Below are 72,089 nucleotides of genomic sequence, written 5' to 3'. Positions count from 1 at the left end.
GGGGACTGGAAGTTGCTGGCTGATCTTGATCAACGGCTTATTTTTCCACCTGAGATTGCCACCACTAACCTACGACCAGATATTGTTTTGTGGTCTGGATCAGCACGCATTGTTCAACTGATAGAGTTAACAGTGCCATGGGAGGCTGCGGTAGATGAGGCATATGAGAGGAAGAAACTGCGGTATGCTCATCTGGCCGCTGAAGCAGAACAGCGAGGATGGAGAGACCAGGTTTATCCAGTGGAAGTGGTTTGTCGAGGTTTTGTGGCACACTCTACAACCCGGTTCCTCAGAGATGTCGGATTCAGTGGCCAAGAGTTGCGTTGCACAGTAAAGAACTTATCTGAAGCAGCAGAGAGGAGCAGCAACTGGCTGTGGTTGAGACGGAAAGATTCTAGCTGGCTGTGTGCAGGCCGCCACGCTACGGTTTCGTAGAATTCTTGAAAACTTGAAGAGTCTGTTGGTTTATTTGTATAGGTTGTATAGTATTTACAGTCATTACGTTCCTGTGTATATTGCGTGAATGACGGGTGGTTGGGCAGATATTGTGTTTTTCCGGTAGGTGGTATGCCATACGGAACCGTTGCCACTGAAACTGCATATTAATGCACCAGTGAGGCTCGACAGCCTTAGTCAAACGGGTTGGCACGTATGGTTTGGTTGCGGAGAGATTGTGGTTAGGTCTCAGCAGCAGGAGGGATGTAGAGGTCAGTAAGCTGGGCTGAGTTGAGTGGGGGACGGAGGGGGGTGACTCTGGGACGCCAGAGTCACTGTCGAGCCCTCTTAAGGTGTCGTGGGCTAGTCGACGAAACACTGAGGACGGAAGGTGCCCACTTGAAGACCCTAGAGATGTCCCCTACTTGGCTCAATCCAGACGGTTGTCGTGCTGGTCCACTAGGGAGACCACACTGTAGTTGCAGCCGTCATGTGTGCTGACGCGCCAAGTACACTGCAGTCGTAAACGCCGGACAGAAGGGGAGTCACACCACCGTATGGAAAGAAGCGTAAATGGGTGAAGCATTGTTTACTGTAAAGCTACGTCTTAGTGTTGCTTATCTTGGCGAAAGCCGAGTACAAATCAGCATGAAGTTTTAACATCTACTCTCGTGTAATGGAAATCATGCTCTGGCTCTGCATGTGTTTTGCAGGAGGTGTGGCTTTAGAGAGCCCTTGGGGGTGGACTAATGGATTGATAGCCACAAGGTGTCTAACAAATGTCTCTGATACCTTCAAAGTTATTCATCGCATGGTATTTATAGCTGATGTGACTGGCTCAAAACAACCCGCCTGCTAAATTTCCAAGCAACCATGAGCAAAGAGAGCAGATTTCTAATTGCATACTTCTGAGGAGTCCTGCTTCAGTCAAGCAACTGTCATTGAAATAATTAGGAATGCTAAAAAATAGCTTTATGCATGAATTTAGACCTCCATGAAAAGAACATATAGTAAGCAAGTAGATTTAGTTTATGCTGATGTTCAGTCTTAATCCACAAGGAGGTGTCATTGAGTTCATTTGAATGTCTTTCTGTTTCTTACACTTTTTCTTTTTAACATTTGCATGAAGGTTCAACCAACCTGGATAAGGTTCACACAACATAAAACCACTACAAACACACTAGATGAGGTTTGAAACTGTCAATGACGAAAGAAGGAAAACCAAACACAACCAAGAGATACAGAGGCAGACACAAAGCCGACTAACAAATACAAAGAAATGCTAAGAAACAACACAGGTGAAAAGCACTTATGATCCAAGAAGAAGAAGATACAAGTTAAGAAGTACAAGAGAAGAGAAACAGAGATGGTGAGCGACGTCATAGAGGAACTTGCATCTTAAAGCACACTTCCACTTCACTCTTGGTCTTTCCAATACACACATTCACACACGCACTCATGACAAACAATGTGCACAGCTCTCATGTTGGACATTCGTTTTTAAACACGTTGTCAAAAACCTTCAATAATGAGCTACTGTGTCTTCCAGATCATCTGTAACCTTGCCGTTTCTCTCCTACTGCTATCGCTTAGTGTCAGCGGCACCACAAACCGTAAGTATTAAGATCTGTTCTATGATGCCCTGTAAATGACTGATGTCATTATATTGTTAAATGTGATTTCTAGGGAACATTGTGGTATGTGTATGACAACAGTTGTGGTATGTGTATGGTTTTGTGAGTAAAGAACAGCTGCTATTTAACCTTTCACCTGACAAATTTTTGACCTACTAGCTGTTTTTTCTTTTTTCAGTAACACCAAACACATTAATGTCATGTTCGGTATGTCTTGGTTCAGCTGAGTCAAACAATCATTGTGTCATTTAATAGAATTTTATAAATAATAATAATAATAATAATAATTTGATAGTCAATTGAATTCGGTTTTATCGGATCAGTGTTACCCCGTCAGCATCTGTTGCAGTTGGTCAGAGCTTCTTTTTGCCGATTGAACATTCAATCGCCTTTGTCTGAGAAGTAACGTATGTAATCTGGTGATTGCTTGTATTGGTCACTGTCTTATTTGTCATAGTAGTAAAGAATAAGCAATGTAATAATTATAATGCAATATTATGTAGTAATATTAAAATATATAATATAGTACTAATATAATATATTAATATTATATAGTAGCTGGCAAATATTTGCTTAGAGGACTTGAATTTTACAATTTTAGTTATTTTAAATTTTTATACTTATATCTATCTTAGACAATATCATTTGTTTTTCCAATATCATCAAAATCCTTTGACCTAGTCTTTACACCAATATCAACAGGTAGATGTATTGAATCAAACACAGTCTTCACAGTTTTTCATAAAAAAAAAACACAGAGTTTGTGCTCTGCATTAAGCTTAGGGATCGGTCGGGTTCCTCGTTACATAATAGTTGATCTAATTCTAATTGTTATGAAAAAAAAAACTAATTATTGAGAATTATTATGCTTTTATATTCATAGAAGCACACAAGGTTGTAAATTTGTCTTGCAAATTTGTCCTTGTAGTTTACACCAGTAAACATTCGGTAACACTTTAGAATACTGTTCCGCCATCAATGAATAATAACACAGGAACAAATGAGTAATGCAATAATAACATTCCAGTCACTACTATTAAGTAACAAGAAACACTGATTAACAAATCAGTAAGTAATAGCACTCAGCTGAATGCGGTTGACTATTAGCTAATTATCAGTACTACTATTTTTTCATACCTCTTGGAAAAATAATAACTAATATACAGGTTCATAATTATTTTGAGTAATATATAATTAATTGTAGAGTGAAGATCATGGTACCCCACTAGTGACACAAAAGACTCTTGAAGAATTTTGAGGTTTCTATAAGGTTTTGGATAGTAATTACTACATACTTCTAATGGAATTACTAATTATTTGGAACAGTATTCTAAAGTGAAGATCATGGTAACTCACCAGTAATGACTCAAGTGTTACCAAATCTGTCAGAAGTAATTACTATCCATAACCTTACAAAACCTCAAATGCTTGCAATGGCTTCAGTCAATATTAGAGAGTTATCATGCTTTTCACTTTAAAATACTGTTCCAAATTATTAGTCATTCTTTCTGAAGGACTTGGTTTTACATGAATCATTACTAGTGGGTTACCATTACCGTCACTTTAGAATTAATTATACATTATGCATTATTCACAATAATTATGAACCCGTATATAGTAGTCCTCTGGGAGGTATGAAAAAAAATAGTTAGCCAATTAGCTAATAGGGAATTACCTCATTCAACTGAGCACTATTACTAAATCAGAGTTTCTTGTTAGTTAATAGTAGTTATGTTAATATTGTGTTACTCATTTGTTTCTGTGTAGTTATTTATTACTGATGGAACAGTGTTCTTAAGTCTTACCACAAATATTTGAAGAAACCCCCTGTTTTCCTTTACTCTTGTAGGGTCGGAGCTGCAATGTGTCCAAATGATCAGAGTGCCACGAAACACAGTGTTTAGAGCTTGTGTTATGACAGAGTTGAAAATAAACTGTACTATTACTCAACATGGATGTCACAGGAGCCCACAAGTCTCATGGTGCAAAATCTATGGAAATCACTGTAAAGCTTTAAATCACTCATATTATATAGAAACTGAGTGGAAGAATATGACAGAGCATGAAGGGATGGCTTTCCTGACTTTCCTGAACCTCTCAATGGAGGACGCAGGTTTATACAGATGTAAAGAAGGTGACAACTCTGTTAGCCATGCTATTAATGTCACTGTAACAGGTAAGTGAAGGTATTCGTAGAATTTAAACATTCAGTGGTAACATTTTATTTTAATGTTCCCTTTTAAACATTCATTTACAACTACATGTCAAACTAACTCTCATTGGAGTATTAGTAGACTGTCTGCTTAATATCTGCTTTATTGTGATGGTCCTCCAACAGACATTTTACTGACTATAAGTAACTTTGCAACTATAACTTATTCTAATCCCCTGCAGTCTACTAATACTTTACTGACATTCTAATGAGTGCTCGTAGACATGTAGGTGCAATGTTACATATAGTCAACAGAATGTGCTAAAGGGACCATCAAAATAAAGTGAAACCCATTCGGTTGAATATACTGTAAATATAATAAAAGTGTATTTTAAATATTTTCAGTAAATAAGGAGGATGAGGTTCCACGCAATCAAAGCAACACAAGTAAGGGCATGGCAATACCACACATGATATTAGTCAAATTTTTGTTTTCTAAAGTCAAAGTACATTAAAGTGGATGCCTGATAAGTACAGCAGGTATTAAATATTCTAATGCCTACAATAATAGGTGATATGAATACAACTCCGGATGATGATCTGCAGTGGCTCTGGCCATATGTGTACATCTGCACTGGAATAGCCGGGCTGGTATTCATAGTTATGGCTGTTACATTACTTTTCATCAGATGCCAAGGTGAGTGGTTTGGGAAAGATCTGAACATTTACAATAACCTGTTCCATTAGTTTTTGTGTCCAGTGGCTGATTCTGTGAAATGTTCCATAGGGACAAATTCAAGAAGAAAAGATTTGGCATATAAAAATCAGGTATATTTTGTTTTCATTTTAATCTGTAGAACTGTTTATTGTCTCCACTGAAAATAAAGTAATTAAATGCTCCAGTTTTTCACTTCTACAGTACATGGAAACACAAAGAAGTGACCTGCCTCCTCCTCCTCCTCCTCATCCCCATCACAACACCTGTCCCCCTTCAGACCAGCCGACCTCTGCTTTATATCGTGTCTGTGAAACTCCACCTGTCAGAGGAGCATCACCAGCTGGAAGAGCTGTTGGCATAGAAAGAGGAGAAGAAGAGAATGCTCTTGTGTATGCCTCTTTAAAACACCAGGGTATGTCCAGAGGACCGAAAAGAACAGCCCGACAAGAACCAGAACCTTCAGAATATGCTGCAATCCGGTTCCGGTGATTAAATGAATCCTTTACTGAGACACTTTAAAAAAGAATACTGAGAAATGACCAATGAAAAATGATCACTCATTTGCTATTTTGTATTAAGAAATAATTTTAAAATACTCTCTATTACCCCTTTTCCACCAACAAGAACCGGGTGCTGGTTCAGAGCCAGAGCCAGAGCTGGTTCGGAGTTGGTTCAACTGACAAGCTTACTAAGAACCGGTTTGCTTTTCCACCGGCTAGAGAGCCACAACAGAGCCAGATCTTACGTCACTACATACGTCTCATGTTGCCCAGCAACGCTAGTGCGGTAGCGCCAAACACAAACACGCCAGGCTTGTTCGACATGCATCGGCTTCTCGCAGATCGATCGCCGCATGACATCAAAGCACTGCGAAAGCGATCCAAAAGCACAAGTAGTCGTATGATCTCCAAACACTCCCGCAGCTCCGATCGGTCCGCGGCCGCTCCGATGCATCTCGAACAAGCCATCAACAATAACGGACGTTGCGTTACTATGGATGCTCATGGGTTTGCAAAAATACATCAGAATTCAACGCGTTCGTGCAGCTTGCATATTATAATCAAGCTGCTATTAGCTCGACTAGCTGCTATTTAAAAATGGCGGTCACAAGTTTCTATTGGTCTTGTTGGTCACGGCAGCCCCTGACGCAAGCGGTTCTTACTTGGCTCTGTTCTAGACCAGCAATGATTTGGTGCTACGTAAGAACCACTTTTCCTGGTTCGGAGCTGGTGCTTTGCGTGTGGAAAAACAAAGAACCGAATTGAAACTAGGCTCTGGCTCCGAACCAGCACCAGCTCTGCCTTGGTGGAAAAGGGGTATATGAGGGGAAAGAATCTGAGCTTGACATGTATGATGTCAACTGCAACTGCCTGCTGGTGTCTCAAAGGTCTGGCATGCAGACTTAGACGCGTTCCTGGGTCAACATTTTTTGTTGATCCTGTAACAACATTCCTGTCCGAAAATATAATCCTAACCATATACCCTTAAATCTAACCCTACCCATAACTTATCCCTAAAATCAGAGGGAAATGATAGGTGAATAACAATTATGTAGAAGCACCTAACCCTGGTTATAAGCCTAAACTTGACATAAACTGTAAACTTGTCCTTTAAATCTGATTGGTTGATTGTAATGTTGTTCCAGGATCAACAAAGATGCTGATCCAGGAACATGTTGCACTTGGTGAAATCAGGTTCTGTGGGATATTACACATTGTGGCAGGAAATTAACCACACAGTAAATGACAATGGCTTCTACGCTGAATGACCCTGTTAATGTGCTATTTTATTAAATGTAAGAAGAGGTTTTGCCAAATTGCCTGTTCACACCAAGACAAAAAATATTGTAATTTGAATGCAGCTGTTAATCTGTTTAAACTGACATATAGGGCCCTAACACATACATGGCGCAATGCAGCGCCAGGCCCGATACAAGTGTTTTTTGCTAGTTTCAGCCTGGCGCAGTTATCATTTTCTCGTCCTGCGCCATGTTGTTTAAATATCAAATGCATTTGCGCCTATTTGTGTGTCAATGGGCGTGCTGGTCTGAAAACGAGGTGTGTTGCTATTTTGAGGCAACTGAAATAGACTGTACCATTGACCTACTGAAACCTGGTCTAAAGTCAATGGCGCAATTTTTTTTTTGTTATGCTAGTTAGTAATGTGCGCCTATAGGCGGGTCCACAACTCACCTACACTCTGCTTATTACACACACACACACACACACACACACACAGGGACAAGCAGCAGCACACAAACATGTCCAATATTACACATAAAAGGAATAAAATTGAAAAGATTATCATTGTGTACATACAGATATGGTGGAATCCGGCTTGTCCCGTAGATGGTTTGCCTGCATGTTTTAACCTCGTGCACGAGCAGATCCGTTTGCTCTCTGGAGACGCATTCAGTCTTTCCGCTTGCAAATTTAGTCTTGTAAATAGCAAATCCACCGTGGTGCGAGCGCAACTGGCTTTTAAAGGGAATGGGAGCTGAGACTCTGATTGGTTTATTGCACGTTACGCCCAAAACACACCCATTACTCATTAAGAAAATAGGGACAACCCTTTTAGACCATGCGCGCCGTCCATTTTTCCTGTTGTTAACCTAGCAAAAGTGAATTCGGAACCACCCTAACTGCACTTGCGCCGTGCGCTTTAGACCATGTGTTTAGATCGTTAAAATAATTTGCACACCATCAATTTTGTTTGGTTGGTAATGTTTTAGCAGTCCATGGGCCTCTATTAGCGAGACACGAATATCTTTTGTGTTAGAAATTCATCAAGGTCACCATCGCACGGAGAAAAAGACAGTACTCTTGAAAAACGAACACCATTAATTAACAATTAATGAGCCTGTTAAAATGATTTAAGGGGCATTTGTTACATAATGTGTATGTGCTTAGCCTAGTTATCATTTGCTTCACGGTAAGAGGTGCCTATGGCTTTAAGGCCCGTTCACACCAAGAATAATAACTATAAAGTTAACTATAACAATAACTATATTAGCACACACACTAACGGACAATAACATTCTGTTTATTATAAGCATTATAAGTCGTCTGTCGTTTTAAATGCTTAAGCTCATTAAGTCGGGTGGGTTCTGATTGGCTGTCGATGTTTTTATTGTTCATCAGCTGGGAAAAAAAACTAATTCTGATAGTGATTCCAACCATATCATTCCTCTGTGTCATTATTGTTATAGTGTTGGTGTGGACACGGTCCCCATTGTCATTGAATTAATAGGATTATTACAATTTTAAAAGTTATAGTTATTATCGTTTCTTCCCAGAAATGTATTGTAAAGATGTCATGATTTAGTGTTTTATTTTATTTTTTACAATCTTTCTAAAAGACCACCAGGCATTATAAGTGTCCCACCTTTTCTGTATCTAAGTTGTCTGATGTGTCGAGTTTGTGCGCAGAGCACAAACTGAGAAGCCCACAAGAGCAAAAGCACGCAAACACATTTCCTGTATGAGCAGGGGGGAGACTGCAACTTACCAGATATGGGGGTGGGATTCTTTACCTCCTACAATGAAGAATAGTACACACAGCCTCCTTTTTATTCATTAAAGGTCAATGAGTAACATACTGCCTTCTAATTATACTGTACACCTACAGTGAAGAATAGTAAATATTACCTCCTGCTGTTAATGTATTAAAGGTCAATGAGTAACATACTCCTATCTATGTATACAGTACATACTGTGTGTGTGTGTGTGTGTGTGTGTGTGTGTGTGTGTGTGTGTGTGTGTGTGTGTGTGTGTGTGTGTGTGTGTGTGTGTGTGTGTGTGTTTGTATGAATGAGTAAATTAATCCAATAGCCTATTCCTCATCAAGTTCAAAGCTTATTTGCAAGTGTATAAATCAGTTTGCTGCTGTACTCGTTGTGTTGGTGTGTCTAGACTGGTTTCACCTAAGACTGTGACTCATTCCTTTAAAGGGGACTTTCAGAAAAAAAGTTCCTTATTTAATCTCAAGATTGTATTTACCTTGACATGATTCAGTTAGAGAAATGTTTCTCTTGGAATAAGCACAGTTTCAGAATGTATGAGCAAGACTCTCCTCTCAGGGGAGTAAAAAATTATGTAATAAATGTGAATATGTTTGTTGATTGTTGCCTGTGAATCCCTTTTCGGTAAATAAACTGGTATAATCATTTAAAGTAATTCAATGAACCATTATTAATGAATGTTAATTGCTTACTTTTCATCATGAATTCCTCAGAAAACCTCAAGAAAATACATTTAATTCACACTTTAAAAGTGTAATGGCTTTATATATTAGATACAAATATTAAAACGAGTTATCTGCTAACATATGATGCTATGAGATTTTCTTCACTTTTCTGCAATGCCTTGTAACTGTTGTCAAAGTGATGTTTAGCGGATGTATGAAGATGAGTTCACTTAGCAGAGTAACCACAGGTGTAGTTCACCATATTAACATATACAAACATTTAGTACTGGTTTGACAACCAAAAAACAACAAATCTGTTTGTGATGATCTGTAACATGATGCGGTGAAGGCAGAGAGGAGGCTGGATCCAAACGCAGTGTACACGCTTTATTTAAACAAACTATAAACTTAAACAGAGACTCAGAACTAGGAACAGGAATCTTTATACAGGAACGACCAACACTCACGTTAATCCTGGAACAGAACATACATTCAACAACTCACAAAGACAGGGCAGAAACACAGGGCTTAAATAAACAGGGACAAACGAGCTAGACAGGATAACAAGGGGGCGTGGTTAACAAGAAACACCTGGGATAACTAATGGACAAGACAGGGAACCACTAAACCTGACAAGACACAAACCCACATCGTGACATAACCCCCCCCCCCCCCCCCCCCCCCCCCCCCCCCCTCAAGGAGCGGCTTCCAGACGCTCCAAAGACGATCCAGGTGGGGGGTAAAGCGAAGGCGATCCTGGGGGAGGGATGGAGGGCCAGGCCCGTGCAGGGGAACGGGACCAGGATATAGCCACGACGGGCCTGGACCGCAGAGCGTGGGCGACCAGGGCGGAGCAGGACGTGATGGCGGCCAGGGCGGAGCAGGACGTGATGGCGGCCATGGAGGTGAAGCCCCTGCAGACGACCATGGCGGCGCAGCCCTCATGGTCTCCTCACCAGACCCTTGTCCCCCCCCCCCCCCCCCCCCCAAAAAATACTTGGGGAAATCCAAGGGTTCAGGAAAGCCCTCCCGGAGCTTGAAGGGCGCAGGCAGGGCGAGGCGCAGAGGCGGAGCCGGCAGGGCGAGGTGCAGAGGCGGGGCCGGCAGGGCGAGGCGCAGAGGCGGGGCCGGCAGGGCGAGGCATCTGGGAACGCCCTCCGGAGCCTGGCGAACCAAACGAGTCCTCCTTCTCCTCCTGCGACGGCGAGTCACTGGGCTTGATACACTGACTTGACTGGATTCACTCATTTGGCTCGACTCATTTGATTCACTTGACTCGGGACTTGACTCGGCGGGACTTGACTCGGCGGGACTTGACTCGGCGGGACTTGACTCGGCGGGACTTGACTCACTTGACTCGGCGGGACTTGACTCACTTGACTCGGCGGGACTTGACTCACTTGACTCGGCGGGACTTGACTCACTTGACTCGGCGGGACTTGACTCACTTGACTCGGCGGGACTTCCCAGCTAGAAATGTTACGTTCCCAGGACGTTCTCAGAACGTCCCCACTGGTGTCAAGGACGTCGCCTAGTAACGTTCCGGGAACGTTCTGAGACGGTCGTGATGTGGAGTTCTTTAAAGGGTCGGAGGACGTTATTTTGCGGACCTTCACGGAACATTCGGGACCTTCTCGGAACGTTTAGGGGACCATGTTTTATTTGGAAATGAGAACGTTCTCAGAACGTCCCCACTGGTGTCAAATACGTAGCCTAGTAACGTTCAGGGAACGTTCTGAGACGGTCGCGATGTGGAGTTCTTTAAAGGGTCGGAGGACGTTATTTTGCGGTTCTTCACGGAACATTCGGGACGTTCTCGGAACGTTTAGGGGACCATGTTTTATTTGGAAATGTGATGTTCCTAGAACGTTCTAAGACCGTCCCCACTGGTTTCAAGGACCTGCATAGGGAACCAAACTAGAATGTAACTGCAGAAACTGTTCTTCTTGCAGAACCTTAATCAGGAATAAGCATGCACGTTTAACACAATCAAAGATAAAATACAAAGCAGGGATCCTTCATTTATATATTTATTTTGTGTGAACAAAAACAGATTATAGATTAATTGAGCGTCAGCGTCAGTTCTGGCAGGCCAGGTAGTCAAGCAGCTGCTTATGCTATTTGCTATCAACACTGTCCCGTCAGCTGATCTGCTCCAGCTGAGCTGCATTAGCTGGTTAACTCCCCTCGCTGCTCAATGGCCAAGCTCAAACAAGGCGCCCTATTTAAAGCTCATTCACCTTGCTCATACATGCTTGCTGCTTGCTCTGCTGGCTCGCTGCTCGCTTCTGCTGGCTCGCTGCTCGCTTCTGCTGCAATATTGACGCATGACTCGACGTGATTCATTCTCCATTCATCTCTGAAAATCTTCACGAAGCTAAGTTCCTTTTTAATATTCATTGCTAAAAGCTATCAGTGTGTTGGCAACATCCTTCTTGTTAATGCTATCCGTGTGGCATTTGGGCTTATCTAACTAGTCGTTTTCATAAAAATGCTTATGCGATCATATTGGCTACGTGCGTTATCTGTTGTCATTGGCAACTGATCGCGTTGCTCACGCTGGCTTTTACCACTATGCAGCGCAGATTCAAACAGCTTGCTGTGATAGGAATTCACTTCTGCGGACTGCCTTTTCGGACCGTATACAGCTCATTCTTACGCATTGTGCAACAACTACGGCGGCGACACGTACTCGCTCCGGTTTAACCCTTTAAGCTATGGGGCGGTGGTTTCTGCTGCTTACGAACGATACCTCCGTCTCGATGTTCGGGATATTCTTGACGACCAGAAGCCATGAGCTCAAGTCTCTGATTTGTTTCGTTAATAAAACACATTTGATCATTATTTTGCTCGCGCTCTGCTCAGTTAACGCCCCTGAATGCGCTATCAGCTGTTAATTTATTCATCTAGCTCGTTCTCAGAGGTGGATTAATCATCTATCCATAGAGCTTACACTGTAGACTGTCAAACAGTAAATACAGATAATCTAGGTAACAGCATGTTTTAGCTATTGCGGTCTTGATTAGTCATTTCAGTAATTAATTAATATTTTACTATTATAAATCGCTAAATTAGGGCGGCTCAGTCGACACCGTTCGAGACACTCAATTTTGTTTTGGGGGGAATAGCTCGTGTGGTCAAATAAATCATCCTCTGTATCACAGAGGATTGCCAGGTGTGGTTTTGTTTGGGGGGATATTTTAGCTCTCACAGTCTAAAACTGTGTGAGCGTTCCCTAATGCTGCTGCTGCTGTCCTCTGACTCTCTGCTATTTCATGGTGCTCATGAAAGGTCAGAGGACTCCCTGAACAGAGCCATACCGCCAAATTTCAATTCAGGAACATCAACCTGTTTGCAATCTATTCAAATAATTCTTAATTATTTTGTCTGTGTGTTCTTGACTTAATGGACCTGACAGAAATTGAGCGTCAGCGTCAGTTCTGGCAGGCCAGGTAGTCAAGCAGCTGCTTATGCTATTTGCTATCAACACTGTCCCGTCAGCTGATCTGCTCCAGCTGAGCTGCATTGGCTGGTTAACTCCCCTCGCTGCTCAATGGCCAAGCTCAAACAAGGCGCCCTATTTAAAGCTCATTCACCTTGCTCATACATGCTTGCTGCTCGCTCTGCTGGCTCGCTGCTCGCTTCTGCTGGCTCGCTGCTGCTGCCCTCCACCTCCCCAGCTCCTCCTTATGCATAACGTGGCATTTGCTATGTCATGTTGCTGCTCTGTTCACAGGGGGATATTTTAGCTCTCACAGTCTAAAACTGTGTGAGCGTTCCCTAATGCTGCTGCTGCTGTCCTCTGACTCTCTGCTATTTCATGGTGCTCATGAAAGGTCAGAGGACTCCCTGAACAGAGCCATACCGCCAAATTTCAATTCAGGAACATCAACCTGTTTGCAATCTATTCAAATAATTCTTAATTATTTTGTCTGTGTGTTCTTGACTTAACCCTTTGACGCGTACGATCACACCGGTGTGATCAGTCTTGGCTGGTCCCTGGAGCGTACGATCACACCGGTGTGATCAGTCTTGGGTGGTCCCTGGAGCGTACGATCACACCGGTGTGATTAGAACGGTCAGTGCATCACGTGATCAACTGCTAAATTCAAACGTGCTTTCGCGCGTTGGCTGGCGCTGAGCCAGAGACAGACGCCCTCAGTGCTGTCATATATCACAACTATTGAGTATTTTAAACCACATAATGTTTATTTTAGGTTTCAGACATTTAAATACACATAAGTACTAGCAAAACAGTGATTTTGAATTAGTAAAATAGACACTGATGTCTATGGAAACGGCAACAATAATCATTTCCATTATAATAAGACAAAACGTTTTATTCATATCAGATACACATTGTGTAAGTAGCTTTACATTTTACCCTATTCTTCTCCTAGTTCACCGGCCACTTACTTTCATGTATTTCGTGAGAAACAACAGGTCCGATTCTCTGAACTGTGAAACAAACTAACATGGCGCCGCCCATCGTGCATACAGCTCAACTAACGCGATCGTTATAAATATGTTTAAACAACAAAACACATCCACTTGCACATATTTGACAATCGGAATATCAGTGTTTCATGCTGTAGCTAATACATTTGTGAATATTTTGAATAGAAAAGGAAAAAAGACATAAAAGCAGATCATCACTCATTCAGCTCTGTGTTGTGATTGCGCTGTGTCACGTGACAAGAAATGACGCGTCACCATGGAAACATTAAAGTGACAGGTTCTAAATAACGGTCGCCTTGAAAAACTCACGCTGGGGGGTCAGTTAGAATATTTTAAACTTACGTGTGACTGTGCGTTCACACCGGACGCGAATAGCGCGTCAAATTCGCGTCTACCGCGTCTAGTTTGACGCTTGACCACTTTGTGTTAATTCGCGTGTCAATGGCGAAATTGACGCGCGTAACAACAAAAGTTTGAAGCGAAATTTACGCGCGTCAGAGGCGAAATCCGGAGGCGAAAGTTTCGAAACCCGTTGGCGGCCATCTTTTTAGATGTTTATCGAGCATTAGCATTAGCATTATTCGAGAGAGTCACCGCTCGTATATGCTCTGGAGAGCAGAAACAGCTGCGTAGGGGACATCGTCGCTGTACTCGGGTCCACCAGAACCTCCGGAGGGTTTCAAGAGTTTCACAATTTGCTCCAGGAGCTAGGTTTGGTGGACCTAATGGTGAGGATGCTGACGAGGACAGCGTAGGCCGTATAAGCCCTCGGCCTCGAGTGGTCTATGCCTGTCGAGCCCGCGCTCTACAGCCCGGCGCGAGGTTCACCCTCATCCGCATCCACCTAATCTGTCATTTATTTTTGTTTTGATAATAAACGAAGCCAGCCTCCAAAAGTGATTAATCTGTCCTGTGATTTTTTTCTCTCTCTCACACATCACTGTCCAGACACTAACTTATATGTTGGTTGTCTTTACATTATAATAATATTTCATATAATCTAGATATGGAATAAATAGCATTCAATACAAAATGAATATGTCTCATATATTGAAATCAAGTTTTATGTGATAAAATATTTGCTTTGTTGTGCATTAGAACCACAGTCATATATTACAAAATAATTTATTGAAGCATCCAGATACTTCACCACGTGACAGCAGCAAGCAGCTAGGCTCCTGATTGGTTAACGCGGCGCGAATTGACGCAGAAGTTCAGATTTTTCAACTCGGGCGGCAGACGCGAATTCGCGTCAAACGCGTGAATGCACAAATAGCACTAACTAAATCATTCGCGCGTAACGCGCTTAACGCGCCAGACGCTCAATTCGCGCGAACTTGACGCGCGAATGAGGCGTATTCGCGTCTACCGCGCCGCGCTCTACGCCTCATTCGCGCCGCAGGAATTTTTTACGCGTGTAACGCGTCTTTGCATTGACTTAACATTGAAATCACTCGCGCCTGACGCGCTATTCGCGTCCGGTGTGAACGCACCATGAAAGGGTTAATGGACTTGACAGAAATATTAATGTGGTCATGCATAGGAAGCATACAGAAAATAAATCCAGTAAATAAAAAAAATCTAAGTTTTTCCAAATATTAGGTAACAGTAGCTATTATTATATACAGTGAGTGATACAGAAACAATATTAAATATATACAGTGTGTGTGTGCGCGTGTATGTCAGTCACATCCTCAGGAGGTGCCCGAAATTCTTCTTCTGGTGCCTGGAAAAAATCAAACATATATTTACCAATCACTTCAACGACTTTTTAATTACTTTTTACTTCACTTTGGTGTATAAGTAAATAAGTGAAGGGATAAATCAAAACAGTTGTTATTCTAGAGAGAGAGAGAGGGAGAGAGAGAGAGAGAGAGAGAGCTGATGAAGCAAGTTTATTCTTAAGTGCTTTGTTCTAATCGCGTTATTGAATAGTGTCTGTAAACTGCACAAAGACTGTTTTTTTTTGTAAGTGAATATTTGTAAGTGACGTCACTGGTTAACTGTACTAGCTTACTTCCAATCACCCATTGACAAATTACCAGCAAAACAAAACTATCAAAAACTGTTATCAACACAAAGATGTGGTTAAAACCCCAAACTTATATATAACAAGAGCTCCAGTGTAACGTTAACTTAACTTACCTCTTCTGAAAACGGTTGAGATGCTAACGGACTTTTTCGAAGACACAAAACCATTTCTGTAAAGTAAATATTCAACAGAAGCGTATCAATTACACGTAAGAAAGGTGTCAGGAACGTTTGTATGTATTATTTGTGTGATTTTGTTAACTAAAATTACCTGAAAGCAGTGAAAACAACAGCGAGAGACGCTATAGTTTTGCTGTTTGTCAGTTGATGAGTGTCCTCGTTTCCATGGTTTCCATCTGCTCGCGCGCGCTCCGGTCTTTGAATGCGACTCGAATGTTTACGCGCACGCACATTAAAACCATAGAACACTTCAAGGCACGCATTTAAATAAACATCTATAATTTAACATATAACAATTTAAAATATCATTAATTTTAAATCATGAATTTAAAATTCATTGTGTAGTTCTATGACCCATTCACTTGAAAAATGCTTTATTTTTTATACCATCACATTGCTTTTATTTTTATTATATATAGCCGATTTGTAAAAGCACTAAAGACTGCTTTACACAATTGAAAGATGGTAATGAAATAACAGGCCCGTGACGTTGCAGTTTCGTTGCCAGTAAGTCATAAAATTAGCAAGTTACGATTATGTATCTGGAACGTCCCCCTAAAGTCACATTGGAAACGTTATTATATGACCAACAGAGGACCGTATGGAAACGTTCTGTTAACGTCCCAAATGTCCTCTTTGTAACGTTTTTGTGTGACCATATTATCACCAATATCGAACGTCACCCTAAAGTAATAACGGGAACGTTATTATATGACCAACAGAGAACCGTATGGGAACGTTCTGTTAACGTCCCGAATGTCCTCTTTGTAAACTTGTTGTGTGACCATAGAATAACCAGTATGGAACGTCCCCCTAAAGTCACATTGGAAACGTTATTATATGACCAACAGAGAACCGTATGGAAACGTTCTGTTAACGTCCCAAATGTCCTCTTGGAACGTTTGCTATGTGCCTATAAAATACCCCAAATCGCTCCACAACAGGGCCAGGTCGATATACCACTCTAAAGACCCGGGCGGATCAGGTTCGGGCATCAGAGACCGGAGTGGTTCCGATAATCCCCCGCGGAAGAAGATCAACAAGCACTGGGTGCTCATTTGCGCGAGATGTGCCAGTTCAAGGAATTCTGCGACATATTCCTCGATGGCGCGATTCTCTTGACGGAGACGGAGAATCTGGACGTCTGGACTCCAGAAAGGCATGGCTGCTGGATCACGATGCGGTGAGTTGTTCTGTGATGATCTGTAACGTGATGCGGTGAAGGCAGAGAAGAGGCTGGATCCAAACGCAGTGTACACGCTTTATTTAAACAAACTATAAACTTAAACAGAGACTCAGAACTAGGAACAGGAATCTTTATACAGGAACGACCAACACTCACGTTAATCCTGGAACAGAACATACATTCAACAACTCACAAAGACAGGGCAGAAACACAGGGCTTAAATAAACAGGGACAAACGAGCTAGACAGGATAACAAGGGGGCGTGGTTAACAAGAAACACCTGGGATAACTAATGGACAAGACAGGGAACCACTAAACCTGACAAGACACAAACCCACATCGTGACACTGTTATTTTAAAATTTAATAGAAATGTAACATGTATACACTGAACAGCCATAACTTTAAAACCACCTGCCTAATATCATGCGTTGAGGAATGGACTCCACAAGAACTCTGAATGTGTCCTGTGGTATCTGGAACCAAGCCACTAGCAACATATTCTTTAAACCTGAAAGTTGCGAGGTGAGGCTTCCTTGGATTGCATTTATTGGTCCGGCACATCCAATGCTCAATTGGATTGAGATTTGAGGAATTTGGAGGCCAAGCCAACACCTTTATCTATGTCAACTCTATGTCATGTTCCACAAACCATTCCTGAACAATTTTACAGTCAGGGTGCATTATCCTGCTGAAAGAGCCTACTGCCATGAAGGGGTGTGTACATCCTTAGGTAAGTGTCAAAGTAACATCCACTTGAATGCCAGGACCCAAGGTTTCCAGCAGAACATTGCACAGAGCATCACATTGCCTCCGCCAGCCTTCTTCCAATAGTGCATCCTACTGCCATCTCTTTCCCAGGTAAACAACGCACATGCATCCGGCTATCCACCTGATCTAAAAAAAAAAAAAAATACAACCCAATTCATCAGACCAGACACTCTTCTTCCATTGCTCCATGGTCCAGTTCTGATGCTCACATGGCGCTTTTGCACAGGGGTCATCATGGGCACTCTGACCGGTCCTTGGCTACGCAGCCCCATGCGCAGCAAACTGTTATGCACTGTGTGTTCTGATACCTTTCTATCATGGGAGCATTGAGTTTTTCAGCAATTAGAGCTACAGTAACTCTTCTGTATGACCAGACGGGCTAGCCTTCTTTATTTGTTTTGTGCATCAATAAACCTTGGATGTATTTATTGATGCACAAAACAAAGGGGTGGGATATATCGAGCATTGGATGTGCCGGACCAATAAATGCAATCCAAGGAAGCCTCACCTTGCAACTTTCAGGTTTAAAGAATATGTTGCTAATGTCTTGGTTCCCTGATGTCGATTCACCGTTTGTCACTCCTTGCACCACTTTTGGTAGGTACTAACCACTGAATGCTGGAAACATGCACAAACAATTTTCTTTTTAACGTTCACTATCAGTAAAGAATGTTAGTGGGGAGGGACTGGGAGTTAAGAGGAGAAAAGTTTGATATAAATGAGAGAAATATACCCACAAGTCTAGCAGTTTTGGAGATGCTCTGACCCATTTAGCCATCACTATTTGGATACTTTACAATAAGGTTCATTAGTTAACATTAGTAAACTACTTTAGTTATATACTTCTAGAGCATTTTATTAATCTTAGTTAATGTTAATTTCAACATTTACTATTACATTATTAAAATCAAATGTTGTATTTGTTAACATTAGTTAATGCATTGTGAATTAACATAAACAAACAATGAACAGCTGGGTTTTTATTAACTAACCTTAACAAAGATTAATAAATACTGTAACAAATGTATTGCTCATTGTTAGTTCATGCATTAACTAATGTTAATAAATGAGACCTTATTGTAAAATGTTACCACTGTTTGACCCTTGTCAAAGTCACTCAGATCTTTTTGCTTTCCCATTTTTCCGGCTTCCAACAAATGACATTCAATTACTGTTCACTTGCTGCCTATATCCCACCCCTTCGCATGTGTTATCGTAACGATATAATCAATGTTATTCACCTGTCAGTGGTTTTAATGTTTTAGCTGATCACTGTAAACACAGTATGTGCGTTTGTATATAAAATAAGCAGCACTTGTATTTTAAAATCTTGCATTGTTGAATACATCCATAATGCATCAATATACTACTTTCTGGGGCCACTGTATGCCTTTTCCAGTTCTGTTAACGATGGTCCATGAGAAAGCAGAAATCTTTTCTCAGTTCCCTCAAACAGGTTTAATTTCACACGGCTTGGATTGTCCTGAGGATCTTTCACTAGCAAAGATGTTTGTTTGCTTCTCTCTCTTCTGCTTTTCCAAATAACACTGCAACAGGTTATAGAGAATTGAGAATACAGCACTTTTAAAACAAAATGAAAGTCTAGTCTAAAGGTGATGATACACGTTGCAACTTTTTGAGCAATGTTTCTGGGCAATGTTGCCGTCAACGAGCAACCAGGTGAGACCCAAGGCCCACGACCGATCTAAATTATCCAGATATAAATTTGTTGCCCATTCTCAATGGGAAAGTGCCCAAGCAACATCGCTCAGCAACCTTACAACATTACTCAAAAAGTCCTTACCCTAATGACACATTGCAACTGCAATACCATAATTTTGATTATGGTTTGGGGTATGGGGGATGCTTTTAATATTATACTGACAGCGAATTTTATCAGGGTAGGGTGATAGGTTGACAGACAAATTTGAGAAACCCTCCTGGCATAAGGATATAACCTGAAGAAAAGTTCAGCGAACAAATCTGACTGAATATTTTTCTTTATTTTTTTGAACAGATTTAAAAGAATCGATTCACTCACTGAAATTAATGAAAAATCCCACTTTTTGCACGCAACATTTAATAACTTTTTTCAAAAAAAAAATGTCATGCACGACAAACACACAAAAATGGAAGCGAGCATTCAAAAATGTGTTCATTTAGTTTTGGCACACTTCTGATTTAGGCCTATAGTCGTACTAAAATCAAACTAGTCTGATTTTTGCAGATCTAGTTAATAAGATTGTAAAAGAGAAAAGAGTAAAGATTTATAACAATATTTTAAAGGAAATAATTACATGTGCATCTACCTTTTGCATGATAAAAATTATTTCAAAAAGCCTATATAAAAAAAAAAAACATTGAATGTCACTGAAGACCAGGTGAAGTAACTGTGCGTTTTTTAATTTATTTATTATTATTTCCTTTTTGAGTGGGTGGATGAAAACACAGTACATACCACTACCACTCACTCAAAATCAATTCATGTTTGTATTTCAGAAAACAATGCAAACAAAACACATATCATGTGACCAACAATGTCACACGGTTTGATTAAAGTGTATGTTTGCTTTATTATTCTAGAGAACTTTATTCCAAACACATCAAAGACATGGAGGTGTGAAAGTGAAGGGGATGACTCATTTTAGAATGACACAGGTGGGCTAAATGCTTAGGTGCACTTCTTCAGTTAAGAAGTTACAAACAGTGTAAAGAGGAAATCGATGTTACGTAAAAAATTACACTATATCAAAAGTGGCTAGCAGCACTCTGTCAAACACGAGGAAGAGATCACAGAAATCACAACAATCTGTCACATTGCATTTCCACCATCTAACACAGAGTTACAACAAAAGTCAATCGGACACAATCAAAGAGGTAGAGCTCCCTCAAGAGGAATTCTGGGTGCATTTATAGTCCGGGTCTCTTCTCTGGTCCAAACACCACCAACAGCCATGCATGAAGAAAAGGAAACAACAATAACAACAGAAACAACAAAATAAAACAACATTACATCACGTGCATGTAACGATATAAAAATAAAAACACAATTGGTGATTACTGTCAGATCACATGACGTAACATTATTGACTTTTTAAAAAGTTCCAGATAATACTTGTCTGCTTACATTTAGGTCTCTTTTAGGTCTATGTCTATATTAGTTTGGCTAAGGAAAACGCTTTACTAAAATATTATTAGCATCCTTCTGTCTCAAAAGACAATGGAATCTGCGCCTTGGGGTCAGACATTTGTTGAGTTACAGCGTATATACTGTAGAGCCAAATTCTTGAAAGATATAGCAACTTTTATATATTAAACATTCCATTTGCAAGATTTTATTTTTATTTTTATTTTTTTACATGTTTTCATAGCAAACAAATGGCTGATAAATGTATTCTGGTTAAATGTGAAATGAACTATTTATATATAATAATACGAGAGTAGATAAAATAACTTGTTCCAATTTACATAATTCACCCGCCCATGAGTAAAGAATTTGCTAACGTGGTGATTTAGACGTGAAATGAGTGCCAGAACTAAAATACAAAAATAATATTTTCCCAACACTCTTACTGCCTGGGTCATTCATACACAGTATAATTTAATGTCTTAATATAATGGATAAAACATTAAACTCAGTTTTAATGATGGAAGTCATATTAGTTCCCTTAATGTTAGCTTAAGATTTTCGTCATGTTCCTGACTGCTAATTTATAACATTAATAACTGGAAGTTTATGAAGAAATATTACAGGTCCTTCTTCATATTTTTGATGGAAAAGTTTTAAACAAAACATGTTTTTTGTAGTTTTGAAAGCCCCACTACATATGAATGGCTGTACAAAATGAAATGGGGTAGAGTTTTTTCGGGAGAAACATTATATTCTATCCTAACCCTAAACCTACCAATCAGAAAGCTTTCTGCATTTTTACATTTTCAAAAAACATCACAAAGTGTGATTTATAAGCAGTTATCCTCATGGGGACCAATAGCTAGGTATTGTTTAGCATTGTTTTATCTCTCATTTGGTCTCGCTTCATTCTACTGTATGTAACATCCACTTTCATGATCCAATCAGTTCCTGATAAATAAAATGTCCTGTCCTACATCTTATCTTGTTGGATATCCTGCATCACTCAAATGGGTCACATTATGAAAGTATAATGGGTGGTAAATGACAATTCACAATTGTATTTAAATGGTTTGTCACACCAAGTAAACATAGCTACTTATTTGTATATACAATATTGAAGTAATTTATGATATGGTGTCTTTAAACAATGATTTCCTGTTTCCAATAACTAAAAGACATCAGTCATGGTATATAAGGTGAGTTTAGAAGGGCTTCTTGCAAGATACAGGAAGTGGTAACTCCTTAGACTTCCTGTGGTTCTGTACTTAAACAGGGCCCTGTAAAACATAATTCTCATTTGACTTTGGTTGCACTAGATCATTTGCTATACCTTATGCATACATATTATCATCTCATTAGTGTTCATAGATTTTTATACACAACGTTTACAGATCAATTTTTGTATGCTTAAATTTATATGCTTAAAGGAGCTGTATGTAAGATTGTGGCCAAAACTGGTACTGCAATCACTGTCAAATTACTGTAGAGTGGTGTATCCCCTCCCCCTCCTCCCTGACTCGAGGTTGCCAGATCTAGCTGCAGGATCCAGCAGGAACGTGACGAGCTGCAGCTGTGGTAACTAGAGCAGAGCTGGCAACCCGGATGCCGCAACACTACTGACTTCGTGATTGGTAGATAGGTGGAGGGTGGAGCATCAGACCAAAACACAACATGACAACATCAACATCAGTTGAGGGCTGCAACTGCACTTTTTAAATGACAATATCCTGGCCAGACTACTGTTGTCAGTGATATAAGTATTTTAAATGTACATGATTTCTTAATGTCTAGTGACATTTCAGGGCCATTTTATGATTAATTGAAATACATTTCTTACATACAGCTCCTTTAAATCTACAATATGAATATATAGGCATCATAAACAATGTAAAGTATTTACATAAACAGCTTAAAAAAATAATCCTCACAAAAAAACTTTGTTTTTGTTATACTGTATATATACACTCACCGGCCACTTTATTAGGTACCCCATGCTAGTAACGGGTTGGACCCCCTTTTGCCTTCAGAACTGCCTCAATTCTTCGTGGCATAGATTCAACAAGGTGCTGGAAGCATTCCTCAGGGAGTTTGGTCCATATTGACATGATGGCATCACACAGTTGCCGCAGATTTGTCGGCTGCACATCCATGATGCGAATCTCCCGTTCCACCACATCCCAAAGATGCTCTATTGGGTTGAGATCTGGTGACTGTGGGGGCCATTTTAGTACAGTGAACTCATTGTCATGTTCAAGAAACCAATTTGAAATGATTAGAGCTTTGTGACATGGTGGAAGTAGCCATCAGAGGATGGGTACATGGTGGCCATAAAGGGATGGACATGGTCAGAAACAATGCTCAGGTAGGCCGTGGCATTTAAACGATGCCCAATTGGCACTAAGGGGCCTAAAGTGTGCCAGGAAAACATCCCCCACACCATTACACCACCACCACCAGCCTGCACAGTGGTAACAAGGCATGATGGTTCCATGTTCTCATTCTGTTTACGCCAAATTCTGACTCTAACATCTGAATGTCTCAACAGAAATCGAGACTCATCAGACCAGGCAACATTTTTCCAGTCTTCAACTGTTCAATTTTGGTGAGCTCTTGCAAATTGTAGCCTCTTTTTCCTATTTGTAGTGGAGATGAGTGTTACCCGGTGGAGTCTTCTGCTGTTGTAGCCCATCCGCCTCAAGGTTGTGCGTGTTGTGGCTTCACAAATGCTTTGCTGCATACCTCGGTTGTAACGAGTGGTTATTTGAGTCACTGTTGCCCTTCTATCAGCTCGAACCAGTCTGGCCATTCTCCTCTGACCTCTGGCATCAACAAGGCATTTCTGCCCACAGAACTGCCGCTCACTGGATGTTTTTTCTTTTTCGGACCATTCTCTGTAAACCCTAGAGATGGTTGTGCGTGAAAATCCCAGTAGATTAGCAGTTTCTGAAATACTCAGACCAGCCCTTCTGGCACCAACAATCATGCCACGTTCAAAGTCACTCAAATCACCTTTCTTCCCCATACTGATGCTCGGTTTGAACTGCAGGAGATTGTCTTGACCATGTCTACATGCCTAAATGCACGTAGTTGCCGCCATGTGATTGGCTGCTTAGAAATTAAGTGTTAACGAGCAGTTGGACAGGTGTACCTAATAAAGTGGCCGGTGAGTGTACTTCATCTTTGTGTTTGTGTGTTCTAGCAACACAATCCGTGACAGAAGACCCTTCTCGAACTGGCCCATCAGACAACTTCCCGGACAATTGCCTGTGCTTGTTTCCGAACGCCGGCCTGAACACTGCCACAAGAGCGCCGTTGTCCAGGGAGGGTCCTCGAGGGAGCTTCGCCGTGTTCGTGGAGTGGGTGCTGAGCTTGTGTGTATCACTGTTTACCACTGGACCAGCAGACGATGACGCCCGCCTCACTCCCAACCCAGTGCCCAGCCCACCGCAGACTATGAGCCTGTCTTTGCTGCAACGTGTGAGCCAGCGCGATCGGGGGGAACTGAGCTGAACATCGCCACTGAGCCTGAGTTGCACGAGTCAGAATTATGAATGCATTGGTTTTTGTTGGTTTCTGTGCTGTTGTCCATTCTCGTTCCTCAGTCCTCAGCCCCTCCTGCCACCCAGTCATCACCATCCCCCATCAGTCACTCAGTTCCTCCAGCCTCTGAGTGCTCCGCTCCATCTGGACCTGTCGCCCTGGCTCCTGTGCTCCTTCCTCCCTCAAATCCAGCATGGACCATCGTACATTCAGCCTCGCCAGGCTCCATCGGACCATTGGTTCCACCTGGGTCGGATATCGGCACGCGTTCGCTCCGCCCTTGGTTGCTCCAGCTCAACTTCAGCCCTCCAGATCCCTACTTCCATCTCGGAGGGTCTTAGCTGCAGCTCCATCGCGGCCGCCTGGGTCTTCTCTGTCACTTCACTTCATCGGCTCTCTGCTTGCGCGTTGGGCTCCAACTCCATCACCGTCATCGCATCCGATCGTCCCCATGCTGGCGTCTAGCATCGTCCCACAATGGCTCCTCCCTCCAGCGACGCTGCCATGGTTCGCAGTCTTGGCTGTGGCCTGGGTCTATTCCATCTGCTTGCCTCTGCTCAAGGCCATTCCCTGGATCACATCACCTGCTCCACCCTGGACTTTCTGTTCAATCCCTCTCCCAGACTCTCGTCCTCCACCTGAGCCTCCTTCTCCATTCTCCTGCCGGCACGAGGTCGCGCCTTTCCAGGAGGGGGCATAATGTCATTGTTTCACTCAGTTTGGACTTTGTTTTCGTTTGCACCGTTATTCAGGTCAGGTGAGTGTGATTAATTTTTGTTTGCATGTATATTTAAGTTCCTTTCTTTCTGTTCATCACTGTCGTGTCTTGTCTATGTTTGGATGTATTGAATGCCACTCTCATTGTGTGGATTTGCCTGTGGATTTATTAAAGACTGCATTATTGCCTTCATCTTTTTGTTCGTGTGTGTTCTAGCAACACAATCTGTGACACATATGTACTGTATATCCATTATCAATATGTTTGTGTAGTTACAGTTTAATATTATATAGATATTTTTGTGTCCCTTACACCGTCCCTACCCAAAACTTTTTTTTTTTATGTATGTATAACAGAAACAGCAGGAAAAGAGCTTCTACAGAGTGAAAACACCATGGGCCCTATCTTGCACTCGGCGCAAATTACTTTGTACACTGACGCATGTATCATTCCTATTTTGCACCCGCGCAAAGCGGACTTTTCCCTCCACAGACACACGTCGGTTAACTAAGAAATACACTTGCGCTCCCCGGGGCGGTTCAGCGCAAAGAGGAGGCGTGTTCCAGCGCAAACTTTCCCTCATGCTATTTTGCTGTTCTATAAAACAATTGCGCCACTGACCAGAAAAAACTAGTCTAAAGTCAGTGGCGCGTTGCACGTTGTTCATTATGCTATTTTAAGGGCGCATGTTTGGCCATAATCAATGTAGCGTGTGCACAACGCGCATACACGTTGATTCTCTCATCTAAGCAGCAGTTTTCATTTTTGCAAATCATACATTATTTAGATAGATAGATAGATAGATAGATAGATAGATAGATAGATAGATAGATAGATAGATAGATAGATTCTGTAAAGGATCAGCTATATGAAATATTAATAATCAATAATAACTTGTTATTATTAATTATGAATATTTGGGGTCAGTTAATTGGATTAACTTGACATGGCTAAATTAATCTTACAATCAATTAATCAGTTTGTTCAACTAGCTCTTTGATTATTCATTTATTCTAAGAAACAGTTACCTTCCATGGCCACAGAAGAATAGTCATTTCTTAGCTTATACAGCGCTTTGAGCTTGTAGCAAAAATCTAAATCGTAAAGGGACTCCGTATTGCAAGCAAATCAGAACCAAATACATATTATGTACAAGTTTTATTAACTAAATCATAAATAAACTAAACAAACATATGTGCATATATGTACAGATACACATAAATACATAAATAGGTAAGGGATAGAATGAGATTGGAAAGGAGAGGGAACGATGGGGCAGATCCATCCAGGGCCGGCGATTGCTATAGGCGAACTAAGCGGTTGCCTAGGGCGACAAATGTGTTGGGGGCGCAGGCGCCCTCTAGTGTCGCCCCTGGCCTACTTCCCATTAATCATAGAATTATGATCGAGCTAATCTCTATCGAGCTAATCGTTTATAAATAATAAATGTTGCATCATTGCTAAAAAACAATAACTTTAGCAGATTATTTAACATACAAACGACAGAATCTATTTTTGTCAGATTTTAATTCTAACGATGTTAAACTTGATTATACGGTATTATTACTTTGTCTTCTGGGCAAGTTTCATCTTCATAAAGACAGAACCATTCAAAGTAATCCTGATATTCTCCTCTGATATAAAGTTCATTTTTTTCTTCCTTTAAGAAAATGTCAGAACCTTTAAACTCAAAGGTTTATAAAACAAATAATATCATTGAGTCTGTTGTAAAGAACCTTACATGTTTTTATATTGACAAAATGTAATATTGCATTGATTTGTGTAACCTAATTCAATCTCTTTTGATGTCCATTTACCCCCCTTGTTTTTTTGTTAAACAGATAATTTAATCCGTGCAGATCTACACTATAACGTTTATATTTAAATTAACAAAAAACACAAAATTGTCAAGTCTATGGACGGGTTATTAAGCGTCGATTTAATGATGTTATTTCGCAGTATATCCCTCTACTGGACGTATCAGGAACAACAGGGTCGTAGAACTGCCGGGGCGTAAAACTGCCAGGGGCGTATATCTGCCGGCTCCAGCGAAAACGGAGAAAGCAACAAGATAAAAAGAAAGCCCAGTATAGAGGTAAGTCTTCTCATCTCAGCCATTAAGGTGTCAAATGTTCTGGCCATCGGGACAACCGGGAGATTCCCGCGGGCCCGACGTGCTTTTTGGGCCGATAGCTACATAGGCTACATCTCATACTTTTATTTTTCTATTTTTGTCTTAACGGCCCATAAAACTCGTACATCGGTGGCCCATTCGTTTTGTTTTGTTTTGCTTAATTGGCGGCGCTGGGTTACTTCCAAATATATAACTTACTTTTAAGTATAGAAATTTGTACAATACTCATGAAAGTTTCCTTTATTTTTCAGTGCATTTGTTTTACAATATAGCCTATGGCAATTACTGTCATGGGATTAATATTATATCTATTATTATGTTGTAGTGTAATGAAGACAGACACTGTAATTAAAAGAGGTTTGAATTTTTCTTTGTTCAATTTGCACACTGAATATGGGTTGGAGCTTTTAGTTTTGAACTCTCAAAGTGCACCAGATTGATGAATTTAACATTAAAATGCACAACATTTTCTTAAGGGAAAATACCCCCTAAACCCTCTTAACCTTGTAGCAGCCCAATAGATTGTAATAATAGTAGGCCTAGTGGTAGTAGTTGTAATTTATCTACTAAAAGTTATTTATGGTCAGATAAAATATAGTTGTACAATGCAACTATATAAATATCCTTGAACGTTCTTTGTAGCATTTGTATGAACAATTTATACTCAATTTATACAATTTATACAAAACTCAATATCGCCTAGGGCAACCAAAGGGTTAGAGCCGGCCCTGGATCCATCTAACTGAGAAGAACCAACAACATTTCATTTTCACATTTCATTGAATTGAATACTTGCATTTGTAGTGGGAACAATTCTTGAAGTTGTGGGCAATTGAAGTCGTTGAGGGTTCCGGCGGTGTCAAGTGGAAGTTGTTTGAAAGTTATCTTTCTCCATGAGCACATCAAGGCCTGGAGCCCTGGGCCCTGTTGAGGCCGCGCCGAGCACTCAGGAGAAGTGAGGAAGTCGGAAGAGTGGGTGATTGGAGTCGTGGTTCCAAACTCCTGAGATTGTCCTTGGTTCTTTGTGAGAGAGTCTTCTCTCTCCATCCTGAATGTGGGTCCAGGGTGAGCAGTTTTCTGGATTGAAGTAAAGGCAATCTGACTCCCTTTTGAGAGCATGAAAGTATGGCCTGCTGGGCCCTGGGGGGAGGGGTTCCTCCCCGTATCAGCAGTGTGTTTGCTGCCAGATGAGAGAACCAAGAGCGGGCGGTCGCTGTGGACTGTCTCTAAATAACGCTGAGAAGATCCCTCCTCTCTCAGTTTGCTTTACCAATCAGAGGAGTAGACTCCCTGGCGGGAGTTTCATCTGGGGGAGATTTTTATGACTCTTTGTCCAAAGAGTCCAAAAGAAAAAGCTTCACCCTTTTTCTGTTCAGTAATGGTCAGATAGATATAACAAATCCACAGTGCATTCTAAAGGAATGTGATGTACATCAAAGTGTGAGTCATTAGGTGAGGATTAATTAGGTAGGAGATATGATAGAGGTGAGGTTACATTGCCCGTTGGTAGGTTGTACAACCAAATACATACCAATCAAATACATACCGTAGTATTATACATAATAGTACTTAAAAGTACACAAAACACTAAATCATTCACACAGTTTCTGGGAGGCATATGACTAATGCAGCAAAGTTTGTATTAAAGAGGGTTTCTGTCTTCCCATTGTCTCTTTCTTGCACATGTGGCCACATTCCTTTTTGAGGTCATAAAAGTCTGTTATCAGTCTCAATGTAACAGGACACCCTGGTTCTGCCAGTGTGTTTGTTTCATTTGGGATGTTAGTTTTGGAGTTTCATAAACCTTTGTATATAATGAATAATTAGTGTGTGTCTAATTGGTCCATACCCTACAATAGATAGACAATTTATTATAAAAGCATACATGTAGCTTACACATTTACCCAAATTATCATACGCCTGTTTAACAGAAGTCAATTTGGGTGGGTTTCTCCATCCCCAATGTCACTTCTCTGTGTTTTACAGCCCTGACGAGAACGGTACTCTCCTCGGCTATGAACCGCTCCTGGCGTGCGCCTGGCAAATCCGCCCTTATAATAGGAATCCGCTTAAGAACAAGCGCGCCTGCTCTTAAAGGGAATGTGAGATGACGCTCTGATTGGTTTATTTCACGTTACGCCCAAACCACACCTATGAATAATGAAGCTACTTCAGACCAACCCGTTTTAGATTTGCGCCAGGCGCAAGAGGCATTTATCCCGCCGGGAAAATAGCAACAGCGCCGGGATCCGCCCACAAAGTTACTTGCGCTTTGCGCTTTGACACTTGCGTTTCAGATCGTTAAAATAGGGCCCCATAACAATGACCATCTTACACTATATTGTTACACACCTATGCACATAATCTGAACAGTATTTTCTATTATAGACAGAATGTGCTACTTGAAAGGTAATTTTAGAAACATGTCACAACATTTTTGATTGAGGTCTTGATAAGATTGCTATATTTGATAGATTTGTTTGAGCTACTTAACAGAAGAATGATTACCATCTGGATCATTATGATTTATGATACAAAAAAGGATTTGTAGTCTAAAGAATGTAAATGTACTAATGCAATTTATTTTATCAGTCATTTTTGCTCTGTGTGGTCTATCTGATGAAGAACTTAGGCCTAAGTTCTTAAGTTAAAAATCTTTAACTCAAGCTTAGGGTACGGTTACACGACAACGATGTGCTTAAAACGGATACGTTTTTCCTTTAAATTTGACATGATTCACGTTTTTGTTGTTTACAAGGAGACCGTTTTCAAAAACTTGCATGTTGAAGCCCCTAAGGAGCTGTTTACACGACACCGTTTTCAAGTAAAAACGTAAAACTTTTTATTACTTTTTAGTTGTTTTCGCGGATCCGTATGAATAGGGATCGTTTCTGCAATAATGTCATCTGTATGCGGAAGACTCAAAGGAAAAACTTATCTGTTGTAGGCCTAAGCATATCGTTATTGTGTAAACGTACCCTTAGTCAAATCATAATTACTTGCAACAATCAGTCAACGCTGAATATCAAGAATATGTAATAATAGTATTCAAAATAGTGACTTGATGTCATGCGCTCATAACTTTTTCCAGACAGAAAATGGTTTAAATCAACACTGCTTGAAAATAACAGACATTAGGCTAAGCAAGTACACTAAGGGTGTTTTCACATAATACAGTTCGTTTTAAAAGAACCAAACCCAGTTCACTTAAAGTGAACCAGAAAGCGAACCAGCTGAAAGTGACCTCAGTCCTTTTGGTGTTCATAATATGGTGGACTCAAAAGAGAACCCGGTTTCTTTTTTGATCCTCTTCTGCATTGAAGTGATCTCGGTAACACTTTACAATATGGGTGCACTAATATGCATTAATTCATACTTAACTAATGCACAGATAATCATGAGTTAATGTATGACTCATGAAGAACTAAATCATTAATTAATGATTACTGCATCAGCAACTAATAAAGAGTCTATATGATTAATAGATTAAGTAATAAATGAATTGCTATTAATTACACGTGTCATCATGTATTAATTCCTTAATAACATATTGTATTAACTAATAGTGTAAATGAATGTGTTAATTACCACAATTAGTCAACGCTATGCACTCTAACTTCCAGTTGTCTGCTTTAATTAATCATTAGCTAATGATTTGCAAAGGTATCATTATGTTATGACTTTACTTGTTGAGGCACATGACTATTAACTAATTGTTAAGTAATATGTCATTATGGTTATGGTTTTTGTCATCCCCACTAAAGGTCTGTGGGGCAGTTGCACATGGAGTGAGTGTAATGTCAGAAAGTGTTTGAAGTTGGGCCGCACACAAATATCAGCACACCAGAATCTGAAATGTTACACCGTGTTTAAACTGGACGAGACCATTACAGCTGTCTACACTGGACATGACAGACCATTGCAAGTTAATTTGTCCTTCATAACAGAAGTAGCGCAAGAGCTCGGAGTACGTCAGAAATAGAGTGAGGCATCAGTTTACTGTCGGGGTTTTGTTGTGTCGTGTAGCATTGTGTCGCATCCAGTGTTGTATCACCGATTATAATGGGTTCTAGTTTCTTTGTCCAGTCTAGACACAGTGTTATGAAATAGAAGAGCCCGGCCGCATATTCTCAGTGTTCTTCCTTTAAATCCTAGAGCTCAATCTTAACCTGACACACTCCTGTGCCATGAACTGTTGGATGCGGCGGTTCATCTGGCACAGTGGAATCCCGGTTGTAGAAGGCGGGAAATTGAAATCCATAGTGTGGATGTCAAAACCAAAATTAGGCTACATATTACTTAACAATTATAATAGTCATGTGCCTCAACAAGTAAAGTCATAACATAATGATACCTTTGCAAATCATTTGCTAATGATTAATTAAAGCAGACAACTGGAAGTTGAAGTGCATAGCTTTGACTAATTGTGGTAATTAACACATTAATTTACCCTATTAGTTAATAAATATGTTATTAAGGAATTAATACACAATGACACGTCATTGAATTAATAGCAATTCATGTATTACTTAGGGTGTATTCACACCTGCCTTGTTTGGTTCGATTGAATCGAACTCTAGTTCGTTTCCCCCCTTGGTGCGGACCTTTTGGGCAGGTGTGAATACAACAATCGAACTCGGGTGCGGACCAAACAACCGAACCGAGAACCAGCTGAAGAGGTGGTCTCGGTACGCTTCCAAACGAACTCTGGTACGGTTCGTTTACGGTGTGAACATGAACCGACCCAATTGGCTAAGCCACACCCCTCCACTCACTCGGACAAACAGTCAACATTCGGTGACAGGCGCTATGGCAGCTGTCACAGTAGGAGACATTTCACAGGAGGCAATTGATGATTTTTGGAGACAGAAAGATTATATATCATCTCGAAGTTACCAAAAGGGCATTAACTATGCATTGGAGGGTTATATTAATAATTTTATTGTTGATAAGGTCGATGAAAAGTTTCAGCTCCAGGCAAAAATGTACAGGTCACAGTGTAAACGTAATAAACCGCATCTCGTTGCCATCACCATCTCAGACAACAAGATAGAGGATCAGCATTGTTCATGCACTGCAGTATTTACATGAATCATTCAGCACAACATTGCTAACATTTGTTATCTTGGTTATTTACAGATACGTTAATGAAGCTAAGTGACATTATGTACAACGCAGCTAGAAGCTAACGTTAACGTTTTAAGCTAACGTTACGTTAGAGATGTTAAAGATAATGTTCAAATACGCTGTTGACTTAGAACAGATGTAGACACCCTTGTTTAATTCTTGTTTAATTTATCCCCGTTTAGTTTGTGTTGTGGTCTAACGTTACCGCATAACTTAATCCAGAGCAGACACTTATCTCGGTTGAGATGTGGCTTGGGAAAGGGTAAAAAATATACACCGTCGCCCAGCCTCTCGGGATACCTAGTGTCGGAGTTGCATGTACCCCATGCACACCGTTTGACCATTTTAAACTTAAAATACCGAAAAAACATATAACAACGGATGAAAACTGACTAACTGCAATGCATTTCAATGGACGTGGAAGCAGAGAATGTCCGAATGTATTAGATTAGCTATGCGCACTGATTGGCTCATCGCGTTTGGGGGCGTGGCTTAGCCATAGGTCAATTGCAAGAAAGCACTGCGGCTTTGAGTTTCCGTAGTCGGAGTTGCGTTATGGGAAAGTGATCTGTTGTAGCCTACTACATTTGATAAAATGAGTCGTGGTTTGACCTGGAGCTTCGAAGAGACGAGCTGCCTTATCAACATTTTCTTCATATTGCGTTTGTACAGAATAACACAAAATTAGTAAAAGAACAAATATTGCAGTATGAAATATCTCCATGCTGAGCCTTTTTTGCACTTCCTGATTTCCCTACTTGAGAATCCTTGTCCAATGAATGGACGACCTTAGCACACGTGTGGTTTTGTTTACAAATTTTGGTTCACTTGCAAAAAGAGCAGTGTGAAAGCGAACCGTATCAAAAAAAAAAAAAAAAATGTATTTGGTCCGGACCAAAGCAAGTGAACTATCGGACTTTCCTGGTGTGAATACACCCTTAATCTATTAATCATATAGACTCTTTATTAGTTGCTGATGCAGTAATCATTAATTAATGGTTTAGTTCTGCATGAGTTATACATTAACTGATGATTATCTGTGCATTAGTTAAACATGAATTAATGCGTATTAGTGCACCCGCATTGTAAAGTGTTACCGTGATCTCAGACCCTTTCTTGTTGACACCACAACCTCAAAAGAACTTTCTGTGCATTTTGCATGTGCACACTTCGATCTTCGACAACATCTGTCAGACAAGGACATGGCTTGCACCCAACATTTCATCCAGGTTGTCGTAGAAGGGACAGGAATCCTTCATTTCAGCAGACTTCTCGTTTCAACGCATTTTGTCACGGGTGCTCATGTACTTCTTTGTTTTTTTGTTGTTGTTGTTTTTTTTACTTTTACGTGGCATTGTAATGCTGCTCTTCTGTCATACCCTCTTTTAGAGGTGGCCGATATGGCAAAAAAATATTATCACGATTTTCTCAGAAAAAACACGATTCATGATTTAATCACGATTTTGTTAATGTTGTTTTTACTATTTGGCAAGTGACTGAGCAGTACAGCCACACTTATGTGTAAAAGCGTTGCAAGGTAACAAAATATAACAGAAAGATTAAAGACAGACCATGTAGGCTATAGTGGGCCAATATAAAAATTTTATTTCATTATTTTTATCTTTGTTATTAAGAACAAAGCTGCACATTACAACTACAAAACATACTAAACAAATAAAATAAACAGTGGTTTATTTTTTTCAGCCACAGTATGTGTATATAACAGCACCATTCAAATACGAAATTGAATAAACCAATGTAAAAAAATATACATTGATGCTTATTTTTCAGTGAAATTCAGTGAGTGATTTTCTCTTTTGTTTGTTTTAATTAAAGGTATAGTTCACCCAAAAATGAAAATTCTGTCAGTAATTACTCATCCTCGTGTTGTTCCAACCCCGTAAGACTTCCGTTCATCTTCGGAACACAAATTAAGATATTTTTGATGAAATCTGAGTGCTAAATCTCTTCTCCATAGGCTTCTAAGGGATCAAAACTTGCCGGCCCAGAAAAGTTATTAAAGACATCGTTAAAATAGTCCAAGTGACTACAGTGGCTCAACCATAAGTTTATCAAGCGACGAGAATACTTTTTGTGCGCAAAAAACAAACAAAATTACGACTTTATTCAACTATTCATTTTCGCTTCTGGGTTTTACGTCCCCACGTAGGCTCACTATTGGCCGACGCTGGTCATGCGTGTGATGCGTGAGCCTACGGGGGGACATGTCCACATGCGCAATGCAATCTTAAATTATATTAAAACCCGAATTAAGAAGTCATTATAATGCAGCCAAATATAAATGATGACCAACGCAATGAGCGTAATAACCGTTCATGAGTAACTATCACAGAGACAGTGTTTCAGCACAGAGATAGGCTACCCGAGAAAAGATACAGGAACAATAACATATTTAATTTCACTAATGTACATGTATAGTAAGAAATAATATTAATCTATCCAATTGTCCAGTGTTGCTTTTACAGTAGTCTATTCGATGTTTGTTTTGACTGAAAATTTGGCAAAGAGTCCGCTATCAGAGCACACATGTAGTTACAAAATAGCAAGTAAAAGAAATGCTTTAGTTTTCCTTATATAAATTAAGCATGTATATGATAATATAATATTTCAGATAAATTAATTTTCCTAAGTTGATTTGTGTTAGGCCCATCTGTAAGATACAGCAGATTTGTTTGTTTTGTTATCAATTTGTTTTGTGTTATGTACCGTCCTTCGGATGAGACGTTAAACCGAGGTCCTGACTCTGTGGTAGAGGTCTTCTCGGGTCCTAAAAACTGTACCCGACCCGAATCGACCCGAATCACTACTTACCCGAACCCGACGTGCATAAATTATTTTTTTTAAAGAAAAACCCGACCCGAGACAGACCCGATAAAATTAGACCCGAGTCCGACCCGACCTGACGGCATTTCCTTTAGAACCCGACTGGACCCGAACGTAAACGGCATTTACATTGTGCACAGCCTGCAGCCCTGCGTTTCTCAAAAATGCACTTAACATAGACGCGCAAGTGTAAGCGCGCTGAAGTGCTAAAATGTCAATCACACATCACTGTAACCCATTACGTCCTATAAAATTTGGCATAATGTTATTTACCGGTCCATACGAGGATTAGAACCACCATTCGTTTTCCCTGACATTTTTCGCAATTTCTGTTATCGCCTCCATGGTTTTCTGACAGTGTCGCGTATTTTTAAAATTGATTGACAGGCCTGGCTAAACGACAATTCAAATACTTGCATTTAGTCAAACATCCATCCACATGATGGCGCACTAGTTCTTCTTGGCAAAGGGAGGGGTTGGTTTATGTGGAGCGAGCAACTGAGTAAATAAATGCAGAGGCAACCGTGCTTATGCTTATAGCCCATTTGCACATAGAAGCACGGATTCGCTCTCTCACTTAGAAAAAGTGAGAGAACGGTGTCATAGAGTTGTTTTAAATACTGCAATTTTCTTAAATGCCCAACATAGTTTAAAATAATTCGGGTCTTCTCGGGTCCATTTGGAAAAGGCATATTTATTTTAAATTACCCGAGACCCGAGGCCACTAATACCGAACCCGACCCGTGTCCGAGACACTCGTCGGAGTTTTGGACCCGAACCCGTTCGGGTCTCGGGTCGGACCTCGGGTTTTCGGATCCAAGTGGACCCGTGAAGACCTCTACTCTGTGGTCATTAAAAATCCCAGGATGTCCTTCGAAAAAGAGTAGGGGTGTAACCCTGGCAACTCTGTCCATCATGGCCTCCTAATCATCCTGTGGTGGAAAATTTAAACTATATATTAAACTAACCAGGTTAGATTAACATCTAACCTAATTTAACATCTAACATTTGAACAAAATGTACTGTACGAAACCAATGGAAAACTTGTGACTTTGAGTGTGTGCGTGTGTGTGTATAAATAACATAATTTGGGAAATGAAACTAGACAGGTGTCTAAATTCGAAACTAAAAACAGAGTTTCGTTACCTAGTAACCAAAGGGCTTGTCAATGAAGAACCAATCAAATTAAGTAATGTTTCATGTCATTTTGCCATACCTCCTTATTCTATAAAACTGTTGTATTTGTGTTTACTCGGGGGATTCTCAATGGGATTTGTCTGAGATCCACCGGCCATGCTTATTGCTTCTTTTTGGGAGATTCTCTGAGAACTGCTCGAGACTCCCGGCCGTAATAAAGAACATTTAAAGGACAATTACTCAAGTAGTCGACTGGAGACTCGCTGATGTATAGTTAGGGAGCGGATGCTGTTGTTCGACTGGAGACTCGCTGATGTATAGTTAGGGAGCGGATGCTGTAGTCGACTGGAGACTCGCTGAAGTATAATAGTTAGGGAGCGGATGCTGTAGTCGACTGGAGACTCGCTGAAGTAGGGAGCGGATGCTGTAGTCGATAGGAGACTCGCTGAAGTATAGTTAGGGAGCGGATGCTGTAGTCGATAGGAGACTCGCTGAAGTATAGTTAGGGAGCGGATGCTGTAGTCGACTGGAGACTCGCTGAAGTATAGTTAGGGAGCGGATGCTAGTCGATAGGAGACTCGCTGAAGTAGGGAGCGGATGCTGTAGTCGACTGGAGACTCGCTGAAGTATAGTTAGGGAGCGGATGCTGTAGTCGACTGGAGACTCGCTGAAGTATAGTTAGGGAGCGGATGCTGTAGTCGATAGGAGACTCGCTGAAGTATAGTTAGGGAGCGGATGCTGTAGTCGACTGGAGACTCGCTGAAGTATAGTTAGGGAGCGGATGCTGTAGTCGATAGGAGACTCGCTGAAGTACAGTTAGGGAGCGGATGCTGTAGCCGACTGGAGACTCGCTGAAGTATAGTTAGGGAGCGGATGCTGTAGTCGACTGGAGACTCACTGAAGTATAGTTAGGGAGCGGATGCTGTAGTCGATAGGAGACTCGCTGAAGTATAGTTAGGGAGCGGATGCTGTAGTCGACTGGAGACTCGCTGAAGTATAGTTAGGGAGCGGATGCTGTAGTCGACTGGAGACTCACTGAAGTATAGTTAGGGAGCGGATGCTGTAGTCGATAGGAGACTCGCTGAAGTATAGTTAGGGAGCGGATGCTGTAGTCGACTGGAGACTCGCTGAAGTATAGTTAGGGAGCGGATGCTGTAGTCGACTGGAGACTCGCTGAAGTATAGTTAGGGAGCGGATGCTGTAGTCGACTGGAGACTCGCTGAAGTATAGTTAGGGAGCGGATGCTGTAGTCGATAGGAGACTCGCTGAAGTAGGGAGCGGATGCTGTAGTCGACTGGAGACTCGCTGAAGTATAGTTAGGGAGCGGATGCTGTAGTCGACTGGAGACTCACTGAAGTATAGTTAGGGAGCGGATGCTGTAGTCGACTGGAGACTCGCTGAAGTATAGTTAGGGAGCGGATGCTGTAGTCGATAGGAGACTCGCTGAAGTATAGTTAGGGAGCGGAAGCGGTAGTCGACTGGAGACTCGCTGAAGTATAGTTAGGGAGCGGGTGCTGTAGTCGACTGGAGACTCACTGAAGTATAGTTAGGGAGCGGGTGCTGTAGTCGACTGGAGACTCGCTGAAGTAGGGAGCGGATGCTGTAGTCGATAGGAGACTCGCTGATGTGTGAACGTAGCTAACGTCAATTATATTTAGATGCGCTAGCATTTAAGTTATACTAGAATAGTTAGTCTCAGGGAGACACATCTAAAATAGTTAGGTTTGAGGATAGAAAATCCATAACAATCCTATACTAATTGGCTTCATCACTGTCTCCTCTCCACCAATAAGCTGGTGTGTGGTGGGCGTTCTGGCGCAGAATGGCTGCCGTCGCATCATCCAGGTGGATGCTGCACATTGGTGGTGGTTGAGGAGATTCCCCCCTTCCATATGTGAAGCGCTTTGAGGTCCCAGGAAAAGCGCTATATAAATGTAACGAATTATTATTATTATTATTATTATTATGTGTCAAGTATACAGATGCAGAAAAGTGCCTAGACATTAAGTGTGTTATGTCTTCACTGATGATTATCACATTATACAATATCAGCCTCTCCCGGAGACTTCAGATGCCCCAACACCTGCGATGAGATGACTAAACGCCTGTGAAGAGACGAATCGACGCCTGTGAAGAGACGACTCAACGCCGGCGATATGTTATGCCCTAAATTAATACATGATTAAAGGGATACTTCAGGATTTAGCATTAAGCTTTGTATTAGTAGAAAATCTGTAGTATTTTCGAATGACCATGCTTTCCACCCTCATATCCCCCTGAGACGAGAGATTTATGTATATTTTGTCTGGAAAAAATCCTCCGATGACACAAAAATCGTCATTTTGCGTCATCGGAGGATTTTTTGGCCAGAGGCTAAAGACTACAGTCTGTAGTAGGGGCTGTTCCGCATGTTCTCAACCCGCCCATAGAGGGTGGGATCTCCCTCACAGAATGCACACATAGTGTCAGCCATCTTTTTTTGGAAGCTAAGCTAGCAGGCTCTTGTTCTGTGGAGAAAGCTGAGTAGTAGGGGTTACCATCCTCTTTTTCCCGGACATGTCCGGCCGTCGATGTCAGGGATTCAGCTTTTGCTTTCTGCAGTCGCCATTCATTGTTTACATGCACACCTTTTGTTTCAATCTAACTGAATTCATTCCGATTGGTGAATCTGAATGTAGTGTTTACATGAACGCTAAACAAGTGATTGGTTGATGTGCGTTTTAACATTGCTAAGAAAATTCCCGCTCCTCCGTGAGAGATACGAGACCGGTGCGTCTCACAGGTGTCGCTCATCAGTAATCACGCCACCAGCCTCGCGCCGTTCTCCTGCGGCCCTAGCCTCGTCCTGCTCGCCACAGTAAACATAATGAATGGCGACTGTAGAATGCAAAAGCCGAATCCCGGACATTTTGGGCGATCTCGAAACACATTTTCGGGCAGACTCATCACGGAGACTCACTAGTAGCCTAGACTTGTTGTTTAACTACTGCGCTCTGTTACCGGTAGGCGTGGCCTCCTAGGGCAGCGAAGCAAGTGCATTCTGGGAGTTGTTGTCTTTCATCCACATAAGCCAAAAATACATTTTCTGGCTTTTCTCAGTCTAGAAAGCTCCAAATTAAAAAATAATTTCACATTTCTTCTACATAAATGACCCATTTTAAATACACATTTATCATTCCAGAGGTGAAGTATCCCTTTAACTAACTGTATTTTTTCTATGTACATTTCTGAAATGCACTTTCTGTAAAGCTGCTTTGAAACAATATGTATTGTGAAAAGCGTTATACAAATAAATTTGATTTGAATTGAATTGAATTGAATCACTTGTCATATAAATAAATGAACTTGAAATTACTTTATTTCACATGTAGAGATTGCAGAGTGATACATGATGACCCAGTAAAAATGACTTCCAATAATCCTGAAATAGGTTAAAGTGTTTGTTCACCCTCATGTTACTCCAAATAGGGTTTCTTTCTTCTGTTAAACACAAAAGATGATATTTTGAACAATGTTGTTAACCAATCTGTTTCGGTGCCCATTAACTTCAATTGTATGGATGGAAAAAAAGAAAAAAACCTGAGAAATTGCTCAGAATATCTTTTAAAAGACATGGCATATTTGCAATGACATGAGGGTGAGTAAATGATGACAGAACTATACCTTTAAGATAAAAAGTGGCCCCTGCCCGGCCCTCCCAGTTACTGGTCTAACCGCCACTGACAGAGACAGGCACAAAGCCGACTAACAAGTATAAAAAGAAATGCAGAGAAACAACAGGTGAAAAGCACTTATGATCCAAGGAGGTGAAGACATAATAATCAAGAAATACAAGAAAATAGACGATGGTGAGGGACGTACACTCCAGACAAACTAAATTTACAGCTTTCATTTTTGTATATTAACTTTTAAATACACATTTTGTAATAAGAGATGTTCAACAATGCATGGGCTACTGTGTCTTCCAGATCCACTGCAACCTTGTTGCTTCTCTCCTACTGCTATCGCTTAGTGTCAGCGGCACCACAAACCGTAAGTATTAAGATCTGCTTTGACTGATACTGGTTAATGTGATGTTTGGGAGGCATTATATGTGTTAAATATAATGTTATGAGTGCAATTCTGTTTGTTGCAGTGGTAAAAAAAACAACAACAAAAAAACAGACAATCAGACAATGACATAATATTCTCATATATAATTATTACATAAAATTATCATTTTATTTATAATGTATACATGCTGGTATATTTGCTTATAAGACTTGAATAACAGCATTTTTGTTTATATTTTAGATATCTCTGTATGCATTGCACACAAATAAATAATGAACCCTTCTTAGATAAAACATTTATATGAAGAACCTATGACTTAGAATTAATACCCAAAATAATCAATAAACCAAAATAAAGACTCTTTTAGATATTAATGCACTGCGCTAATGGACTTGGTGGGTGAGAGTCTGTGGTAAATATCAGTTTTAAATCCACCTGTATGAAAAAAAAGATCACACTATAGTTTAAGGTCCAATTCTAACTATTAACTAACTTTGACTTTAGCCTCAATAAACTCTTAATTACTGTTTATTAATAAGGTAGTTGTTAAGTTTAGGTATTGAGTATTGGGTAGGATTAAGGGATATGGAATATGGTCATGCAGAATAAGGTATTAATATGTGCTTTATAAGTACTAATAAACAGCCAATATCCTAATATGCATGCTAATAACTAAAGTGAGAATTGGACCCTAAACATAAGTGCTACCCAAAAAATCTAAACAATTCACTAATGGTAGAACCATCACTGAATTTACTTAAGCTAGACTGTGACGTTATTTTCTTCTAGAACTGAAACAAAAGTTTGTTGCATTATTTTCCTGTTATCATTGTAAAGCTGCTTTGAAACAATCTGTATTGTAAAAAGCGCTATATATAAATAAAGGTGACTTGACTAGAGCGTGTTTCACCATTTAAACATGCAAGGTTGAAAATGTGTCCAGTAAAGTTTTCCTATTACTGCTAACACCCGTAAACATTCTTTATAGTTGAAATAACAGTTTTAATTGTACAGAAATTTTGTAAGGATTGTGTAAGAATTCCTCTTATCTTACACAGTTTTCTTTCGTGAAGGATGTCAATTCAGATAGTAACACTTTATAATAACTTTCATTAATAAATTAACAAACATATAATGCTTAACAGATCGTTAAATTCACATAGCTAGAAATATGAGATAATGTGCTTGTTAATGTTTACTAATGAACTTATTAAACAGTTGATTAATTAACATAATTATTTAATGTAAATTATAATGTTTACAAATGTCGTTAAACTTTAAATTTATATGACCATGCAATTCTTGAAAATCTACAAAATGTCATAAAATTTCAGTTCATATAGCCTATTACCTAATGCACTTTTTTACATTTACAAATGTACAAATACAAAAAAAAGCGTTATAGCTTCTTTTTTCTTTTTTTTTATAGGTATAGCTAATAGTGATCCGGATGTTCAAGAGAAAATTTAACAATATAAGAATGACTGGTCCCGGTTTATATTTTGAATCATTAACTATGTACTTATATCAGAAAAATGTATGACCTTTACAGACTGTGGTTATGACTTAATACATGATATGTTAACATGAATAGTGTGTGAAGTGCTTAAAATAACTAATTAAACTATTGTTATATGAATTGAAGTTTAATGAGCATTTATTTGCATTAACTTATTAAAGATTACATAATGATTAACAGATAATTATTTAATTTAAACATTAACAAGTTATCTCAGCTATTTGAATATAATTAACTAATGATCCGTTAAGCATTTTGATTTATTAATTAAAGCTTTTAATCATTGTAAACCCTCTGACAAAATCATTATCCTATTGAAATTGTATGACATTTATAAGCATTTCGATTTACATTAAATAATAATCTGTTAATCATTATGTGATGTCTAATAAGTTGATTAGTAAACATTAATAAGCACATTATCTTATATTTCTAGCTATGTGAATATTAACTAATGATCTGTTAAGCATTAGCCTATATAACGCTTGTAACTTATTTTTTAATGAAGGTTATTATAAAATGTTACTGGAAGTTCTTCCTCTGCTTGATCTTCATCTACAGTATGCATCTTTTTAACTGTTTTCCTTTACTCTTGTAGGGTCGGAGCTGCAATGTGTCCAAATGATCAGAGTGCCACGAAACACAGTGTTTAGAGCTCGTGTTATGACAGAGTTGAAGATAAACTGTACTATTACTCAACATGGATGTCACAGGAGCCCACAAGTCTCATGGTGCAAAATCTATGGAAATCACTGTAAAGCTTTAAATCTCTCAAATTATATAGAAACTGAGTGGAAGGAAATGACAGAGCATAAAGGGATGGCTTTCCTGACTTTCCTGAAGCTCTCAATGGAGGACGCAGGTTTATACAGATGTAAAGAAGGTGACAACTCTGTTAGCCATGTTATTAATGTCACTGTAACAGGTAAGTGACATTATCTTTTATTGGGTAAATGTAAACATACAGACATTTTATTGTTTGTAAATTTGAAACTATTATGTAGGTCCTTTACATTTTTATTGTTTTTTAGCAGATAATAATCTGCTAATATTTTTAGCAGATAAACAGGATGAGTTTTCACTGAATCCAAGCATCACAAGTATGGCCATTACAAAACATGATATTATCCCTTCAATGCCTACAATAATAGGTGATATGAATACATCTCCAAAGAATGATCTGCAGTGGGTCTGGCCATATGTGTACATCTGCACTGGAATAGCGGGGCTGGTGTTAGTTATGGCTGTTACATTACTTTATGCTGTTAGACGCCAAGGTGAGTGGTTCGAGTGCTTTAACTAATACAGCTGCTTTAAAATCATACTTTTCCTTTTGATCATATGATTTAAAAAGAAAAAACTTTTTTTAGGGAGAAAATCGACAGGAAAAGATATGGCATGTAAAAATCAGGTATCAAATGTTTTAATTTTATTCAGTGCAACTCTTTATATCTGTTGAATAATGCATTAATAAATGCCCTGTTTCCAATTCAGTGCATAAAAACACAAAAAAGCGACCTGCTTCTTCCTCCTCATCTCTGCCTGAACTCAGACCTGCTGACCTCTGTCATATATCGTGTCTAAGAAACTATACATCAGAAGAAGAGAATGCTCTTTTGTATGCTTCTGAATCTTCAGGCAATGTCATGTGGTCTTTGAGACAACTTTTTTTGTGATCTGACTATAAAGAAATTTAGTTCATATATTGCAGTTCCGATTGATTTAAAGTAGTAATATGACATACAGTGGAAGACATTACTCCACACTTGCTTCATTTATGTTGTATTATTGTTTTTTTGCAAATCACTGATTGTTATAAATGTTTTCTTCAATAAATTCAATATAAAACCATGAAGAAAAGATATTTAACCAACACAAACACAAACATTTATTCCTGGGAGCACTATGAGCATTATTTACTAAGAGCATGTGGACTACACCTTGGCTCTGATGCTACAGTATAATGTTTGATTTAGATGATTAAGATTTTAATCTACCATCCACAAAAAAGAAAACGTATATCATGGGATAGATATACAAACCAGTGTGATCAGAAAAAGATAAAATACATAACATAATTTGAAGAAAAATATAACTTGTGCAAATACACTACACTATAAGTTTTTCCAAAACTTTTTAACATTATGAACTTTGCTGTAAACCAGGTAAGGTTTTATTTATTATTATTTCCTTTTATGTTAAGAGGGTGAATGAAAACCTCTGAATCACCTATTTGTTGTCTTTTAACAATGCAAGCTTAAATACAGTATATTGTGACCGACAGTGACACACAGTTTGATTAACAAAGTGCATGTTTACTTTATTATTTCAAAGATTTCAGATAAATTTATACAAAACACATAGACGTGTGAATAGAAATGGGAATGGGAAAGGAAATACCCCATTTCAGAATGACACTGGTTGTAAACTATGAGAGTACTTCCCTCTAGTGGGAAAATGTTTGTAATACTTTAATCTCTTTAATCCAAACATCAAGACAATAACTTCGCACCTAAAGCCAAATGGGTGCTCATGTCTAAAAGACTGTTTCCCCTGATAAAACTTTGTTATTTTTATTACACACATCAAAACATCTGTAAATCTAACAATAACATTTTGTCTGTTTATTGACTTTTCTATGGTTACAGAATATCAGCTTTCATATAGTCAGCTTAGATTTAGTTAACATGTAAGAGTATGACTTAGTACAGCTTGGCTATGAAAAAAAATGCTTTACTAAAATATACCGTCTATAATAAATAAGGCATTTAGTGTTGAATGTGTTGTGATTAAATGTTTTTATACTGTTAGACTGAATATCAGTTATATTAGAAGACGTTGACCTAGAATCATCTGTGATTCAGAAAGAGGCCACACGGTTGTTTGGTCAGGACGAACATCTGAACATAGCAGCATTTCTTTTCATTTCAGTCAGGCTAAAGAAAAAAAAAAAAGAAACAATTTGACAAGTGTTAATGTCCTAGAATTACACAGCCAAAAAGCCATTGCTATGTTCAACCTAACCTTCACAAATAAAGCTACAGCTAAACTCCTACAGCTAATGTTTTACTCACTGCTCACAATCTCAAGTTGATACAGCTAGGGTTGGGTTGAATGATCTAATCACAAAATTATTTTATTATTCCAGTAGAGCATTTTTCCTGTCTCCCATGAGATTACATCAATACTGAAAAAGAATGAAAAATAAACTACTTTTGAGGTGGATAACATGGAAGTTAGTCTTCTGTTATCAGAATGATTTTATGAGCATGAAGAATCATTTTAAATAATTTCACTCATTTGGTTTAAGAAAATGAGTTTCCCCAGGTGCTACTTCTAAAATGAAAATTAGCTTCGTTTTTTAATATGACTGGTGTAAAATATTTTCTTCTCTAATCAAAATATTATCCAAAACAGGAAAAAAACCAGCCATTGTGTTCAATTTCACTTTCCATCTACTTAGTCTTTTGAAATAGGCTATTTCCTTTAACTAAAAAAAAAAAAACTAAACACTACACAAACACATTTTTGATCTTTTGATACACTTAAAATACTTCTTTAAATTACACAAGTATATTCAGTTTTTTTATAGAGATGGACATGTGCAGCATAATATGAATGACCTTTTCCTTTCCCTTTCTACCTCTCTCTGTACAAACTAGTAAAATATCTACTATTATAATTAGTCCAGCTCAAACTGATGCTTGAGCCAGAGGATTACCGCTCAAACAAGCAGAGCAGCATTTTGAAAACACCACGGAACCACAGTGTTTCCACTGTTCAGAGAAGTCAATGGATGAACAGCTTTGCAAAATACACTGCTATACGAGGTTTTACATACATTTACAATACTGATAAAATGAAACAAAAAATTGTTTCAGAGATACATTTATTGCCTAATGCCCCTAGTGAACAAGTTAAAGGTTATAATAGCAAATAAAAAGCTCAAAGATGTTTACATGACGAGAGAGGAAACTTTTGGGAGGAACCAGGCTCAACTGGGAGAGCCCATTCTCCTCTGGAAACTTCAGGCAAATTATATGACACTAATATTTCAGGAGCAGCAACACATAGTTTTGGGCCATATGGATTGTAGCTTTTAGATCAGAGTGCTTTAAATGAGATTCAAATGCTTTAAAGGTCAACATTAAATCTAAATCAAATCACATTAGGTCTTATTGTGAATGATTCATCAGAGCATGTTATTCCAAAGGAGGGAAACATTTTCTTCATGATCTTTAATCAAAATATAATAGCCAAATAGCTACTCAGACGTGCACTCTCACCCGCCTTTAACACCAACTTTTCATGATTCAATCAAATCCCATTGGATAAAATGATCTCCAGTCTCTCTCTTCCCCGCTCTTGTTTGTCACAATTCATTTTCCATTTCCTTGACTCTGTAGAAGCACTTTAAGTAACTAAAGAGGGAGATGATATGATGCTTTTAAACAATTATTTCCTGTTTCTGATGGCAACTCAAAAGACATCAATCATAGAATGAGGTGAGGCTGAGAGGGCTTCTTGCAAGATACAGGAAGTGGTAACTCCTAAGACTTCCTGTGGTTCTGTAGATAAGCGTGGCTCTGTAAAACATACTTCACCCTTGGCTTTGGTTTCACTAGTAATCTTTGTTACTTTAACTTATACATGTTTTCTGAAAACAATAAATTTTAGTGCAACTTTGTGATGCAATAAGATTCAAACCATAAACCAGTCAGAGCAAAATAGATTTAGGGCCACTTAACTGTTTGTAAGTCAATGTGTGCGGTAATGAGCAATAAGAGGACAGCTCAATGAACAAAATCTGAACAGAATGATGTAGACTTTACGTATATATGGTCTTAAGTTTCTGTTCTCCCTAGAGCCTTTGTAAATGTAGCTGGTTCAAATATAAAACAAATAATATATTTTTTCCTTTCTACCCTCTCCGGTGACCTACAGATTCTAAGAGAGGAAAGTGGAAAAGAATAAAGCAGGAAGGAAAACTTGGGACAGATTGTGTGGAGTGAGAGGTTAGTGAGTCACTCTGGTGTCGCTCTCTCTCTCTATTTCCGACAATACATTTCTCCATTAGCTTCTGTTTTCATCATCTCCTTTGTAAAAGATTTCTGGTGGAGTTTGTTTACAATAGTGCAGCCTTTAAAGGGTTAGTTCACCCAAAAATGAAACTTATGTCATTAATGACTCACCCTCATGTCGTTCCAAGCCCGTAAGACCTCCGTTCATCTTCGGAACACAGTTTAAGATATTTTAGATTTAGTCCGAGAGCTTTCTGTCCCTCCATTGAAAATGTATGTACGGTATACTGTCCTTGTCCAGAAAGGAAATAAAGACATCATCAAAGTAGTCCATGTGACATCAGTGGGTTAGTTAGATTTTTTTTGAAGCATCGAAAATACATTTTGGTCCAAAAATAACAAAAACTACGACTTTATTCAGCATTGTATTCTCTTCCGGTTCTGTTGTCGAGCCGCGTTCAGTGACGCTGCTGACGTGTAATCTGGTGCGCCCGAGCGTTGTTTACAGTCTGAGGGAGACGCATGCTGTAAACAAAACAATCTTCGCAAACATGTCTAAGGATTTCGACACAGAGGAAGACTTGCATTTTTTTGCCCAGCCATATTTATTTGAACCCGAATACACGGACGCACCAGACACACGTCAGCAGCGGCTTACGTCATCAGCGTCACTGCGGACTCGTGAATGCGGCTTGACAACAGAACCGGAAGAGAATACAATGCTGAATAAAGTCGTAGTTTTTGTTATTTTTGGACCAAAATGTATTTTCAATGCTTCAAAACATTCTAACTAACCCACTGATGTCACATGGACTACTTTGATGATGTCTTTATTTCCTTTCTGGACAAGGACAGTATACCATACATACATTTTCAATGGAGAGACAGAAAGCTCTCGGACTAAATCTAAAATATCTTAAACTGTGTTCCGAAGATGAAGTCTTACGGACTTGGGACGTCATTAATGACATAATTTTCATTTTTGGGTGAATTAACTCTTTAATAGGATGGACTGACAATATATTAATATAAAAAAAAAACTAAAAAGTATTTACATATTATATTATGAATATATTTGTATACACATATTTTACTATTATGTAGATATTTTGAACATGCATTAAATGGTCGCCTAAAATACTTCAGTCCTTCAAAATGACCCTCAACAATAAAAATAAATCTTGATTTTACTCTTACCAGTCACCAAATTTCAAAGCTACATTTATTCTGAAGTTGTTGCTTAACCCCATGTCAAAAAAATTTAGTGTCAAAAGCCAAGTAAAAAAAAAAAAAAAAAAAAATTCCAGATTGATCCAAAGTAAACAGGATATCTTCTTCCTGTGCTTATTCTTGCATGATGTGACCTTCTACATTATTATGTGTTCACCCTTACAATCTAAGCACATTATATTTTCTGGGATTAAAAACATTAAAGTTGGCATGAAACACAAGTTGTGAAAGTCATGTCTTTCCTTATATTGTGAGATATATCCGTGTCAAATGGTAAGATGGGACTTGCTTTGTCCATTAAGAATTGATTGGATTGTTGGGATTTGCTATTGCTAAGATTTCATGTGAGTGACAGGTTGCCCTGCCCTCGTGTCAGTAAACAGTCATCAGAGAAGAGAAAATGGAGGGGAAATTATTTTGATTAATATGATGGAACATAAATGTTTTTTAAAATAATGATGTGCACAGATAAATCATTTATAATAAATACTGCATTATACGATATTATGATATAACACGATATTAAAGTAGACAGACATTTTTGTGTTGCTGTACTGACCATATCAGCAGATGAAGTTAGCACCTCTTCAGGCAGATGCACAGACATATGAGCAGCACAAGGGCCACACAGCTCGCTGAAATGAGAATGATATGGGCGTTCCTAGCTGTAACAAAAAACAAACCCATGCATTAACCAAATAAATCTAATATTACCAACCATCTAGATATAGTATAGCCCTAAACAGTCGAGTAAGTTTCACTCACGTTTATTCAGAGACACATAGATGGCAGGCCCAAGTCCCTGATGATGAACTTCACACTTCACAAGTTCATCGTCCAGAAGTTCAGTCTGCAGTTGAATGGAACTGACCACCATTGTGGTTCCGTCCCCTAGCTGGTAAAATGATGTCACGGCAGGGCCCAGTGTTTGATTATGTCCCTCCACGTTCCAAGAGATCTCTGCTGCAGGACGTGACACGGCTGAGCAGTTCGCCTCAACAATGCCCTGCGATACGGTGACGTAACTGGCCTCAGGTTTGGGTAGGACTAGGAAAATTACATGAAGTTCATTACATATTTAAGTAAGACATTAACATTATAATCTTTGTAACAGTGTGAAAAAAAGCCTCCAAATGAATTCAAAGACATTACAGTTGTGGTAAATGAAAACATTGAGCATTATGTGGCTATAAGGGGTGTAACGATATTCGAACCGAACCGAAAAACCGCGATACAGAACACACGATTCGAATCGCGATACTCTCATTGCGTACCGAACACGCCCCTCCCCGCCCCCTGCTACCCCGGCCCCGCCCAGCCCGGCTCAATGGACCTCATGTCTTGTGTACAGTACACAACAAATTCAGTTTTGTAGCCTAATAACCACCATTAACACCAAATAACAAGCTCCGTGTTTTGTTACTTTCGATAATAAGCAAGGTGTAATCTTTCAAATTCTGTCTATTTGATCACGAAATTCAAACAATAAATGGCGTTTTGGCGCTCTTTGATGTGGCGTGACAGATCGCTGTATGCCTACTAAGCTCCTCATTTCAAACGGCAGCGCGGCGCGCGGGTAAACGCGATCATCTCTTCCTCAGTTACAGAATGGACACCTGAAGGTATGTTGAAAGATGCAGTATACTTACTGAAAGGCATCATAACTAGTGTAATCGCTCAATCAGTGTTTCAGCAGCGGAAAGACGTCAATAAAACAGCATAGCTTGTCACTAGCATTATATTTACCTCAACAGGCAAGTGATTCAGTGTCCACAACTTTGGTTCCTATAAATGAACTCTTGCACTAAATAAATGCACCATGTTAGCCTATATTATATTTTACTTAACCTGTTAATGATATCTTGATTATTTAATGTATGTTTAAAATATCTTTCATGAAAATGAAAACTGTGTAAAGTATTATATTTCAATAACAAATTAGAGTAAAAACACAAGTTAATGCAAAAACTGCCTTATGTTCAGTTTACATGTTTTCATACAATGTGTTGTGTGTTGATTATTATATCTAAAAAATAAATAGCATCTGAATTTAGGTTAAAAGTCTAGGCTACAACCTTTAATGTTATAGTAATGTGCGGCTCCCTATATAGTTTACAGATTTAGCCGATTTTTTTTTAATCATTGTGAAACGTTTAATTGTAATTGAATTAATTTAAAGAAAGACCATTTTTTCGTTAAACCACTGTTTAAAAAAAAAGAAAAAAAGAAGCAATTTTAGCTTTCTAAACCGAACCGAACCGAGACGTCAAAACCGTGGGAAAACCGAACCGTCAATTTTGTGTATCGTTACACCCCTACTATATATCTATCTTTAAATTGTTTTTGCTCCATTTTCAAAATTAGTATTTTGCAGAGACATTTTTTTAAATGGTATTATCAGTTGTTTCCATCTATCCTTTTTAGCTGGGAACCCTTACAACAGTCCAAAGTGTGCCAAATATGTCCAGTACAAATACAGCATTGGTCTTGTTGATTTTTTTTTTTTGTATTGTAAGTGGTAGCTTCATTCAGAAGACAAAAGAAGGCACTTGTGTTGTTATGCTGATTACAAGCCGTCAGACGTTGGTCATGTCTGCGGCAGACTCCATCAAAGAGGGACTCTGTGACATAAGTCAGATAAAAGAGAAAGAGACAAACCATGACAAGATGAGGGGAAAGTGAGGCTCTGTCCATTTTATTTTTGTGGCTGTGAGAGCTTTTTGGTGACAACAGCCAGACTGTTTGGGGGATATCAACAGAGAGAAAGCAAACACAGTGGAGCTCTGTTCTAGAGGAACAGAGACACAGTAATCGCACTGGCCCTCATCCCAAACTATTCCCTAAACTACACTCACAGCCCAGCATTAAACCAGTGTCAGCTCCTGATTTTGAGCTTTCTTCCGAAGTAGAATTTACTTTGCAATGAAAAGAATGTTTTCAACAGCGAAACATCCCTTTCCGCAAACATCGCCATTGTAAAACAGTTGCATGAGATAAAGAATGTATAATGTGTTATTTATTGTGATACTCCATTGAAACAGGAAACGCTACTGAGTAAAAGTTATTTCTGTAGAAATGTAGTATTTTTGGAGTGAACAAGGAACTAATCCATCAAATTAAAGTAACAGTTGACCAACATTTTTTAATTCTGTCATTTACCCAAAGTGTCGTAAAAACCATCACAAATGTGGTCCATATGAATTCCCTCCCTTGACTCTCTTTGGCGTGCTCACCAAGAGAGAGGTAGGCTGAGACCCAATTCGCCTACTTATACTACGCCCTAAAAGTATGTACTCTTTTTGTGAAGAAAAAGTACATACTTTTGAGTGTGTAGCAAAAGAGTAGACAAGCTTTAGGACATACCACTTCGTCATCTTTAACGGACCACTCTTTCACTTAGTTATGTGCATCCTGTCATCGTAAACTGTCCTGTCAATCATCTTGTCACAGTTAAAATCCTCCATTCAATCTAACTTAATTTCCTACCGTTTCGGAGAGAAATGTTCACAAAAGTTCACAATGCTGCTGCAGATGAAATATAATGTGGACAATATTGAATAAATACATTTTCCTCAGGTTAGATACTGATAATTTATCACTCAAACCCCTTTATTTAAACCTTTCTACATAACCGCCGGACACGCACATCCTCTATGTCTGTAGTTTTTTAACACTTTTTACTCGTGTTTGTATTTCTAATCCAACGCTACATTTTGATGATTGATGGGGGTTAATGCTAAAGCTCTGTATGTCATTTATTATGGAGCAAGAACCCCATAAGGAACCATACCGCCAAAGATAAATTGTGTTCAATAAACTCAAGTAACTTGCCAAAGTGGTCTCGTCTGAACTACATTTATAATTCTTTTATGGCTCTTTTGCATCCTTTTTGAAGCTTGAAGTCTTCAGTCTTTATACATCGTGATGGCATGGAAAAGAGCGACCAAGACAGTCTTCAGAATTTCTCAGTTTGTTATGTTTTTATAACACTTCTTAATTAATAATTGTTTTCTAGGCTTGTCATTGACATCTATTGTTCGTTTTTAATTTGTCTTTTATATTTAGTATGTTTCTTTATTAGTTGATTTCAGGTTTTACCTTTGTAGGAACATTTGGTCACAACAATGTAGGCAAAATGTGAACGACACGCACACAAACACATTATCTTCCTTCCTCACTTGCACTTTGTCTCTCCACTTCTTACAAATACACCCACTCAGACATACACTTAAACACATTTGTATGACCCGGAAGACAGACAAAAGGGGCTGTGAAATACCCTAACAACCCTTATGGAAAAAAGCACATTGATTTGCCATTTGCACACGTGTTCACATATTGTGCGTATGTGTGAAAATGTTCCATACCCACACATGTATGATTTAGTGAAATGTGAAATGTATGTCCCTTTAATAGCTGTGACAGCTTAATTCTGTGGCACTGTTATTTAGAAACATACTTGTGGATATTATAACATTTCAATTTTAAATAACATTTTAAAACATTTATCATAGAAGAGGCATATTCAATCTATTTTATGAATTGCATTTTTAGTGTGCTTTTTATTTTAACTAATTAATAGATCATGACAAAAAAATGTCATTGACCCTTATTCAGAAATACATTAATTTGTTTCAGGGGTGCTCAATCCTGAAAGTGCGTGTCTATACCACGAATGTCATTTCTCGTGCCATTTATACGCCAAAAATGGTTTTTGCGTCTATATGATACGCAGTTTTCGCGTGCATATGATACGCACTTTATGGCGTGTAATACGCACGCACTCCCCACCCTCCCTCCCCCCTAAACCTACCCAAGGGGTTTTCAGTGCGCAGCATATGCACGCAAAAACCATTTTTGGCGTATAAATGGCACGAGAAATGACATTCGTGGTATAGATACGCACTTTCATGAGACTGTGTTGAACAGCCAGTTTAGATTCAGCCCTAATAAATCACACCTGAACCTTATAATCAAGTATTTGGGTTAATTAAAATTCCAGACAGGTGTGTTTGAGCATTCCTGATTTATTCCAAACATTTTAGAGACTACCCAAATACATGTCCTTTATTTTAAAGCAAATAAAGGTCACACATTATATTAGGTGTCTTTAACTATGTGTTTACATAAAAAAAAAAGATTAGTATTTATTTATTTTATTGTGTTCATGTTGTTTTGCAAAACACTTTTGCTGATATTGAGGTGGGATAGGGGTAAGGTTAGGGAATGTTTTTGTGGTGTGGGTGAGTTAAGGTGTAAGGGAATGGTCAACAGTACAATTATAGATGTAATTTCAGAAAATAATTACAGATGCAATTATATGAAGGTATTTGTTAAATATAAGTACAATGTAAAAACATGTATGTACACAATGACTGCATTTTATGAAATTATTAATATAAATGTTGGTACACAGTTAGTTAAAGACACTTAATATAAAGTGGTACCCAAATAAATGTGTCTATAAGCTTATCACTGGCATTTGCACTTACCATAAACAGATAAGCAAGCTGTTGCACTCTTAATGCCATCTGGATACGTGTGGAACTCGCAGGTGTAACAGCCCTCATCCTCTGTCTGAGCCTGGTGTATGGAAAGCTTGGATTGCCCAAGTGAGGGATTTAGAGTTACCCGACCCTTGAAAGGTGTCTCAACGATGGGTCTGTCATTCTTGGCATAAGAAGCAACAATGGCGGTGTCCCCTTGCTCAGCTGTTTTTTTCCATAAAACCTGCTGGACTCGCTTACTGAGAATGTACTTGCACAAAAGGGAAACAGGCTTTCCACTCACAACTGTTTTATTGTCCATTAGTTCCACCGTTGCTGGAAGGAATAAAAAATAAATAAAGTGAAGAGATTTTACATGCTCTTTAACCATTAGGTAGATATGTTCACCCAAAAATGAAAAATCTGTCATCATTTACTCAATGTCATTTCAAAGCTGTATGACACAAAAGAAGTGTTGATAATTTTTCATTATTTGACATTATTTTTTTAAAACATTTTCTTTTATGTTCCACAGAAGAAAGGCTTGAAGAGACATGATGGAATTAATGACAGAAATTTCATATTTGGGTGAACTATTTCTATAAGACCATGTTGCAGTGAATACTTGTTCTATGCGCGACATTAGTGTCAGGATTATGTACCTGTCTAGTTAACTTATGAGTTTTGGTTCAGTCCTCATTGTTTTCTGTTTGCCCGTTTCTCCTTGCCTTGTCTGTTTCTATAGTCATTAATTGAGTTACCCAGGTCTTGTGTGTTCCGTTAAAGATCTCTGTGTGTTTTTAAGCCCTCAGTTTTCTCAGTTATGTGTTCCGTGGTGTCTATGTTTGTGGTTGTGTTTTCCCCTGAGCTTCTCCTGTTCATCTGTGGATTATATTAAAGACTGTTTCCTTTTGAGCTACTCGTCTTAGTGTGCTATTTTACTACAGCCATGTGTGACAGTTAGCATACACTAATTGCTTTCATTTTTAAACCACACTCAGGCTGATAAAATGTAACTAATCTCAAAACCTATGGCAGCTTTTATCTGATCAAGACTCTTGTGGTTTTCATGATAGTTTTTTGTCAGTAAAAGAGGGCAGGCAAAAAAAAGTGGTTCTCACCACTTCCTGCTTGGGCATTATTTATAACAATTCTTCAATGTCTTGTGAACGCAATGTTTTAACAACCAATAACAGTTCTTCATTATGAAACCATCTTTAGTGCAGGTCTAGAAAATATAATTTCCTCTGTTTGATGACACTTTGATGAGTGATATTTCCTTTTAAATTCATATTTTTTAATTATATACTGTATATAATACACTCACCTAAAGGATTATTAGGAACACCTGTTTAATTTCTCATTAATGCAATTATCTAATCAACCAATCACATGGCAGTTGCTTCAATGCATTTAGGGGTGTGGTCCTGGTCAAGACAATCTCCTGAACTCCAAACTGAATGTCAGAATGGGAAAGAAAGGTGATTTAAGCAATTTTGAGCATGGCATGGTTGTTGGTGCCAGACGGGCCGGTCTGAGTATTTCACAATCTGCTCAAATACTGGGATTTTCACGCACAACCATTTCTAGGGTTTACAAAGAATGGTGTGAAAAGGGAAAAACATCCAGTATGCGGCAGTCCTGTGGGCGAAAATGCCTTGTTGATGCTAGAGGTCAGAGGAGAATGGGCCGACTGATTAGAAGAGCAACTTTGACTGAAATAACCATGCAGCAAAGCATTTGTGAAGCCACAACACGCACAACCTTGAGGTGGATGGGCTACAACAGCAGAAGACCCCACCGGGTCCCACTCATCTCCACTACAAATAGGAAAAAGAGGCTACAATTTGCAAGAGCTCACCAAAATTGGACAGTTGAAGACTGGAAAAATGTTGTCTGGTCTGATGAGTCTCGATTTCTGTTGAGACATTCAGATGGTAGAGTCAGAATTTGGCGTAAACAGAATGAGAACATGGATCCATCATGCCTTGTTACCACTGTGCAGGCTGGTGGTGGTGGTGTAATGGTGTGGGGGATGTTTTCTTGGCACAGTTTAGGCCCTTTAGTGCCAATTGGGCATCGTTTAAATGCCACGGCCTACCTGAGCATTGTTTTTGACCATGTCCATCCCTTTATGGCCACCATGTACCCATCCTCTGATTGCTGCTTCCAGCAGGATAATGCACTATGTCACAAAGCTCGAATCATTTCAAATTGGTTTCTCGAACATGACAATGAGTTCACTGCACTAAAATGGCCCCCACAGTCACCAGATCTCAACCCAATAGAGCATCTTTGGGATGTGGTGGAACGGGAGCTTTGTGCCCTGGATGTGCATCCCACAAATCTCCATCAACTGCAAGATGCTATCCTATCAATATGGGCCAACATTTCTAAAGAATGCTTTCAGCACCTTGTTGAATCAATGCCACATATAATTAAGGCAGTTCTGAAGGCGAAAGGGGGTCAAACACAGTATTAGTGTGGTGTTCCTAATAATTCTTTAGGTGAGTGTATATATTGTTGATATTTTTAAAAAAGTTTGAAAGAGATGACCAAACCTCACCCATAAGTGAAAGACATGTCCTTCCTCTCTGCTGCCCGGTTGGGTACACATCAAAAAGACACTGGTAGCAGCCCTCATTGGCTGGCCCAGCTCTACCAATGGTGATGACGCTGGTGTGAGCTGGTTGACCTGCTGTATGCTGTGAAAGTTTGACTCCATCTTTGGTGATGTGGTCATACTTATCAGGCTGATAGTGAAGTATAGTTTTATTTGCCATGTCCAACCACAGTACTTGTTTTAAAGCCTCCCCTGTCTCCATTGTAATATTGCAGGCCAGCATGAAGGGAAGTCCAGCCATCACCTGCAGATGAGATGGTGCAAGTACCTTACCTAGGAAATATCGACAAAACTGATATCATTTAAAATGTTTAAATAATTAAGTAATAATATGCTATCTAATAAATGCATCTACCTCTTCTTTAATGAGCAATTTTTAACATTTTGAATTCAACTATATTTTTTTATTTTAAGGGGATGTGATGTATAAAATGTCAGGGTGATATAACTGTCCTGATATCACAATGAAGAAAAAGACTGATTAAAAGAATTGCATTAGAAAAAAAATAAAACGAAGTATTTTGGCATAATCTTTTACTTTGTTTATTAGATTTCACAAAAAAGCTTTATTGCTAAATAATATATACTGTGTATATATATATATATATATATATATATATATATATATATATATATATATATATAAAAGCTATATATATATACACACTGAACAAAATTATAAACGCAACACTTTTGTTTTTGCCCCCATTTTTCATGAGCTCAAAGATCTAAGACTTTTTCTATGTACACAAAAGGCCTATTTCTCTCAAATATTGTTCACAAATCTGTCTAAATCTGTGTTAGTGAGCACTTCTCCTTTGCCGAGATAATCCATCCACCTCACAGGTGTGGCATATCAAGATGCTGATTAGCAGGGTTCTAAATTAACTTTTTTGATCACCAGCCAATGTGGCTGGTAACTTTCTAAAGTTACCAGCCATTTAGAATTTCCACTAGCCAAATTTTTTCCGGTGAAAATAAGAGAAATTATGAGTGCCACTGAATGCATTTGATAATTTTATTAACATTGTTGGCATGAAAAACACATATAAAGTAGGCCTACAATACAAGACAGAAAGTGCAAACATTTCATTTCAAGTTTGGGATCTATCTCTATTAGGTATGTGCACGAATATTCGAATTTTCGCTCTGTAATTATTATTAAAAAAATAAAATACTAATACTAATACTTTTTTTCTTCAATTTTTTTTTCGCAGTTATAATTAAATGCACTGGGTGGAGCATTTAACAAGTGGATTGTGTTTTTGATCACATAATGTCGTTGTCTGCCTCGCGAAGTTTGGAATTACTTAGATGAAAATGATAGCCTATTACAAAATGGAATTACGTTTAATCAATTATTTATTATTATTATTATCATAATATCACCACCAAAATGAGAAATCACATGAAATCCAAAGAAACAGCAGTCGACTGAGGAAGCAGCTATCCATCACTGCATTAACGACTGCAGGTCAGCAGCTGTACACCGATATCTTCTGGTAGCAAAATGATTTTGACATATGCTTCCTTTAAGTTTCGTTGAGGGAGACAGGTTTAAGAACAGAAAACGCAAAGTGCTGTTACTTCACTTTGCACACACACGCGCGCGCGTCTCTGCAACGCCTGTGTGTCAGCGCAGCGCGTTTTCTCACTCGAGCATGTGGATATTATTGTTTTTCTCAACATGAACGTGAAACAATATAAACACGATAATCATATGCTGACTCGAGTATGCTGACTAGTACTACGTTCTGTACGATAACTGCGCAGTCTGCTTCTTTTTTTTTTCTTTTTTCTTTTTTTTCCCGTTTGCGCTGCCTGAGCTTAAATGCTTTTGTTGTTTATATATTTTGTTTACACATATTGTTTAATGTTTTCAACTAAAAGAAAACCTTAAGATATATAGTAAGCTTGTTGTGTATAGGCTATTGCCTAATGTATAAGCTTGTAAGAAATAATGACAAAAACCTTAAACTTAAAAAAAATAACGTAGGCTATCTCTCGTTAAACGACATTTAAATTTAAACCCAGAAGTCTGTCCCAACCACCGCCGCATTTAGTTTAATCTTAACTTTTTACTTTAGCTACTTTACTAGCTCCCTCCTCTTTCAGTCTGCTCCCTGCTCTGGCTCGTTCTTCATCTTCCTTGTGTTTTCTGGTGGACGGACGCGTACGCTCCGTTTGTTTCCATGATCATTTCTCGCGCTGGTTTCACTGCAAACTGCGCGCAGCCAATGGGCGTATGAAACGTCATCACGTAGCATTACGGCACAGTGTTTATGGGAAATGTAGGAAGTACTGGCAGGGGGATAAATGACCGAGAACAGAACCTTATGCATCACCGGCCAAACTGGCTAGTAAGTTTTTATTAACACCCGCCAAAATGAATTTTAACCCGGGTTTTTTGGCGGGTGTTAATTTAGAACCCTGCTGATTAGAATGATTATTGCACAGGTGTGCCTTAGGCTGGCCACAATAAAAGGCCACTCTAAAATGTGCAGTTTTACTGTATTGGGGGGTCCAGGGGGGTCCGGGGGGGACCCCCCCACAAAAAAAAGGTTGTTGATTGTGGACTGTGGAATGGTTGTCCACTCCTCTTCAATGGCTGTGCGAAGTTGCTTGATATTGGCAGGACCTGGAACACACTGTCGTATATGCCGATCCAGAGCATCCCAAACACATTCATTCATTCTGACTGCAGGAATGTCCACCAGAGCTGTTGCCTTTAATTGAATGTTCATTTCTCTACCATAAGCCATCTCCAAAGGCGTTTCAGAGAATTTGGCAGTACATCCAACAGGCCTCACAACTGCAGACCACGTGTAACCACACCAGCCCAGGACCTCCACATCCAGCATCTTCACCTCTAAGATCATCTGAGACCAGCCACCAGGACAGCTGCTGCAACAATAGGTTTGCATAACCAAAGAATTTCTGCACAAACTGTCAGAAACAGTCTCAGGGAAGCTCATCTGCATGCTTGTCGTCCTCATCGGGGTCTCGACCTGACTGCAGTTTGTCATCGTAACCGACTTGAGTGGGCAAATGCTCACATTCGATGGCATCTGGCACTTTGGAGAGGTGTTCTCTTCACGGATGAATACCGGTTTTCACTTTACAGGGCAGATGGCAGACAGCGTGTGGCGTCGTGTGGGTGAGCGGTTTGCTGATGTCAACGTTGTGGATCGAGTGGCCCATGGTGGCGGTGGGGTTATGGAATGGGCAGGCGTATGTTATGGACAACGAACACAGGTGCATTTTATTTATGGCATTTTGAATGCACAGAGATACCGTGATGAGATCCTGAGGCCCATTGTGCCATTCATCCACGACCATCGCCTCATGTTGCAGCATGATAATGCACAACCCCATGTTGCAAGGATCTGTACACAATTCCTGGGAGCTGAAAACATCCCAGTTCTTGCATGGCCATCATACTCACCAGAGATGTCATCCATTGAGCATGTTTAGGATGCTCTGGAGCGGTGTATACGACAGCGTGTTCCAGTTCCTGCCAATATCCAGCAACTTCGCACAGCCATTGAAGAGGAGAGGACCAACATTCCACAGGCCACAATCAACAACATTACTTTTTATTTAATGTTTACACAACATAATATAAAGTCACTAAATCGTTTTCTTTTCTTTAAAAAATGGCATAGAATTTTATCTAACCCATAAAAAAACAGCATTTCTAAGAACCCACGTTTTAAACTACAGCAGGCAACATTTGAAGTGGATCAAAACTTTTCATCAAAGTAATACATGAATTTTAAACAATACCCGTTCTTGTTTTAGGACAACTTTGATGAACTTTTTTGATCCACTTCAAACTGTAGATGTTAAAAGATTTTCCTGTTCTTTATCATGGACAGAGCTCAGAATATTCTAATGCTCAGAAAGGAGACTGGACAGGCACCTTGAAGTCGAGAGAGCAACATCAGTGTCACCCAGACTTGCAGGGATATTGCAGACATAAATCCACTCATCTTGACCTGAAGGAAGATCGTTTTAAATGTGGTCAATGAAGTAATGGGACAAACAAATATTTAAGTAAGACAAAGAGTGTTTAACCAAACATATTTCCAGAATACTGTCTGTTTAAGCCATGTGCATTAAAGTAGACTCTACATAAACAAATTTAACAACGGCATAGTTAATTACAACAAATAATCAAGCCAGCACCGCCTTAATTAGTATTGCTACATTCTGAAAAATGTCTTAGCAAATCTAAAAAAATAAATGGCATACTTACAGCCACAGATTTGTAAAGAGCAGACAATCCACACATCAACAGTTCACCTCCCCAACAGCCATTGCTTTATAGAGAAATTAAAGATAAAAAAAAAAAAAATAAGATAACTTCTGATGCAAACAAATAAGAAGTTTTGGTTCTGGTGAACAGATATATTTCTATTTGGTAAGGGGAGTCATCTAGGATATAGCTCAAGTTTAAATCGGGCTTTAAGGAAAATATTTGTCCTAGAAGTCTGGTCTGTTTTGGAATTTGAGGATTCAGTGCACTATCTATGGCATTCTCAGGGGCCGCATGCAGTGCAATTCAGCATTTTTGGATTATTTCGAAATTTGATTATTGTTTGCCAGGTTTGTTTATGGCATGAAAAGGAAAATCTCTAACCATCTGCATCCTGTCAAGGTTTATTACCTTTCTGGCGCTTTAACAACAGTTTGGGTGCAATCAAACTCACACTTTGTTGTCTAGACTAACCTTAACTTGAGGAAATAGCGTCTCTTGCTTTTTACACAAACTATATGATTAAAATCACTTGTGGCTAAACTATGCCAGTAAACCGACATAAAGAGTGGTGCTGGCAGATGATTTTTGGGCCACAGGGCAAATACTTCCAGGCAGCCACACGCCCCTGCTGACCTCAAATGAAAGATCGGTTGAAATATTTTTTATATATAGCTGGTTTTTTTTTGGTTTTTTTACTGTTGTTGTTAGAAACCCATTTAAAAAAAAAGGGACTACTTAGCTTTATTTTTATTTTTGCTTTAAATTGTAAACAACTGACTTTGAATCTTACAAATTATATATAACATTTTATAATACCATTAATTAACCATCTTTTAACCATCAATCTATAGTTTATATCAGGCATAATTTGATTTGAATGACAGTCTGTGATTACAAATAAGATAGATAGATAGATAGATAGATAGATAGATAGATAGATAGATAGATAGATAGATAGATAGATAGATAGATAGATAGATAGATAGATAGATAGATCCTGGATATAAAGTCTTCGCAAATTATGTGATATACAAAATATTACTCAAGAATATAATGCTTCCTGGCTCTTTCACTATAATAGAAAATATCAATAAAGGAACGAGCAGACTCCATAAGTAGACCTAAAACAACTTAAAAGTTATGCATGCGTCTAAGTATCACATTTTGATTATTATTCCTGTAACTTAAAAAGAAAATTAAACGATTGCAAACAGTTGTATTAACTAAAACTAATAAAACTATTAGCTCTATAAATCTATTTTTAATACAGTAATGTTTAAAATATGACTCACCTTGCAAAGCATGGCTGCGTTCTTTCGTGTTGTAAAAACACAAGTGTTGGCAAATCCTTGGCCTCAGAGTTATTCTGGCATTTGTGTGATTCGGGATACGAATGGAAGTGGAAGTGAGGAAGTTTGGGCATCCAATCGTGGGAAGCATAGCAATCAGTGTTTAGAAAGGCCCAGTGACGTTCAATGGATGGAAGCATACAATTACTAATTACCGAGTTAACAGCGACATCTAGTGGTGTGAACCATTTGTACAAAAACATCTCAGTTTTGGTAAAATGCCAATATACATTTGTCACGTTCAGGCACTCAAAAGGACGTTACAAATAAAGTTAGCCATGCTTAAACGAAGGATTGATATCTAGTTAGTTAGTACATCTTTTGACAGTATTATGCTGCCTTTTTTATAGCTCTTGGGGTCATGTTTAAAGTTGGAAAAGCCAACTAATGCCAAATCGAGTTGCTGATTTTTTAAAATTATAATTATTTTCAATAAACATGCCAATAATCACTTACATATCAAAATACAGTAACACTTTATTTAACAAATAGGGAACAAAAATGGTAACACTTTACAATAAGGTTCCATTTGTCCACATTATACAATAATTATTCTAAAAACTTCTAAGGCATTTATTAATCTTAGCTAATGTTAATGTTAATATCAACGTTAACTAATAGCTACATTATTAAAATCAAAAGTTGTATCTGTTAATATTATTTAATGGACCTGAGCTGACATGAACTTACAAAGATGAATAAATAATACAACATGTATTGCTCATTGTTAATGTTGGTTAAAGTCCCTGTAAAGTCAAAATTAAGTATGTGTTCTGAGGTTGTCACACCACAGAAAAATGTGTTATTAGCCACCCAGCCAAATTTGAATGATAAAAAAAGCCGGCAAGTACATAAAATAAGCTATCAAAATCTTGAAAAAATTAGCATTATTCTCCAGTAGCACCTCAATGCAGTACATAAGATCCACAGGGAGGAGTCGGATCAAGATCCGAGGGGTGGAGATGGGTAGGATTAGGGGTGGGTTTAGGGATTAGGGGTGTGTTTAGGGATCAGGGGGCGGAGATGGGTAGGTTTAGGTGTATGTAAGGTGGGAGGAGTTGGATCTGGATCCGACTCCTCCCCGTGGATTTCATGTTCTGCAGTGAGGACCATCTCTTATTCTCTTCTCTCAAACGCTGGGGGCGTGCCCGCTGGCTGCGCTGAAACCACGCCCACTCGCGGGAAAGCTGCCGACGGTGATATTAGCTGATACTGCTTTCGGGACGGGAGGATGAAGGCCGATAGTCGGTTCGGCCCCATTCACCAGTAACAGCGGATTGTCTCCGACGAAAGTTTATAAAATAAAATGATCACTACAGAGGCGGGTGTTGGCGGTGATCCTCAGCTCTCCATCAAGGTTGGCTCTTCACAAAATTAATCCACCTCTTCTTGATGTGATCGTTTTTAGGAAATTTAGACACCGATCTGTTTTGTACATGATCGCATCCAGGTAGTAGCCTACGCATTTCCGTGTCGAAGGTAGCCTGGTTAAAACCAGTCCATTCTCAGTTGTAACTGAGTTGTGGTCTGGCAAAGCGTCATAGACAAATCATTTCCAGAGGGGCGTCACCAACGGACGTCGCGGATAGACCTAAAACCAATCAGAGCGATGAAGGAGATGACGTATGCAGAGCGGCGGAGAATCTCAGAGTGTTGTTCTTTGCTCGGTTTTTAACAAAAAGGAAACGTTCAAATCGCTTAAAACAGACGCGATAGCTGATTCGAACGAGTGATGTTCGACGGCGGCATCCATCTTTGTAATGTAAGCTGCAAAATCTGCTTCAAAATCCCAGCGCTGTCGTCATCGTGTAAAGCCCGCCCCAACGTTTCTGATTGGTGCCTCGATTTCGACGGATTGGAAAAGGGTTTGAATGAGCTCTTTGCCAGACTAACTTTCAGAGCAAATCTAAATTTGCCGGAAGTTGTCTGGGTTTTCCCAGGCTATGTCGAAGGCATAGCTAGCTAGAAAACTGTAGGCTGTAGTAACTAATAGACAGTACTGACAGTAACTCGCGATTGAGCGGCAAACTGATGCGAATGTGCTCTATTGTTAGGGGAGGAGCCAGCCTCAGTGGCTCCAGTGCGTGTCCACGAGCTCAGGGGCTCCAGTGCGTCATCGAGCCCCGTTTTAGCCCCGCCCAATAAATCCGGAAAATAGCAATGGTGAAAAACTGTTTAACAGTCTAACTCCACAATTCAGTACTTCACAGTTCACAGTCTTTGTAATATGTTTTAGGCAATACATTTCTAACATTTATAATGGGTCTAGAATTTTTTTTTAGAATTGCCTTTACAGGGACTTTAAAGTCCCCGTGAACCGGAAGTTGCAAACGACTTTTCTCCAGTGTTGTGACGTATTTCCGAGAGAAACGGAATACTAAATGAGGCAAAATATTGGGCGTGGCTTTTTTTCCAACTAGCACCTGGTTGGATCTAGAAAAGTTGGTGTTTCATTCAGAAATGGAGGCAGATCTTTATGCAACAAGCCTATGGTAACACTAATTGGAATTATAAAACTATTTTTATTTGCTATTACTGCTGCAACCTTAACCGTTACGATAGTAACCTGCGTGTAACTCACTAACCCGTGAGTGCCACAACCAAAAATGCACCTCCTCGCCATCTCTCCTTTCACACGCTGTCAATGCTCGCAAACACACAGGCAGTCTGTCTACTGTCAGTTGGAGGGGTGTGGTTACGGATGTTAAGCAGACACCTAAACCGTCAAACCTACGTCATCAGGGAAGGTCCTCCAATGCAGAGGGGAGGGGAATTTTCAGATTTTGATTAAAGATTACGAAGCCAAAAAAACTTTTTGTGTGGATCGACTTGCATTGATGAATTGTTCACCACAAAACGATCAATTTAGGCAAACAAAGTATGATCAATTTTGAATTCATGGGGACTTTAATGCATTAGCCAATGTTAACTAATGGGCTTAATTTTTAAAGTGTTACCGAAAACGTATCAGGATATGCGGTGAACAGAGGACTCAAAAGCAGAAAGTTAGTGAGAACAAAGTTTATTTGCACACTTCGGGCAAAACAAACTCGTGAAGTGACACACGTGAACACATAACGAAGAGTGTGGGGACTCCAGAGCTGTCCGTACAGCCAACAACGGGCACACAGGCTGAGGAGACCGAGATGAGAGGAACAGCGAGAGAGAGCAAGAACAACGACCAGATGTCACTCCTCATCTGTAAATGTCCAGGGCACAGCAGCAAACACAGGAAATGCACAGATGAAAAGAATACAAACGAAGCACGAATGATCTACTGACAACAAGTGGCAGACACAGGAGAGAATATTTAAGGGAAACGGGAACAAGCGCCAGGTGACGGAAATCAGCTTGTGATCTGTGCGCACCTGCGCTGCACTGATCAGCGCTGATTCTGTCAGTATAGACACACCATGACGCTGATGGAATTGGTTGATGAGAGCGTGATCGAGAATGTCACGAGCCGGAACCCAGTGAAGGGTTGGTCAAAATCCCTTGCCTCTTCAAATACATATATAATCATATATCATTTTGAATGGTTATATACTTCCTTTATAAAAATCAATAATCAAATATATTCATTATCACATAATAATTTTTATATTCTTGTGCTTGTGAAATTATATTTTCTTAAATGCATGGATGCAAGTAACCAGTTTCTTTTAGGTGCATTCCAATCTTACTTTGAGATTGCACGTAGTACACGCAGGACACGAAGGCCACGTAACCCACAAGGCCGTTTGTCTCTTTCTCTGGGATCAGTAGAAAGGTTAGAGGGTCCTAAAGGCAGCGTGGGCACATATGATTCTTCGCTGGACATATGGTCAAGCTATATTGAGCGTTACTATCAAACTTTAATTGTTGTATTAAAATGTATTCTTTCCAGTGTATTTCCTTCCTTGGGAGTAAATGTCAGTAATCTGTTTTTCTCCTAAATGAGTGAATGTTTTAGCATTATGTTTTGGTATACTTAACTGATAATAAGGAGCTCAGACTCTCTTCAGCCTTGATGGGAGCTGTTATTTGCTAGTGTCTGTTATTTGTGTGTGTGTGCGTATGACATTCTATGTAGGTTCTGGACGGTTGGACCAGACACCCCGGCGCCCTTCTCTAACCTGCGAGGCCACCACAGGCCTAAATCCAATGAGTGGACGACAACTATCTTTACTAATGGCGATAGGCACCCCTATCTCCTCACATGTGTTCAATTGTTTAGGTTTTCATGTTTCTTAGCCAATGAGAATCATTCAACCTGTAAGCAATGACGTAGCTTAGACCTTGGAAATGGTATAACTGCTGTGATCTTTGTAACTGTAAGTGGGGCGGCCTACGAACTCCTGTGTGAGTCTTGAAGCTGACTTCTGCTGATGAAAATGCAAACTATCTTCAGTAAAACTTTTCTTTAATTTTTTATAATTCTGACTCCGGGTCTTCATTCTTCATATCTGGTTCTGGGTCTTTGACTGTATACCCCTTACACCAGCATCTCTCCTCCGGACCATAGCCCTCCCAGTCTACCGGGTATTGATGACCTCTACCCCTTCGCTTCACATCAAGGTGCCACCGTACAGTATAAGCCGACGACCCCTCAATGAGTCTAGGAGGTGGAGGGGGGAACAAATGACGTGCTTGATTTTCGAGACATTAAACCTGGGTGGATATTCTTAAACTGGGTGGTTAATTTGAATCGAACCGACACCGGACTGAGCACCTCAGTGAAAACGGTCAAAATAAATTTGGGTCCCAGTTTACGTGAGGGAAGTTTGAGAGGGATGTCCTGGGAGATAAGCAGACCTTCTGACAACACACGTAAAGTGGGGGCTAATGCCTTGTTCCTGTCGCCAGTCCGAGTGAGGGCTTCTCTGGCAATCCTCCACATACGGAGGCACAAGGCCGGACTTACCATTGGGCTTGACTGGGCTCAAGCCCATGGGCCCCGCCCAATAGGGGGCCCCGCCCGTTTACGTTTGATTTTTTCAATAATATGTCAGTCATTTAATTTTTCATTTAAAGTTGGTCTAGCATTGTTACCTGGACCTGCCCTGCAATGAAAAATGTCATTTAAGTAGCTAAATTAAATGTCAGTCATCTTGAGGTTAGCTGATTGGTTATTGGCAGTTACGTAGTGCCTCGTTTACTGCCGTAGAAAAAACCTGTCTGCATTAGACAGCGATGTAATGGCGGACAAACGGTATCAGAGTGGTGCGCTTAAAAGAAAACTAAATAATGAAAGACAGCAACGCAAAAAGGAAGTTCTCAGTAAAATGAAAAGGATTACTGGATTTTTTACACCCATGACACCACAGCCTGATGTGCAAGCGGAGAATCCAGAGGACAACAACCCGAACCCGCTGGAAGAAACGGTTGGAGACGATTTGAATTCACGAGCAGGGCAGCCCATCAATGAATCATCATCTCTTCAGTCAGAAACAGCGACCGAACAATGTCCAACTACAGATTCTTTATCCACTGATCCTGGTCGCTGGGGTAATATTGATGAAAGCGTGCGTGCTTATTGGGCGCGAAAAGGTCCGGAGTCCGTTCAAAATAAGGATGCTAATATCAAGGCTTCTGAATGCCACTACAAACATCAGAAGAGACTGTTTTCTAAAACTCATTTCAAACGCAAGCATTTGAATGGTGAGTACTTGCCCAGAGAATGGTTGCTCTACTCACCATCTACCGGTTGTGTATTTTGTTTTGCTTGCCGCCTTTTTGGCGAGGGTGACGGTCAATCCCTTTTTGAGTCTGGCTATAATGACTGGAAACATGCTACCAGACGCATTGCCGAGCACGAGAATAGTGACAGTCATAGGAAGGCTATGTTTAATTACATCAACAGAGCAGCAGCTGACGGAGTTATAGATTCTCAACTTAAAAAGCAGTTCGAGTCGCAATGCAATTATTGGAGTGAAGTTTTGCAAAGAGTGGTTGCAGTTGTAAAAATTTTGTCAGCGCGAAATTAAATCATCTCACTCTGATGTCAATAGAGAGTGACCTTCTACGCAAAGTGGATTTTACTGATTTGATCAAAGACTTTGCTGCAAATAAATCCAGAAGATGCCACTTCTAAAGAGTACTATGTTAATATCTTTAAAATGAGATGACATACATGAAGTCATAACCTGATTACCTTTCTCTCTCTTTCTCTACCTTGCCTGTTGTTGTTTTAAATGATCAGCCTCTGGATTCTGTTCTTGATGTCATGCTTTCTTAAGATATGATTGTGTACTATTTTATTTTATTTTACTGACTGTACATTTCTAATTTGTGTGCATAGTTTAGATTTTTCACTACAACACTCACCTACTCACTTACGTATTACACACACACACACACAATTTATCTTGCACTTTGTTCAATGAGTTATTTTGCTATATTCTTGCAATTGAAGGCACTTCCTATATTATAATTGCTATCTTATATTAGCCTACCACTAAATTTTAACTAAGTTAGGCATGTTCTATAAATTTCTATTTATGTATTTTTGCTAGAGTTCTAAATTACATCTAATGATCTTTAAAATGCCATGGTAATGAGAAAATGCTTATTTAATTTGGTTATATATAAGATTGTAATTTATGTGATGTAGTAGACATACCATAGGTCAAAGTCAGCCTAACACTGCAGTATACAATCTGTCAGCACTTACCAGGAACAGTTTTTTTTAAAGATTTATACACTCATAGATTTAGCTATTTATATGTAATACAAATGATTTGTTATGATTGCAACCTTACAGTGTATTTGTTTGTTTTTCAATATGTTTTCCAGGTAAATAAGTGTTTTATTCTCATTCTGACAAAATACATTTGTACATTGCAATAAACACATGATCACTTTGAACTTTTTTAATCATTATTTATTTATTGGAAAAAAACTTTTTTAAGCTTCAATCAGTGGTCATATAAATATATTATTACGTTTTTTAACATGTAACACTGTCTATGGTACCAGTCACCATTTGAAAGTAGCTTTGCACTTCAAATAAAGATTGGATCGATTATATTGTTACGCCACCAGATGGCGACAAATGACTTAAAAAAACATTTCTCATTGAATCGTTAAATTCAAGAGATTCGTTCAAAAATGCTGATTCATCTTTGAAACAAGTGTATTTGATTGAGGAATTGAATCATTCAAACCCAAGTTTTTTTTAAATAATTCATATTAATTAAACATTTTTAATAGACTTCAGCAATTAACATAAATTATGTTATTTTGTTAAGTTGTTTGTTCAGAATCGTGATCTCTATTTTTATTCTCAGTTTATCCAGAATTGTGTAGCTCTAATACATAGCTTGTGTATGTATCATTTAGTTCTATATAAAGTAATGTATAGAAGGTAGGGCCTGAAAGTGACTCAAACCCAGGGGCCCCCACCACCCTAAGTCCTGCCCTGCGGAAGCATATCTGAATAAATGCATGCGCGAATGGAACAACGATGTCAGATTCTTCGGAGGGGAATAACGGTGGCTGGTAGACTAAACAGCACTGGAAGGGAGACAAACCCATGACGAGACCAGGAGGGAGTTATGCGCGTTCTCGAACCTGGTTAATTTGGAAATCCAAGATGATGGTTCTGCAGACGCCACACAATGCAAGACCCTCTCAAGATCCTGGTTAGCATGTTCGGCCTGACTGTTAGTCTGCGGGTGATACCCGGAGGATAGACTCACAGTCGCCCAAAGCTGTCGACAGAACTCTGTCCAAAACTTAGACACAAATTGGGGACCCCTGTCAGAGACCACATTCATGAATGCGGAAAACATAATCTAAGACAACAGTCGCTGTCTCCCTCACTGAAGCCAATTTGGGGAGGGGAATAAAAATGGGCCGCCTTCGAGAACCTGTCCACCTGTCCTGAAGAAGTCCACAGCTATGTGTGACCAGGGCCTCGAAGGGACAGGCAGCGGCTGGAGTAGCCCTGCCGGAGTCTATTGGAGCCTTTGCCCGCAGCACAAACCGGAAAGGCCAACACTTCAATTCAATTCACGTTTATTTGTATAGCGCTTTTCACAATACACATAATTTCAAAGCAGCTTTACAAAAAAGTGCATGAGTCTATATTACAATTTAGAGTGTTCTGTTATCAGAGGTAACTGTCTAAGTATTTCAGAAATGTACAAAGTCATTGTTAGCTAAAAATGTATTAATTTAAACAATGCAATAATTTAATGCAGAAACATTGAGCTAATTGAAGTAATGAATACTTGTTTGTTAACAAATGATTATGACATTTAGAAATGATAGCATTGGTGCATGTTGATTCAGCCAACACCAACTGATGAGCGTCTTGCACCATGGATGACCACCAAAACCGCTACTTGATTAAACTGCAAGAGTCACTCCGGGGTGGCAAGCTAGTTCGGATGAGTGGCCCCACTGTAGGATGCTAGTTCGGACCGATTCAGGCACAAACAACAGGCTCTCAGGGGCACTCTGCGGGAACATGACATTGCGCAGAGCAGTGGGGACTCTGGACTCCACCCCCCAGATGACCACCGCTGACACCTGATCGGTAGACAGAGTGGTCACAGGGAGGGTGGGTCTAGCCTCAGCGAGCCTGTCGTGAAATTAGCCATTTAACGGTGCGGATGTATTCTAAGGGTACGTTTACACGAAAACGATGTGCTAAAAACGTTTTTTCTTTGTACAGATGCCAACGTTATCAAAAAGATCCAAGTTCACAAGAATTCGTGAAAACGACTAAAAATGGTATTATTCATGCCAGACAAGTAGTTGGCAAAGAAAGACTACGCGCCTGTGCACATACGCATTATTTTACTACAGTGCACTCAAGCTGAACGCACATGCCTATAGACACAGATTACATAATCAATCTCTTTTTTGGTCCGATTTTCATTCTAAGGATGTTAATCTTGATAATACTGTATTATTACTTTGTCTTCTGGGTAAATTTCAACTTCACAAAGCCAGAAGCATTCACTGTTATCCCAATTTTAGAATGTTATCCTCTAATATAAAATCCCTTTTTACTTCCTTTAAAGGGTAACTCAACCCCTGGTCAGAGCCTGACTCCACCCACTGGCAATATTTGAAAAATGCTAGAAAAGCGGGCAGAGCCCAGCGGAGATAGAGGGGACGAACAGAGGGCGGGGCTAAGAGAGGGGGGCGTGCACCTGAGACCCACGTTTCAATAGTGCACGCTCTCTGTAGGCATGTTCACATTAGCAGATGCCATGAGAATGACTGACATCTCTATCTTTTCATACACATTACATAAACAAAGAATATTTGTTTTGTTTTGAATTAGATAATTTAATAGCAGAGACGTAAATGTTTATAAATATATATTGCTTATGCCTATAGTTCGCTGAGTTTTGTTTAAGTTTAGAGACGTGCTCCAGAAAAATAGTTCACGGAGACGGGGAGGCAGAAAGCATACCCTGTTTGTTTTCTTTATTTTACAAAAGCACGTTTTGTTTCGATTGTAAGTAGACACATAAAATGTAGACATTTTACAGTTTATTTTTTTCATATTTCTTAAGTTTGTATGACCATAAATGACGGAGTATTTTAAGTCTATTTCGCTGCTATGTGGAAAAATCCAGAAAAATTCACCAGCGCATTTGTCGACCCCAGAGGTTTAACTTTAGCCTAATAGGAAGGAACATAAATTGTGATTAAAAGTATATGCTCACTCACATCAAGACGCCGCTGCGGTGGTGGAGTCCATGCAGGAGGAGCAGCGTTTGGCACTGCGTCAGTACACTCCGCTTTTCAAGTTCAAATCCTCCAACGTTAATCTACTACCTCTCCTGACTGCTTTGTCAAACAAAAATGGGGGATTCTGCGGATGGCGGATTACGATTGGTCAGATCACCTGTCAATCAAACTCCCTGCAAAGGGTCAATTCCAACTCCTGACTCACTACAGTGGTTTTGATGGAACAAGATGTGTTTATACCAGAGGCTGAGCCTATGCCAAGGGCGTGGTGAGCTGATGCCTGCTTACGTCATAGGAAATAGGAAAATTCAACTGCAGGAGGCACCGTTCAACCTGAAGAGGGCAGCATTCAGACATTTTTACACCATATATTGTAGAATTAAAACACTTTATACCCAAATGTCAAAAAATTTACTTGAATCAATGAACACCAAAGCCCCAGTCTTACAGATCATTAACTAAAAAAAGTTGTTTT

At 39.4% G+C, this 72,089-nt stretch overlaps 3 protein-coding genes and 1 long non-coding RNA gene across 5 annotated transcripts; 3 read left to right on the top strand and 1 right to left on the bottom strand.

Annotated features, from left to right (window-relative positions):
- The first annotated feature begins 1,599 nt into the window (after nt 1-1,599).
- LOC130105649 (B- and T-lymphocyte attenuator-like) lies at nt 1,600-5,536 on the top strand. 2 transcript variants are annotated; one of them, XM_056271743.1, is made up of 7 exons: nt 1,600-1,804; nt 1,985-2,048; nt 3,919-4,245; nt 4,627-4,668; nt 4,793-4,918; nt 5,009-5,049; nt 5,141-5,536. In XM_056271743.1, exons 1-7 carry the CDS (start codon nt 1,802-1,804, stop codon nt 5,426-5,428), a joined length of 891 nt encoding a protein of 296 aa, XP_056127718.1. In that variant the 5' UTR covers nt 1,600-1,801; the 3' UTR covers nt 5,429-5,536. The 2 variants fall into 2 exon arrangements, with proteins under 2 accessions (XP_056127718.1, XP_056127717.1); XM_056271742.1 differs by lacking the exon at nt 1,600-1,804 and having other exon boundaries at nt 1,811-2,048.
- Nucleotides 5,537-7,576: 2,040 nt separating this feature from the next.
- Nucleotides 7,577-8,623, top strand: LOC130105653 (uncharacterized). Its single transcript, XR_008809645.1, has 2 exons — nt 7,577-7,620; nt 8,189-8,623. It is a non-coding gene; the product is annotated as an uncharacterized LOC130105653 (long non-coding RNA).
- Nucleotides 8,624-40,132: 31,509 nt separating this feature from the next.
- Nucleotides 40,133-43,707, top strand: LOC130105651 (uncharacterized). Its single transcript, XM_056271746.1, has 6 exons — nt 40,133-40,230; nt 40,351-40,414; nt 42,553-42,879; nt 43,106-43,231; nt 43,325-43,365; nt 43,449-43,707. The coding sequence occupies exons 1-6, from the start codon at nt 40,228-40,230 to the stop codon at nt 43,536-43,538; spliced, it is 651 nt and encodes a 216-aa protein (XP_056127721.1). The 5' UTR covers nt 40,133-40,227; the 3' UTR covers nt 43,539-43,707.
- A 541-nt stretch (nt 43,708-44,248) lies between these two features.
- Nucleotides 44,249-62,013, bottom strand: LOC130105686 (uncharacterized). Its single transcript, XM_056271818.1, has 8 exons — nt 61,868-62,013; nt 60,573-60,636; nt 60,237-60,312; nt 56,258-56,587; nt 53,698-54,027; nt 48,971-49,252; nt 48,765-48,870; nt 44,249-44,890 (listed from the first exon to the last, which is right to left on the bottom strand). Exons 1-7 carry the CDS (start codon nt 61,996-61,998, stop codon nt 48,782-48,784), a joined length of 1,302 nt encoding a protein of 433 aa, XP_056127793.1. The 5' UTR covers nt 61,999-62,013; the 3' UTR covers nt 44,249-44,890; nt 48,765-48,781.
- Between the last annotated feature and the right edge of the window lie 10,076 nt (nt 62,014-72,089).

This window comes from Rhinichthys klamathensis, unplaced genomic scaffold (assembly GCF_029890125.1).
Source record: "Rhinichthys klamathensis goyatoka isolate OS25496 unplaced genomic scaffold, OSU_Roscu_1.1 h1tg000325l_1, whole genome shotgun sequence".
Lineage (NCBI taxonomy): Eukaryota > Metazoa > Chordata > Actinopteri > Cypriniformes > Leuciscidae > Rhinichthys > Rhinichthys klamathensis.
The sequence above is the reverse complement of the archived record's forward strand: the minus strand, read 5'-3'. Positions and strand labels throughout refer to the sequence as shown.

Excerpts from the sequence above, each read along its gene's own strand:
- LOC130105649 (XM_056271742.1), top strand. The coding sequence starts at position 1,964 with ATGAGCTACTGTGTCTTCCAGATCATCTGTAACCTTGCCGTTTCTCTC. Across the intron at positions 2,049-3,918 it reads TGTCAGCGGCACCACAAACC|GGTCGGAGCTGCAATGTGTC; the intron begins GTAAGTATTAAG and ends TTACTCTTGTAG. Across the intron at positions 4,246-4,626 it reads TATTAATGTCACTGTAACAG|TAAATAAGGAGGATGAGGTT; the intron begins GTAAGTGAAGGT and ends AAATATTTTCAG.
- LOC130105651 (XM_056271746.1), top strand. Across the intron at positions 40,415-42,552 it reads TGTCAGCGGCACCACAAACC|GGTCGGAGCTGCAATGTGTC; the intron begins GTAAGTATTAAG and ends TTACTCTTGTAG. Across the intron at positions 43,232-43,324 it reads TTATGCTGTTAGACGCCAAG|GGAGAAAATCGACAGGAAAA; the intron begins GTGAGTGGTTCG and ends AACTTTTTTTAG.
- LOC130105686 (XM_056271818.1), bottom strand. The coding sequence starts at position 61,998 with ATGCCCAAACTTCCTCACTTCCACTTCCATTCGTATCCCGAATCACAC. Across the intron at positions 60,313-60,572 it reads CTCTTTACAAATCTGTGGCT|GTCAAGATGAGTGGATTTAT; the intron begins GTAAGTATGCCA and ends ATCTTCCTTCAG. Across the intron at positions 48,871-48,970 it reads CTATGTGTCTCTGAATAAAC|CTAGGAACGCCCATATCATT; the intron begins GTGAGTGAAACT and ends TTTTTGTTACAG.